The sequence below is a fragment of the Rhinolophus ferrumequinum genome, chromosome 16 (assembly GCF_004115265.2).
Source record: "Rhinolophus ferrumequinum isolate MPI-CBG mRhiFer1 chromosome 16, mRhiFer1_v1.p, whole genome shotgun sequence".
NCBI lineage: Eukaryota > Metazoa > Chordata > Mammalia > Chiroptera > Rhinolophidae > Rhinolophus > Rhinolophus ferrumequinum.
This window is the reverse complement of record NC_046299.1, coordinates 42534081-42606169: the sequence shown is the minus strand read 5'-3', so window position 1 is coordinate 42606169 and position 72089 is coordinate 42534081.

Below are 72089 nucleotides of genomic sequence, written 5' to 3'. Positions count from 1 at the left end.
TGTACCTGCTTCCTTTGATTATTTTGTCCACACCCACAATTTAAATTATTACCTCCCTTTGCATCTCTATTTCTAGTTGCCGCCCCCTCTGACGTCTAGATCTGCATTTCCAACCTCCTGCATTTCTAACTTCATCTGGAGGCCTGACACATTGCAAAGTAAACCCAGGCGTATCCGCCAGAAATCTCATTTCATATGGTAGGGCCTCACTCACTGTCCATTGGCGACCTGGAACGAACACCTCTGGGATCAATGCAATTATAGTTCTGCCTGCAAGAACTATCAGTTAAAATGGTGACTAATTGCTCATAGCTCAGTGAATGTAAAAAAAATTCACAGACAATATGAAGTGCAAACATGAATCAGATGGAGAAAAAAAGAGCAGTTCATATTTTATGTCAGCTGCATAATGACTAACCAGGACATACTTTCAAGTATTGCTCATGTAGTCATTCCTTTCCCTATCGATGGTTTCAAAAGAACCACCATATTGACCCTTTTCTGTAAATGCCACAGTCTCTTAGATTGTCCCTTGAGGGTCCCCCAGGATCTCTGCAGATGAAAATTTAGGACCTCCTCCCTGTCAAACCTTACATTTGAGACTGTTTCTCTGCTTTTGGGTTAAGATCGTGCACAGTGGGGCAGAATCTTTACTCTGGTGACAAAATGAGGGTTTAGGCAGCAAACCAGAAAAAAACTGGAAACATTAGGAATCATCTTTTTTAGCACAACTGAAAGCCACAGACTACAACTGGAAAGAGATCTTTAGGCAAAAGAAACTCATCCAAAACAAACAGTGGATTATCCTCTTTGTTATGATCTCGAAGAATGGACACTACATGTTCTTCCTTGGTAACTCATTCCTGCAATGAAACAATTACAGACTCTTAGAACTAAAAGTCAGAGGCACCAATTGCCCACAGAGATATTTCAATGTGTTTTGGTCTCATGTCCCAAGGATCTGTTTCAGAACTATTGAGCCAAGCTGGCCCTCTCAGTCTCTCCCTGATTAAACAAAGAATGATGACATTTTTGTGGGTGTGTTCTAAGGACGCTCTGACTCCCCTGCGTAGTCCAGGGAGGAAACCATCCTGAGGGCCATTGTGACGCATAAGTCCCGACACCTAGTGAGTCCATTCAATAAGTGAGTGAGAGAGCAAGTGCACAATTCAGGAGGAGCGGGGCAGGAAGGGGCTCGGGAAGAATTCAGATTACCAAGTGCTCTACTGAAGGGCGTTGGGACAACAGGGACACTAAAGAGGTTAATAAGCAACTGGCTGGGGACCCTGGTCAGTAAATGGAGACTCTCTCAAGTGGGCAGGCTGTAATTAACCTTTTAATAGTTCCCCTTATGGTGTCCTTCTTTGTGGCACAGGAAACTTGTCCCCAGGCCTTCCTCCACAGTGCAGAGAACTACACCATGTGTGTACCCCTGCCTCTCATTACTACCTATCTAATTTGCATGTGGTTTTTCTGATCATACTACTCTTGCCATAAGATGGAGGCTTTGTCAGAGAAACCAATAATGGAGTTCTCACAGCACCTTCACTGAGGTCTTTATCTCATTTGGTCAGCGTCCAACTAAGTTCTTGGCTACCCTCACTTTTGAGGTTAAAAGTGTAAATCACTCCACAGGTTTGCCTATTTAGCTTGCTTTTTTATTTCCACCCCTCTCTCTTTATGTGTATTTAACTCTGTTTTTCTCCTAGTGAACTGTAATCTCTTCCCACTTCCTGTAGATCTCCCTCTGACTAAGGCTACCCAGGAAGCAAGTGCCTTGCTCACAGGGAGAATTCAACACATTTCTTGAATGGAAAAAGAGAATGAATGAATGAATATACTAATCATACCATCAGTTACGTCAACACCTCCATCTATAATACTTTCTCAGCAAGAGTCAAAATCAATCCCTCATCTTTGGCCAACTTTTCACAGGGAGGGCATAGGTTCTAAATCTTTGTAGACATAATAGAGATTTTTCTTCTTTCTCTTCTTTTTCCCCCTCCCCCTAATTCAACATTCAGAACACTCACATTGGAAGATGCCAGGCCTTTTCCTAGATACTCTCTCTCTCTTCCAGAATCACTTCTAGGAAACAGAGCTGTGCCCAGCCTCTGGATGGCCAGAGTGTGTCTTTCTCTCCAAGAGGAGATCAAGTCGGTTTGGTGGTTCTCGGTTCTCACCCTCCAGAGGCCTGGATTTGCCTCCTTATTCACAGATACATGTCCTGTCTTCTTCAATAATCACAGCCCAGAATAAGAGGGAAGGTTACAAGAAATAGGCAAGTGAAATACTTAACAATTCTAGATGGAGTTTCTTGTGATCACCAGCATGAAGTTGAAGGGCAAACAACAGATGATGCCTCGGGGGGTGGGGTGGAGGGGGTCATCCTTTGGGATCAGCAGCCCTTGTATCTGAGACTAGCCAAGGCTCCCATTAGACCTCAGCAGAGGATCTGAATTCTGAGCCCCAGTCTATCACTAACCAACGGTGTGACCTTGAATAAAAAACTTAACCTCTCTGGGTCTGTTTTTTCTTCTATGAAATGGGCATAATTGTGATTTTCCCATTGAGACATAAGATTTCTAGGAAAACCAAAATGACGCAAAAATCAGAGCCTAGTGTAAATGAAGCAACAGAGGTCTATAGAAGGAAAATCATTTGCCCACATTTCTACAGCTTTCTTCAGAGTCTCATCCAACCTAAACTCCAGGCCTCAACTATTCTACTCTGAGGACCCCATACTTCCACTGCTTCACGGGTCCATAATGTAGGTGAAAATATTGGGAAAGCAATAATGTGCTGGGTCTGATGTGTTATTATTATAATCCATACAAGGATTGTTGTGAGTTCCTTTCCTATAATATTATGGCTGGCTTATATGCTCTTACCTTATTCTTTAAAATAGAAATGATAAAATTTTATTATTAAGAAACCAAGTTTGTATGCTTCCAGCTTTATTTTTTAATAGTTGACAAAATAACAACAAGAACTTTCCTCTTAGATTGTGAAGCATGTTTCTTCCTCCATAGCTCTACCTGTGTGCAGGTACTATGGTTCCAAGGAGAGTCATAACTATTTTAAAATAGAATTACTGCCTACCTTCTTCTCCTACCCTCTGCCCCCCGCCACCACTACCAAATCCTTCATGGACTTTGGCCTGAGTCCTTTGAAAAATGAGCAAAGAGTAAAGGTAGAATTCTTGGTAGGAGCTGTGCAGGGTGTTCCAAAGGGAAAAATATCTGCCAGCAGTTCTTATGGGACTTGCACAATTATTAAAATGAGGAAAAAATGGGGGGGAGGACAAAACATCTGGGGATGATAAGGAGGAAATAAGAAAACTAGAATTTTTTTAAAAAAATACTGCCATCCAGAAAGGAGCACAGCACTTCAAAACAGATGTTTGGGCTTGAAATTTTCCAGAATGGAACAAATGAGAGGGGAGAAATAAGACCAAGAACCAGAGCACAGTGAGAACATCATGAAAGAACCACTGGGCCTTAAAGAGTTAATGTGCATTTGAACATGCTCAAATCCTTCATCTGTCACTTCCAAACTTAATCCCTTCAGAACACACTACTTTGTCCTACCTCATCCCCAAATGCAAGGAGAGGCGTGCTTAGTGGCCCATTCACAGAAAAAAAGGCACGGCTATGGCAGAGGCAAATCTCCTCTGATAGGAAAATGATTCTGGGTGGGAAGGAGGAAGGAAGAGCTGAGTGGAGCCCCTGGCACCCACGGGAGTGGCTAAGTGACAAACACAACTGATGGTCTAAGTTGAAGATCCAACAGTAGGAAAAGTGGTTGCTCCTTTTTATTATCTAACAGAAGAATGAAGCATGTGTATTGGAGTGAAAGTTGAGAAAGTCACAGACTAAAGTGTCACTGAAGTTAAGGACCATGCAGAGCTTCAACATTAACCCACAGCTGGTGGAAACACAGCTTGTTCTGGGCCTCCTGCGTATGTACGTGTGGGAGGGCACATTGAAGGATTTGGAAGCTCAGAACAGGACTAAACAAGTCATGCTTTTAAGATAATCAAAGCTCCAGTATAACAGTATTTCTACTCAAGCATGCTTTAGTGCTGTGCAGCTGTTGAAAAACTTTATTGACCTGAATTTGTTTTCTATGTATGAATAAGGCAGTTCTTTCATGTTCTAATTAACATCTGACTCCATACCAGTGCTGTCCAAAAGAGATATAATGAGAACCACATATGGAATTGAAACTTTTCTATTAGCCACATTTTTATAAAGGTAAAAAGAAACAGATGAAATAAATTTTAACAGTGTATTGTATTTAATGTAATATATCAAAAATATTAACATTTCAACACGCAACCAACATACAAATTATTAATGAGATATTTTACAATTTTTTTTGCACTAATTTTTTTTTCTTCAAAATTTGGTATGTATTATCCCCTTGCGGCACATCTCAATTTGGACTAGCCACGTTTCCAGAGCCCAATAGCCACATGTGAGTAATGGCTACCATATTGGATGGACAGCACAAGTCTAAAATGTCACTGGTTTGACATAATGATTTTCCTTTAATCCCTTACTTTTGGAAAACTATACCTTAACCTTGTTGTAAGAACTGCTAACACTGTTTCATCTAACCTATGGCAGAATGTAGTAACAATTAAGTTCACGACAATTAAGTTCTGACAATTAAGTTCATGAACTTGTTGCTAACTTTTTTTGATATCAGAGGGATTATTCATTATGAATTTGTACCACTGGACAGTTAACCAAGTTTACTCTTTGGAAGTGCTGAAAAGACGTATGAAAAAGTTAGATAAAAATGACCTGAATTTTTCGCCAATAATTCATGGCTTTTGCACCACGACAATGCACCAGCTCACACGGCACTGTCTCTGAGGGAGTTTTTAGCTAGCAAACAAACAACTGTATTGGAACACCCTCCCTACTCACCTGGTCTGGTCCCCAATGACTTCTTTCTTTACCCAAAGATAAAGTAAATATTGAAAGGAAGACATTTTGATGACATTCAGGACATTAAGGGTAATAGGATGACAGCTCTGATGGCCATTCCAGAAAAAGAGTTCCAAAATTGCTTTGAAGGGTGGACTAGGCACTGGCGTTGGTGCATAGTTTCCCAAGGGGAGTACTTTGAAGGTGACCATAGTGATATTCAGCAAAGAGGTATATAGCACTTTTTCTAGGTTGAGTTCACAAACTTAATTGTCTGACCTTCGCATGTATCCTTAGTTGAAGCAAAAACAAATTTTATGTGCCAATGAAAATTTGGTGGTACTCCCGTGAGGGTAACAATATATCTGTGTGTCTTGATTTACTTGTTAAAAACCACTGGTATAATGAGGGAAAGAGGGGCTGAGGGAAACAAAATGTTTCTAAAAGAAGATTCAACCAAAAAATTATCAGGTCTCTTGGATGGCTTCAATAATAAATGGTCTACTCAAAGCACTTGGGAGCACCTAGTTCAACATTCCTCACTTAATAGACATAGAGACCCAGAAAAGTTAGTGTCACTTTTCACCCAGAAACTAGTTCAAGGTCTGGGTTCAAGGTCACCCAGAAACTAGTGCCAGGACTTAACATCTAATAGAACATTGAGGGTTTAGTTTAGATCAGCAGAGTTAAAGTACCAGGAAGTTATATATGTGCATAATACACATAAACTATATATTTGATTATACACATTTTAGACTTATTTACATTGTTTGAAAACTGGCTACAGCATTAAATAACCTCCATCCAAAATTGTTTTATATTTTCATCATTGAGATGTTTTAATACTGTTAATTGTATGTTTGCTGTGTAAATAATATTTACTTTAAAATTTAGAAATGCCCCCATGTTGGGGAAAAAAACAAGTAAATTAACTATGGACATAGAGATTGAAGGAAAGTATTTTTGCCTTCTGGCAGAATAATTCACATTTTTGAACAACAGCCAAAACACTTGAACATGCATTTGCATTTTGCATTGAATGTAACAAACAACAGAAAACATAATTTAGATCCACTTCCCTTATTAATTTGCTTTTCTGAAGTCAGTTGTAAGTATGTCGATTCCCCCCTCTCCCTTTGTTTTTTCCCTGGGATGGTGCCCGACCACAATAAGGCCATAATTGGAGAACATAGAAGGATTGATTTGAAAATGTCACGAATGTTGTTAATAAACTCCCATTGACATAAAAGATTCATTAATTCATTCTGCAGGCAATCAAGTTCCCCATGTCTAAGGCATATTGTAGAGAATGAAAGTAAATGTCTGAAAAGGCAGATAAAAGGCATTTTTGAATATTTTAATTTTAAAGTAAAATAGGAAAAGATGTAAATCTCAGGGTTAGACTTGCCAAAATACATTAGGCCTTTATGTATACAACATTTCAGCTAAACAGCTCTGGAAAAAACCCTTTGACCACAGAAGAGTTTTCTTTTTACTTCCTAGTAATCTCAATTCCCTGCTAAATCTTCAGTTATAATTTAATCTCTGGAAATTATAATTAATTAATTTTAGTGATCGAAAAAGGAGATAAACTGCATATTCCTGAAATATTCAGTCCATTCTAAAACATTATTTTTCTAACAGATGTTAAATTGACTTGATTTTCACAGTTGCTTTTCAAGGAGATCAAAATAGCTCTTTCTAGAATGTACAAACAAAGAGAAAGGTATAAAAGCCGATACTTTTTAAAGTGAATAAAGTGCTGCCCACAACTTTATTAGATGTATTTTTCCATTGCATACTATTTATTAGAACAGCGTGTCATTAGCCTTGATCGTTCATGGTCTAGAAGTCAAATTTATACTGAAAAATTTCTAATTTTGCCATGCAATTATTCTATTAGGATTTGATTTGTCAACTGAGAAAAAACGTGAGTGCCTCGATGAGATACCATGTGCTTAACCTCTGTATGAAAGTTAAAGTCTGGCTAATGAAGTCATTACAGAATTATGGAAGCTCTTTGTCATAAACTGCTTCTTAAAATATAAAAAGAAAGACAAAATGTATCTGAGGACAAAAGAAATAAAAGATTCAACTATTTTTACATGGCTTGAAATTATTCCTTAGAATGTGCTACTTTTACTCAGTATTTCAGAGAGTCAATACTACTTATCTGATACCGACAATTAATAGTTAATGCACATATGCCGTGAGCGAGTGGGTTTTTTGAGGAAATCAAGGAAAGGAGGTCACATTTTATAGTACATCTTGATGGTTTAGAGCCTGGCTTAGAGAAGGGAAACATGAAGTGGGATTCAGAGATCTACCAGAGAGGAACATGGAGCCAGAAATGAGGATGGAATTGGAACCTTGGGAATGTACACACATCTTGAGAGGCCTATGGTTGGAGAGGCTCAAGTTGACTTCTGGAATGCAAAGACCTCACGAGAGTCCCTACCCACTGGAAGGTGACTGATTCCCAAGTCTGTGTGTGGGTGGTGCTGAAAAGAAAGGTCTTTCATTTTTCAGCTGTAAGAAAAGTCTCTCTGAACCTTATATTCCTAAAACAATACTGCATTAAAATTTTTCCCAAGCAGTATAATAGGTGCCTGTTATATAATAGTTATGTGAATATACAACTATATAACAGTTATATATATATATATATATATATATATATATATATGTAATAGAATATGTTAACTATGTAATAGTTAAATGAAATTGAAAAATCAATTGAGTAGAGCTAAGGGAGGTCGTCACAATTCTTAAGATGAGTCTGTACTTACGTGTAGGCCCAGACAAGAACTGTTAAACAGTAACTAAGCAAAAACAGACCAATCAAAAGTAGTAAAACAAAGACCTTCACCTAGACAAGTCAGATCTGCACAAAATGATTTGACTTGCTTTTCTTAACCAATTTATCTTAGGAGGCAACTTTTTTTTCCCTAGCCAACACAGGTATTCATACATATTCCAACACTGTACATTCAAAAGAAAACTAAATCTGGCTTGAATCAGTCATAACACACTAATCACTGAAGGAGTTAGATTCTTTTCTCAAGACCCCCGCAAAAAAATTTGCAAATATAAACCAACCATAAAACCCACCACTGCTTTAGGGTAACTGGCTTCTGAAAATGGCTTTTTTTTTAAGTGTATTTTTCCAGGACCCATCAGCTCCAAGTCAGGTAGTTGTTGCAATCTAGTTGTGGAGGGTACAGTTCACAGTGGCCCATGTGGGGATCGAACTGGCAACCTTGTTATTAGGAGCACTGTGTTCTAACCAACTGAGCTAACCGGCCACCCCTTGAAAATGGCAGTTTTACCAGACTAGATATCAGTAAGGAACAATAATGGCAGCTTAGTTTTATGACACACTTGGCTAGTGGTTGCATTCTTGGATAGTCACCAACAGACAATGGCTTCCTCTTATAACCAGAAGTATCCAATTTCACATGCTTGTAACTTGTTAACCAATAATCCATCTTGGAAGAAGGAAACTATTACATTCATTGAGAGTTGAAATAAAAACTTAATTTTTCACATTGCTATTTCAAGAGGGTATTGTTGAAAGATAGTGCAATAATTTGCTACCCAGTAACATAACATATTCAGTATACACAATTATGGCATGCTCTAAATTTTGAGGTAGGCTACTATGCAGTAAATCTGAAGACAACTGATTATTAAAGAAAATGGGCAAGAGTTTCATCCCCAATGCTTTACTTATGGAAATGAAGTAATGAGAAGTGGGTAAAGGATTCTATCTTTGTAGCAGCAAAGAAAAGCTAGGCTATTAACTGACCTGTGGCCTAAAAATTATAGAGGGTTTTGGGAGTGGTTCATTAAATTAAAAGATATACTTAACAACTATAATTCATAATATGCTACAAAAAATCCAGCAAGCTCAATTTACCATTGTTACACAATTAATATATAATAGGAAATGAATAATGTAAGGGGAATAAGAACATCAAGGAACTTGTCTTTATACAATACAATCTCTCTCTCTCTCTCTCTCTCTCTCTTTCTCTCTCTCTCTCTCTCTCTCTCTCTCTCTCTCTCTCTCTCTCTCTCTCTCTCTGTCTTCCTCCTCTTTTTTCTCCTTTCCTCCTCTCTTTCATGGAAGTTCATGGAATAGTTCAAAGAAGCTTTTGGGGACAAACAGATCTCGGTTAGAATCCCACATCTATCACTCCTTAGTGATGTGTGCCTGGGCAAGTTATTTAAGTTCACTGAGACTTCGTTTTTTTCACCTAGAAAATGAAGGTAATTATCATTAGGATAATACTAAAGGTATTTACTTCACAAGGTTGTAAGGATTAAATGAGATCAAATGTGAAAATCTGCTACAGAAAGGATACCCAGCAGGTGTTTAAGAGACTTTCTTTCCTCCTTTAAAGACAAATTAGAATTACAGCACATCTTCTTAAGTCAGCAAGTTATCATTGAATACTTTCTCTATAATCATGTAGAGGTATGGGGGAATATCATCTTTGTAGGAAGACAAGACAAGCACATTAATTTAAAACATATTTACTTAATATATATGCAAACCCTAATGGCTGCCCTCCTATGGGAGACTCTGTTATTGTCTTGTACAAACTCTGAGGTCTAACTGAGCAAAGGCTTAGCCTCAAATAGCAAATCTATCCCACTACACATTAGCAAGAAATATAGCTTATTGAAGCTTTTGTTAACACAAGGCAGAAGGTTTTAACTACATACTACATGGAAAATAACCTCAATAAACTTATCTTTGAACCTTTCTATTTTCTCCCATAGCCTGTTTTAGGTAACAGTTACTGGGTCTCCGTTTCCCATCAGAACCCATTCTTCACTTCTCTGCTATTGTCCCAAACATTTCAGCTCTGACCTCAAAGTGGTGTGTATTACAAAACAAAGCAAAAGCTGGTATAATTAACCAGGCCAAAATTCTCTGGAAGTCAGTTATGCAACTATCTGTGGTTATCCCATCATGCCCCTTGGAATAAGGATATCACCTCCAATCGAAATGGCTTATCTAATTATTCACCTAAAAATAAATGAACAAAAACCATTTCTGGCTTTGGGGCCTGGGGAGAAAAAATCTCTGTTAAGAAAAAAATCAGACTTTCTCCATGTCTTTGCTTTTACAATATATAAAGCACCATAGCAGGTGCTATGGAACATATGAGTTTCTATAAGATACAGGCTGTAGAAGATTTAGTAATGATCTATTTGTGCTCCTCTCTATGACAAAAAAGCAGACAGTTCCTGTATATAGGGAATTTCCTATGGAATATTGTATGAGTAACTCATCTTTGGGAGAGATGATGGAAGAAAATCAAGGTAAGTATGTTTTGGTTTGGAATATAGTAATTGTGACATTAGTGAATCAAATAGTTTTGTATTGGTCAGTGAGACCTGGCCATAAAAATGTTCCAAATTACTAGTACTTGCCTTCCTAGACAATGTTAAGCAGTCAATCCAATAATCCAGGTTCAATAAGCCAATAGGTTAGGTAAGCAGAATCTATCTTCTAATAAATAGGAATATGAAGTACTAGAAAATAATTGAAGCAGCTACTTGCCTTATAACATAAGGAATCGTGTTACAGGAATCTTCCAAATCTGGATTGAGGGCTTCTAGTCTGTGGCCAATAAGAAACCACTGTGAGTTCATGAAGAGGAGTCAAGTGATGTAATTGGGTTTTGTGAAGACTATTTTGAAAACTCTCTGCAAAATAGCTTGGAAGTAGGAGAGAAGGAAAGGCAGGGAGGCCAATAGCTTGGAAGTAGGAGAGAAGGAAACGCAGGGAGGCCAAGTGTGAGGGTCTAGAATGGGTAGTGTGGGAGAAAGGAATGGACACATAAACATTGAGGATGGTTTTGAAAAACTTTCCCAAAAAGTGCTGACTCATCAGATGTAGGAGAAGTGAAAAAGGGAAGAGTCAAATGCAATTCTGATTTGGATCCCAAGTTACTGAAATAGGGAACTTGAAATGTGGCCAGTCTGAGGTTGAGGTTAGGCAAAATTAATCAGGCAAGAAACATTTAATACATGCCAATCACTTGGCAAGGTTCTAGGGATACTGGGACAAACAAACTTGACATAATGCTTGTCCTCATGAAGCTCACAGATGGGGGCAAAAACAAAATTACATAAATAATTACATGTAGTTTACTAAATAACAATAGATACAATAAGTTCTGTCGCGTCTTCAGAGAATAATCAATGTTTTGTGTTGTTGTTTCAGAAATGTTCAAGCCACCTTTTATTTTTAGATGACTATGGAGAGGAAAAATAGAAACAAGCAGTTCTCAGAGCTCACAGATATTCACAGCAGCGTTCTTCACAATAGCCAAAAAGAGGGAGCAACACAAAAGCCCATCAACTGATAAATGTGTAAATAACTGTGATACATCCACACAATGGAATATTATTCAATCATAAAAAGGAATGAAGTACTGATTCATGTTATAACATGGGTGAAATTTTAAAACATTATGATAAGTGAAAGAAATTAGTGACCAAGCATTACATATTGTATGATTCCATATGTACGAAAGGTCCAGAATAGGCAATCTGTCAGGACAGAAAACCAATTAGTGGTTGCCTACGGCTGTGGGTTGTGATGATTGGGAAGTGACAGCTAAGAGATGTAGGGTTTCTTATCAGTGTGATGAAAATGTTCTAAAATTGATTGTGGTGATGGTTGCACAACTCTGACTATACTAAACACTACTGAATTGTATACTTTAAATGGGTCAATTGTATGGTATGTGAATTAAATCACAAGACAGCTGTTTTTTAAAAAACCACCTTGTGTGGCAAAATAAAGAGGTGAATATAGGAGGGAAAATATTTTTTAACAAAACCTAAGCAAGTTCTTTAAATTCAGTTATATCTAATGTGGTTAACAATAAGTACAATTCATGAAGAGTCTTTTATACTAGCCATGATTTATGATTTGCCATAATTGTCTAAACGTTGAGGTTTAAATGTCAATGGGTAAAGACAAGCTCTGTCTTAAAACTACGTAACAACTTTGGATGCTAGAGAGCAAAGCACATCACATTTGATCTTACTTAAGACTTTTGCTTAGTCATGGAGTCGCCTAACCAAAGCTTTTGGTTTAGTTCACTAAGTTGTAAATTCAGCTTCCCAATACAGCATGGTTTCTGAACCACAAAATATTTTTCATCCCAAATGATGTGCTTCATAATTTCCCTTTAATTAAAACCGATCTCCATCTTAAAGGGGGGCTAGTTTTTTTCTCTCTAAAAAAGAGACGTTAGATTGCTTTTCCCGCCAGGTGCTAAGAGAGGCTACAATGAGGATCAAATCTAGTCTAGGTGCTCAGGGAATGCTTCCATAATGTAGTGCGACTTAAATTGCGCCCCGTATAGGTGTGATAGGCAAAGAAAGAACATCAGACAGGGAACAGCATGTGTCAATACTCTAGAACAGAAGAGACCCCTGATACATATTCAAGGTTCTATATTAGAGGTGAGGGACCACCTAAGTAGCATTGTCTGATGGTTGGCGTTAGATATTGGATTGGAGATCAGGATAAAAGGAGAAGCTTGAATTATCGTCAAAATAGAAGTGACCTCCTGAGAAGAGAGCAGGAAGTTAAGAGCTGAGACAGGGGACATGCCTACATTTAAAGAGAAATGGAAGAGGAGCTGATGCATGAACCATGGGACAGGTAGGAGGGAAATCAGGAAAAGCGAAGTCACAGCAATAAAAGAGAAAATTTCAAGATGGACAGACTGATCAGCTGTCAAACGCTGGAGATAGTATTGAAGGAGAATGAAGATCCAAAAAGGCCTGGAATTTGTCAGTAAAAGCTCAGGAGACTTTAGATTGTTTAATAATTGTCTCACCCTCCCTTTAATAATTGGCCAACTTTCCCTCCCCACAGGAAATGGGGAAAATAGCTGAGAATCAAAACCCAGCACTGGATCGCAGGCTGTCCTAAGAGGACGAGGAAGATCAAATTGCAATGAACCTGACATGCTTCCCCCTACAAAGGGAGTTTTTATAGTGACATGTGCTCTGGTTGATACTAATGCAGGGGGGGGGAAATTTAAAAATGTGTCTTTGCAGACATATCTAAAAAAAAGCTCCAAGAGTTATTTTGGAGGACAAAAATCAGGTTTTCCTTCAGCATTTTTATTAGACTCAAATAAAAACAAAAGTGAATTTAGTGTCCAGGCATTGATTTGCCCTTTTATTACTTTTTTTTTTTTTGAGAACTTTTATGAGTTTCTTTGTGTTAAATTAATGACAACTGCCAGAAAGAAAAATCTCAACGGATTGAGAAAGTGCTCTAGAGAATGGCAGTTTTGCAGCTTATTTTATACATTTAGACTCAAAGGAAGAGACATAAGGAGGGTTACATGAAATCCATTGGTGGTAGATTAAGGGGCGGGAGAAAGCAAAGCGGGGGGAAATCTCTGGGATTGGATAAAAAGTAAAACAGAGAGACACATTCTTCTTTTACATGGGTGGGCACAGGATAGTTAACAATTAACATTTGCAGAACACACAGATGGTATGCAGAGAACAAAATAACAGTGAGGGGTTCTGTCGTCTTATGCTCTGGTGTGGTGGTTGTGCCCTGGAGGATCTGGAAAAAGAGATTACTCTGACGTTTCAAAGATATGTTATGTGCAATGCAAAAAGACAAGAGGCAGGCTCACTTAAAATAAACATTGACCTTTGTCAAAGAAGCTACAAGCCTAGGACGTGACTACCTGCCATGACTTGCTTTTAGTTAGGAATTTTTATGTTCAGGCCATCCTATGTGGTTACTTTCAGTCTCTGAGTTTGTAGGGCCTCCCCTGAGCTAGTCAGTTTTAGAATGTAACCCCCCCTTTTTTTAAAAAATATTTTTATTAAAAAATATAGCTAACATACAACATTATATTAGTTTCATGTGTACACCATAGTTATTCAACATTTATATACCTAAAGAAGTGATCACCATGATAAGTCCAGCAACCATCTGATACTGTACCACATTATCAAAATATTTGACTATATTCCTCTTGCTGTACATTACATTTCCATGACTTATTTGTTTTATACCTGTAAATTTGGGCCTCTTATTGCCATTCACCTCCCCCCACTTTTTAAAATTTTCAATTAATGTTGGCACTCAGTATTTTATATTAATTTCAGGTGTGCAGCATAGTGGTTTGACATTTGTATAATTTAAGAAGTGATCCCCCTGACTAGTCTGTACCCATAACATTGACTATATTCCCTATGCTTTACTTTATGTTCCCATGACTATTTTGTAACTAGCAATTTGTACTTCTTAATCCCTTCTCCTTTTTCACCCTGTCCCCCAACTCCCCTCCCATCTATCATCCCGATAAATCTAGTATCCATCCAACACCTACATCATTATTACAATAATACCGACTATATTCCTTATGCTACACCCTACATCCCCATGATTACTTTGTAACAACCAGTTGTACTTCTTAATCCCACCCCTTCAACCCGCTTTCATCTGGCAACCATGAAAATGTTCTCTGTAACTATGAGTTTGTTTCTCTTTTGCTTGTTTATTTTGTTCTTTAGATTCCGCAAATAAGCAAAATCACATTGCATCTGCTTTTCTCTGTTTGACATACGCCATGCAGCACAATACCCTCTAGGTCCATCCTTGCCACCACAGATGGCATAACTCATTCCCTTCCATGGCTGAGCAATATTCCATTGTATATACGAGTATGTGTGACTTCCTCTTCATCCATTCATTGATCGACAGACACCCAGGCTGCCGCCACATTTTGGCTGTTTTAAACAATGCTGCAATGAACATGTGGATACACATGTCCCCTCAAAGTAGCATTTTCGTTTTCTTTGGAAAAAATACCCAGAATTGGGATTACTGGGTCCTTCTTTGTCTCTTGTTATAGCCTTTGTTTTGTCTTGTATAAGTATTACTACTCCAGCTTTTTTTGGTTTTTTTTTTCCATTTTCATGAAATATCTTTTTCCATCCCTTTACTTTCAGTCTCTGTGTGTGTTTCAATCTAACATGCATCTCTTATAGGCAGCATATGTAAAGATTTTTTTTTTCTTATCCATTCAGCCACTCTATATTTTTGATTGGAGCATTTAATCCATTTATATTGAAAGTGTTTGTTGCTAGATATGTAGTTATTGCCATTTTATTATTCATGTTTTTGATATATATTTTTTTCATCTTGAAGCAGTCCTTCTAAGATTCCTTATAATACTGGTTTGATGATGATGAACTTTAGTTTTTTTTATTTGTTTGTTTGTGGTTTTTTTTTTGTCTGGAAGCTCTTTATCTGTCCTTCAATTTTAAATGATAGCCTTGCTGGGTAGAGTAATCTTGGTTGTAGGTCCATACTTTTCATCTTATTGAATATTTTGTGACAATTCCTTCTGGCCTGCAAAGTTTCTCTTGAGAAATCATCTGACAAGCTCCCTTGTAAGTAACTTGTTGCCTGTCTCTGGCTGCTTTTAGGATTCTCTTTGTCTTTAACCTTTGACATTCTAATTATAATGTGTCCAGGTGTGGGCCTGTTTGGGTTCATCTTTTTGGGGACTCTCTCCATTTCCTGGGCTTGTATGTCTATTTCTTTTGCAGGTTAGGAAAGTTTTCAGTCATTATTTCTTTAAATAGGTTTTCAATTCCTTGCTTTTTCTCTTCTCCTTCAGGTACACCTATTATGCGAATGTTGTTACACTTGATGTTGTCCCAGAGGTCCCCTTAAACTATCCTCATTTTTTAAAATTATTTTTTTGTTTTGCTGTTCTGACTAGGTGTTTTCTGCTACTTTGTCTTCCAAATAGCTGATTCGATCGTCTGCTTCATCTAGTCTGCTGGTGATTCCTTTTAGTGCATTCATTTCAGTTATTGTATTCTTCACTTCTGAGTGGTTCTTTTTTATGGTTTCTACGTCCTTTTTTATGTTTGCTATACCTTTGTAGAAGTTCTCATTAAAGTCCCTGAGCATCTTTATAACCAGTGTTTTGAACTCTGTCTCTGGTTGCTTGCCTTTATTTTGTGTTTTTTTTTTTCTGGAGTTTTCTCCTCTTCTGTCATTTGTGATGTATTTCTTTGTTTTCTCATTTTGGCTGCCTCTTTGTGTTTCTTTCTATGTAATTGTTAGATTTGCTACATCTTTTAGTCTTGCCAGGTGGCCTTATGTAGTAGGTGCCCTATGGGGCCCAGTGGCACAGTCTCCCTGGTCCCCTGTTTCAGGTGCTCCAAGAGTGTCCCTTGTGTGTGCCCTCATGTTATAGTTAAGCCTTGATTGCTATTGGCACATCAGAGAATTGGATTGACCCTCAGGCTGACTGACTGTGGAGTTCAGCCACATCCACAGCTTATGGGATACTGAGTGAGGGGCTTACCCCATGGAGCAGGATTGGCCCCAGGTGGCTCTGCAGCCTGTTCAGAACACCCTTTGAGTGTATCAAATATGGGGCTAATTGGGTGGTGCTCTGCTGTGGTCTGAAGACAACTTGGTAGGATGTTGATGCTGGGGCCTCTTGGGAGGGCCTTTGGTATAGGCCAATGTCAGCCACTGCATATGACTGGCCAGAGACTAACTGGTAGGAGCTACAAGATGATCCATGGTTAGTTGCTGCCTATGCTGGACTTGGAGGCTTGTGGGAGAGGCCATGTTGTGAACTGAGGATAGCTACCACCAGTACCAAGTCTGGGGTAGCTCCACAAAAAGCCAGGAACCTCCAAGGCCTGCTGCCACCTGCCGCCTCCCATAAGGGTCAGCTGCTGATAAAGAAAGCCTCATGTGGTACAGAGTTGGATAGCTCAGGTTCTCAGTGAGTCACCAGGGTGGAACAGGTGGAGCTTACCAGATCAATTCAGATTTAGATTTGGCCATGTCAGGGTAGGGGCTCAACACAGAAAAGATGGTGCCCACTTGCTGGCTGCATCAGAGGAGGACCCTACACAGGAAAAATAGCAACGGTCTCTCCAGTCCTCGCCCCAAAGTTACACAACTCTGTCTCCCATATATCTCAAACAACCCCTGAGTCATTGTCCCTCTGCTGGAGCGCAGAGTGAGTACCTTGTGAGTGAGTCTGTATGGTCCCTTTAAAAGGACATCTGGGTTTCCCGCAACTTTCAGTCCCACCAGAATGGTCAGAATTCTCACTGTTTTTTACAGCCAGATGTTGTGGGGGCTCTTTCTCCTGGCACCAGTACTGGTGTAGGGCTGATGGCCCTTGTTTCTCTGGGTGGCCAAGATATCCCTCTCAATTTTTAACCACCACATGGAGGTTTGGGGCTGGCTAGTTTCACATCTCCACCCCTCCTACCAGTCTCAATGTGACTTCTTCATTATATCCTTGGTTATGAAACTTCTATTCAGTTAGACTTCAGATGGTTCTCCAGGTTGATTGTTTTATAATTTGGTTGTAATTTTGATGTGTTCATGGGAGGAGGTAAGCACAGCATTTATCTACTCTGCCATCTTAGATATGTCCATTCCGTTTATATTACTTCTTACAGTAAATTTTAGCAACTCATTTATCATTTAGAAACTCATTTAACATTGAATAAAAACAGTTGAGTTACTTGTCAATTTTCAATGGCTGTTGTTCTACGTTCCTTCATTCATTTATTTATCCTTGCATCAACAATTACTTGAGCCTTTCATATGTAAAGTGAAAGACTTCACTTCCCTTTGGAAACATGGACCTCCTTATTGAGTACAGTATTTCCACAAGCATAAAGAGTCTTCTGATTCAGAGGAAGTGACATGATGCTCTATATTTCAACAACCCTTTTACAGTAAAATAACAAGACTTTGTAGTATAACACCATGAAATTGGGCTTTAAAACTAATGTGGGGGGTGAGGAGCAGGAAGAGAACAATGAGACTAATGAAGTCAGGACCCACTGGGTGTTAGATTGGTTTCCTATTGCTGCTGTTACCAATTATCACAAATTCAATAACTTAAAAGAACACAAATGTATTCTCTTACAGTTCTAGTGGCCACAAGTCCGAAATGAGTGCATGGAGCTAAAGTCAGAGCGTGGGCAGGAGTGGTTCATTCTGGAGGCTCTAGGGGCAAATCCATTTCCTTGACTTATCCATCTTCTGGAGGATGCCTGCATTCTTTGGCTCATGATTGCCCCCGTCAGTCACTCTAACCTCCTGCTTCTGTTATCACTTCTCCTACTTCCTCCTTTGACCTTCTTGGCTCCCTCATACAAGAACCCTTTTGATTACATTTAGGGCCCATGAAAGTAATGCAAGATAATATCCCCATATCAAAATCATTAATGCAATCACATTTCCAAATCCCTTTTGCCATACAAGGTAATATTCATAGTTTCTAGGAATCAAGATGTGGTTATCTGTTGGGAAGCATTATTCAGCTTACCATAGGTGTCTTCCCAGGCCTTGATTTCCCTTCTTTGAGAATTAACTCTCCATCTACAACTGGGATGAGAACCCTGCAACCAAGTACTATACCTCTTGGCCAGAGCTATTTGAAGTAGGGGTAGACACTCTCTCCGGTGGATTTATAATTAGGAAACAGAGCCAGTAAGACCCTGCTACAATTACTCAGCTCACCTGCAGAAAGACTCAGAGCCCAGCTGGGTTTTCAGTTTTGTCTCAGGGTGGCTTTTCAATGCATGTGCTAACTTAACAAGTTACCCACCATAAAGCTGTAAACACTGAAAAGATGGAAGCTAGTTTAATCTGTATTTCAATTTCAAGGTTTATTTGTCTTGTTTCTAAAGTTTAATGGCATTTAGAAAACTTTTGCCAACTATTAAAACTTGCCAATCATTTCTTCCTGTCACTCACGATATCACAAATGGTTATAAAGAGAACTCAGTGGGGAAATTCAAAGTCAAGATTAATGCCTCACTTATTTGTATAAGTAAACTCAATGGTTCATTTATCAGCTCCCACTAAGTTACATTAACTGTCTCTCCAGATTATAAATTGTTCCTATTAAACCATTTCAGTGGCAAAGTTGGGCACTGTAGCCAGGGAGATAACTCACCCCAAATGCTCTTAAGACAGAGGGGTCTGAGTCACGTTCACTCTGAAATCAAAGCTCAGGTTCCTTACTATTAGGCACATGTTGTTTCTCCTTCACCAAAAATATTTGATTTCGCATTGGAGCAATCACCATAATAAAAATTACTAATTTCCTTATTTATGTTAAATTCTTTTAAAATGCGTTTCCATCCCCCACTGCCTTCCAACCTCCACTAACCAAGATTTAACCAAAGACAAAAGTGCCCACTGCAGAACGACATTAGATCTTTTTTTCCTTTTTCTTTTTTTTTTAAAGGGCAAGAGTTTCTTGGCTCACTGAGGCCATCATGATCTGTGGCACAGGACAGAAAGGTGCTATGCTTTCTATACAGCTCTTAACTGCAATGGCTGAGTCCTGGAACCACATTCTAAATTACCCATTGTCCTTTGTACACATCCGCTAGGTCGCATCATGTCAGATAACCACAGCTAATATTCTGTGGGCAAACATGGCCCCATTCATTCCATCAAGCAGTGAATAATTCATATAGCAAGTTTTACCCTGGGCAAAATACACTGACATCAGGAGGCATTAAACTGGAGTCATTCAAGAAACAAAATGGTTATTCATGCTTTCAATGTGAACCATTAAATCTTGCCAGTTAAGTTAAAGAATGAATTAACTCAATTCATTGGACATATCACACAAGTTCATAAAAACACAATTGCATGAGCAAGTTTCTTACTTGGAGTATTCCTACCTGAGAACGGAAATGCCAGTCATTTTGTCAAGCAAGTCTAAACTGGTTGGGGGAGAAAGGGTGGTGCTGGAAAACCACTGCTTCCCTTGAGAGCCCCTGAAAAGAAAATGGTTTCCATTCATCATTTTTGTTTCATCTTGTTCCTAACCCCGCTCCCTTTCTTTTTTGCCACCTACCCACAGCCAAAAGAATGGCTCAAGGGCAGCTGGCTTCACTTTACAGCAGCTAACCTGTGCTAAGATGATGGACTTGGATATATTTGGCATTTGTTGGCTATTGCTGGCTATGTGTCCACCATTTGCTTTTTAAAAGAAGCAAGAGAATGGTGGCTACACATGCCTTTTGGAATTAATTTTCCAGAGCCAAAGACACAGTTATGTTTGATGGCTCCTGAAATGGTGCTTCCCTTTGGCCTCCAGTCTCAGCTCTGGCTCCAGATAAGAATAGTCTCCCACAGACACCTGAGTTAGCCAAAATCTTCCTCCCAAATGGATCTCTGAGGAGAGTAAAATTTTCCCAAAAGATGGAGCATGGAAACCATGCACATGCACACACATTTTCCAACCAACTTCCTCCGAGCAGCTAACCCAGTCTTTCTCCTCAAGGAGAAAGAGAGACGCTTGGTTCCATTTCCTCCGCACCGGCAGTTGGACCTTTTATTGTGAAACCCAGATTGTCGTGTTTAAGCTTTCCAATCAGAGTGAAAGAATCTGGGAAAATGAGTAAAGAGAGTGGCCACGAAATACACGTACGTAAGAGGGAAATAATCAGTATAACTCCAGGCTAAAATATCGAAACTGCCATTACTAAAGTGTTTTAAGCATCACAATGTTCTTATTCCTCTATCTCCTCCCCAAATTGTAGGTCTCAGGTAAACAGTAAACTCTTGTGAGTTGACATTAGACTTAGCATTTCATGTGGAAGTGTATTTGAGCAGATGAGAGATGCAGAGGTAGGAAGAGGGAGAACCAACACTGTTTGCTCATTGAATCCCAGATCTGAATCTGCGTTATTAACATCTGCATTTTATAAATGAGGTCCAGAGAGATTATATCCTTTAACTTGACCCCTATGACTTCAAACGATATGCTCTTTGAACTGTCCTCCAGTGCTGGAAGATTATGATGTCATCTTTCTCTCTAGGGGAAAGGAAAAGAATATAACCCTAAGTGAAGTATGTAAGTATTCCAGGCTTGTACCAAACCTATCTTTTCAAGTACATCTCCCACTCTTTAATTGCATAAACTTTCTCTAGCCAGCCAGATCTCTTCCCATGCTTTGAAACTGCCAAAATAATTTAAAATCTAGTTAAGTAGACATGTGCACAGTGAAAATGAATAAAGGAATGAGTGACTAAACTTTTTTCTCAGAAATGCTGATTTTCACTATCAACCAGTTTTCATCATTGTAAATCTGAGATTTTCAGTAAAAGACAGAATTAACATGGAGGCATTTGTTCTTGTTCAGGTCAACAGACAGATCACGGCCAAAGTTTCTTGATGAACACTTTTCACGCAGTTTTCACTCTTTTCCTCTGTTTCCTCCATCCCTTTATCCAGTAGTAAAACAAGAAGAAAGGGACAACGGTGATCCACGTATTTCATTTTAGGTGGATAAATAATTTCAATACGGACTTAAACTTGCCCAATATAAAAAGTCAGCAGAGTTGGAGAGAGGGGAAGAGTAGCTATGGAGACATTATTGGGAGAATGGATGAAATGTGATTATTGACTGTGAATTAGATAACACCATTGCATGAATTGTTAAGTACATGATTAACTGTACTGTGCATACGTAACGGAATGTCCTAATTCTTAGAAAATTCACCCAAACGTATTTAAGGGTAAAGGGGCACAGCGTCTCCAGTTTGCTCTCAAATGGCTCAGAAAAAAGAATATGAGAGAGAGAACAATAAAGTGAATGGGGGAAAATGTAAACAATGGATAATCTGGGGAAAGAGTATGTGGAAATTCCTTGTGTACCATTTTTATGTATTTCTATAAGTTTCGAGTTAGACCAAAGTAAAAAGTCAGAAATAAAAATGCTCACAGAGTTAGTTTCAGGATCTCCTAGGAAAAAAATGACTGACCACTAGGGCCAGAAACAACTTTAGAGATCTTTCAGGCAAACCCCTTCATTTCAAAGGTGGGGAAACTGAGGCGGAGAACAGGGGTGAGTACGTATAAGCAGCTATAAAAGGAAGGGTACACACAAGACACACAAGCACAGAACCAAACCGACAGGCTCCTAGCTGAATATCCTTTAACAAGGCTACACATTTTTTTCTCACATACTTTTTCTTGACTAGTTTACATCCCCTTTGATTAGCTCTTTGACTTTCTCAGCTTCCCTCAAGTCATTTGTGTACACAAATGTGTATTCCATGCCCCCAAAAGTGTATTCCATGCTTAGCGCTCTAATTCTGTAGGATTTTCATAGATGTTATATAAAGTCTGTGCCCAAATAGGCTCGGAATATATGGGGTCAAACAAGGTAAAACAGATTTCTTGAGGCCTTTAAAATGAGAATGTGCACGTTGTGGGATGGCAGAGCATATAATATACAGCATTTTCCAAACATACTTGGACAGGGAAGGCTTTGTTTTTCTGTTTTTTTGAGTCTTACATGTTCCAACACATTTTGTGGAAATGCTAGTGTAGAGCAGCAAATGAATCATGGCTAAATGCTGCATGACAGATGCCACATGTATCTCTCCCATTCAGCATGACGACATGCCTATGTTTCTGGGACTATTGGGACTTCTTATACGGTGTTGCTAAAGGAGGGATGGAATACAGGGCTAAGTCCTAATTTTGGCTTTGAATTTACAAACTATAGCTTTGAACAAATCAGCAAATCCCTTTGAGCCTGTTTTGTCATCTGTAAAAAAAGATAATATCCATATTGTAGAGTGTTTTGTACGGGTTAATGATTTTATCTGTGAAAGTTTTTTTTACTCTATATACCACTGCTTAACTGTGTTAGATAGCGTAAAGGTGAGGGTACTCTCTGAAAAGACTAAAATAAAATATTGCCACAACCTAGAAGAGTATGGGGAGATTGTTCACATAGGTGGTGATTCTGGCAGAAACAGTGGTGTGGAGAGAGCTGTGTGTGCCATTCCAGACTCGTTAGCAACTACCTTTGTAAGTCCATTGGAAAAAAGAAGAATCTGGGTATGGATTGACAGATGCTCAAAGCTGTTTAAAACACAATTAGGAAAATGCAAGTATTTTATTTTGGTTTGAATACAAGTATTCTTTGGTAAGGAACACTGATGCGACACCTCTATCAATATTTTGCATGGTATTTTAACTAAAACGTCTCTGCCTAAAAGGCAGCCAACTCTACCTCTAGCAGAACAAGCTTTCCTTGCATTCAGCCCAGGTAAGAGGGAACAATAGTGACTTTCTATTGCCCAGGATATGGCCTCAGCTGTGTCCAGGTGTCCAGGCTCTGTTTGCCTCATTTCCTGCCGAAGCCACAATCTAAATGTTTCATAGCTCCCATCACAGCCTTAGTTTTTTAGCAACACCTCCCAATATATAAGTTAGTTCTACCATACTTTTAGTTGCTGTTTTGATATTCCATGGATAGTAACATTTACAACCTTGAGCTTCTCTCAAATAAAGTGTTTAATTTTATTCATCTTCACAACCGTTCTTTGAGTGGGTTTGACTGATAGTATCACCCCCATTGTAGAGAGAACACACAAGCCCCAGAATAGAAAGTATAGTTCTGCACTGAGGTCAAGGTACTGAGATTAGACTGCTGATTCCTGATCTTGTACACCAGCCTGCCCCTAATATCTTTGATTCCAGCATCTTGCCCACAGGTCAGAGGCAATATTGATAGTAGGGCTGGTCTCTCATTTTAGTGGGGGAAAAAAAAGAGGATTATGCAGTATGTAGACTGGGAAAAAAATATTGGTAAAATTTGGTAGAAAAACAGTCGATTATCCTAAGTGTTTCTCAAACATTTCCCTACCTGGGTACTTCAATGCTGAAAGCTGAACCACACAAGAATCGTCCTGTCCAGTTCCTTTCTTTGAAGTCTTATTTTACCTTGCAAAATCTCCCAGAAGACCACACCTGAAACACACCTGAAAGAAGGTGAGAGAAACCAACTGGTAAAGACTCTCTCATCAGGTCTAAGAACAAACAGAACTCCAGGCATGAAGGGAATGAAAGCTCAGCAGACGGAGCAAGGGTGGCTGGGACCAGTTATGCCTTCTTCACGCTGGTCATGCAGGAGAAGACATGGCATTGCAGAGATTCCCAGGTGTGTGTGCACTGGACAAATTTGGCTGGAAGTACTGCTTTAAAGGTGCAGTATCTCTGGGGTCCAGGAAGTGTCTGCTTGCACATGTGAATTCCAGAGGGGATAGGAGGCTTTTATTAAAGTTCAGGATCCTGAAGAAGGCCACAAGCCGAGGAAAGGAAGTGGTGGAAACAATTAAGAAATCTAAGCAGAAACGGTTGCCGGAGAGAGGGCCACAACTGTTCTTTCGACCACATCCGATATTTGCTTCAAATTGTTATGCAGGACAGTAATTGTCTCCTGGGAGGGCAAGAGGCAAACTGAGCCTGGCTGGCCTCTAATAGGTTTCAACAGCAAAGCACCCTCATAAATAGTGCATATTGTGAAACCAGAGTTTTCTCTTTTTCCAGTAGACCTCTCCCAACCCTCCTCCTTTAATTAAAGAAACATGGCTTACCAAGAAACAGATACCTCTTTTCATAAGGCATTGAGTATGAATTAAGGAGGGGAAAAAAGAAAAGAAAATTCTAAACTGAAGAAAGGAATGTTTGATAAGCCATTCATGCAGAGGCTGTGATATATAGATAATTCCATGTTTATGATAGTCGATATTACTTGGTGATTCCACAATATCACCTGTCTGGCATATGACAAAATCATGTCCCCAAGGACCATGGCTTGTCTGGAATTTGAAAGCACTGGGACTCAATCTGGCATGAGCCTTTGTTCTTGTTAGTCTGGATTCTCACCAACCTTGATTTGTTACCTGCACCAACCTCTCCAAATTTGCTCACATTGTATTTTCTTATGCCATCTGGTGGATTTCAAGCGAATTTTCAGAAAAATCCAAAAAACAGTTTCACTTCCTTACGTGTTGACTAGTTTCATTTCTGAACTCATCTCAGCGAATCACGATGACACCTCTAAAACCTTAATTTCCTTGACCGTTTCTAATCCGTTTGCCTGTGCTTATCACACATTTGACTTTCTAAAAATCACTTATATTCTTGAATCAGTAAATGAAACCCATGGTATAAAATTCAAATGGTGCGTATGGTGAAAGTAAGTTTCTCTCCTCCAGTTGCCCTGTTCCTCTTCTAAGAGGTAACCACCATTTCCCTTATTCTAGGAACGTACAGCACACGTGTATATCTTTAACAAACTTTAGCTGGTTTTGCACATTGATTTGTTTTGCCTTTTTTCCCACTTAACATATCTTGGACAGTTTTCCATATCAGTATACATCACTGCCTCCTTGTTTTAGGTGCTATGTTTCCTATGCTGCAATGTACTTATTTACCTGGTTTTTTACTATAGATATTTAAGCAGTTTTTTTTTTTAATTTCTTGGTATTCAAACTACTACCACAATGAATGCTCTTGTCCATCAGTTACTTCACTCAAATAAAGGTATCTATAGGATAAGCTCAGGAAGTGGGATTTGAAGATCAAAGGGCATTAAAGACACTAACTGTAGCTAGGCATTTTCAAATTACTCTTTAAAGCAGTAACAGTTAACACTTCTATTAGCAATGAGCATGCATGTTTCCTAGACTCCTTTCCCATATGATAGGTGAAAAATGGTATCACATTACAGTTTTACAATTTTTTTAAAATTTGAAGTGAGGATGAAAATCATTTCATGTGTTTAAAATTCATCTATATTTCCTTTTAACTGCTCATTTATTTTCTTTGTCCATTTTTCTATTGAGCTGTTGACTTGCTTATTTATTTGTAGAAATTCTTGGTATATTAACAAATATTGCTCATTATATCAGTTGGAATTTTTTCCCCCAATTTGTCATTTATGATGTGTTTTTCTATGAAGATATTTATTTTTTATTTTATTGTCAAAGTTATCAATCTTTCCTTTGGACATTAGAATCAATCTAATTTAAATATCTTTACAAACTTAGGAATTTATTGGGATTGCATTACATTTCTAAATTAATTAATGGAGAATTATCATCTGTACAATGTTGAGTCTCCTCTCATAGGAATATGTTATGTTTTTTCATTTGTTAAAATGTTCTGTTTCCTTCAATAGTGTTTTCGAGTTGTCCTCATGTAACTTTTACACTTTTTTGTGTGTGGATTTTTCTCCCAGAATCTGACTGTTTCTCATCATCCCATTCCTGCTGTTCTGGCCTTAACCTCCATCATCTCTGCCCTGGATTATAGCAATTAAACTTCCCAACCAGTCTCCCTTCTTCCACTCTTGGTCGATAGTCTATTCTCCATAGGGCATCCAGAGAGACAAATTAAAACACAAGCAGATCATATCAGTTCCTCTGCTCAAAGCCCCTCGGGGCTCCAGTTTTCACTCAGAATAAAAGCCAATAACTCATAAGAGCCTCTATGCGTAGCCCGCTCATTCCCCCACCTTGCCAGCCCATTACCTCTCTGACTTCAGACTTTATCTCCTACTTCTCACCCCATTTGACTCCACCCCAGACACTCTGGCCCCTTGCTACACTTTGCCATATATGCCATGCATACTCCTTTCTAGGGCATTCTCACTAACTAGTCTTTCTGCCTAAAATAGGTTTTGCAAAAATATAGTAGACAGATTCTCTTACCTCCTCCAAGTTTACCCACATTTTATCTTCTCAATAAAGCCTACTGTGATGCCCATATTTAAAATTGCACCTTTGGGGACAGAGCCCCAAAAAGCAGTTTCCAGGCTCTCGGCCTCACATAGAAAGGTGCTGGCTCAGGTAGTAAATTGCCATCGACTGTGATCAAATGGCCATCAGCTGTGGCTAGTAGGCCGTCAGCTGTGACCAGTGAGCCATCGGGCACTAATATAACTGCGGTGGCTACGTTAGCAAAAGACGGGGGCTAGCAAGAAGATGGTGGCTGAGCCTGCAAGCGGCGCAGTGAGGGTTGAGAATTGTGTGGCTCCTGGTTCCTGTGTCTCCAACCCAGCCGCCAGCGAGAGTATAGAGATATGACTCCCCTACCGATGGCTCTGTGGGTGTTCCTTTTTGGCCTCACCACGTCCTGCGTTCTTGTGTGGGGAGCGAGAGCAGAGACCCCGCAGGCCACCCTGCACGACAGCACCCTATCCACCTACCTCACCCTAAAACTTCCAATGCCCCTTACTGTATTCTGTTTTTCCTCTGGTACTTCTATTATACTATATCATTCAATTCTTCATGTTTATTATTTGATGTCTGTCTCTCACAACTGAAATATAAGTTCCATGAGGATAAGAATCATTGCCTATTTGTCCACTGATTTAAATACTTAAAATAGTGCTTGGAACGTAACAGATACTTAAGTATTTGTTGAATGAATGAATCAATCAATCAATCAATCAATCAATTGGTCAATGGTAGGCTCTCTTCATGACCCATTTGTCCAGGGAAATACTCATGCATTCTTGACTTTGGTGTTCCAGACCATTCCCAGTACACCCTTGTTCCTTGCTGGACTTTCAGAACACTGAGCCCCAACCATATTGTCTTAACCTTCAATTGATTAAGTTCCAGCTCATACCAGCCCACTGTGTTCAACAAACAACAGACCATCAAACTTTGAGTGATTTCAGGGAAGCCCCTCTCATTTGACTTGAGATAAAAGTGTGCACCTCACCCTCCCCAAAATTATAAATGCACTTATTTCAAAGTGACTCTCACGGACACTTATTTCAAAGCAAATCTCTCTCTAATTTCCATTATCTCTTTTGACATCTCCACCCTTTTTCAAAGACTGGAGTTGTGATCAATGAAGGAGCACATAGTTAGGCTTCAAATGACTTATTTGTGTTTTTAAAATGTGGGACTTGGAGTCCCAGTCTAAAGTGAAATAGTCTTATTTTAATATATTGTTTCATATGATGTCATAAACAATATAGAATACAGTCTTGTGTGGTTTTAACTTACAATGAATTGTTTCACAGTGTGTGTAAAACTGCAGTTTGATTTTCTCAACCGACATTTTGCCTTCAAGAGCTATCCATGTTGATACTTAAAAATCTAATTCATCCATTTTTATTGTTGTCTAATATTCCATTGTATATCACAATTTACTTATCCATTTTTTATTCCTGGATATTTGAGTTGTTTTCAATTTTTTATTATCACCAACTGCAATAATATCCTTGTACATGTCCCCCTGGGCAGATGCAAAATAATATATCCAGGATGTACACCTACAAGTGAATTTGTTGAGTATGCACACTTTCAATTTTAAGAGCTGTTGCAAAACTTCTCCAAATTACAACTCCCACAAGCAAAATACTAGAATTCCCTTTTCTCTAAATAGTCACTTCTTTGCCAACACTGGTTATAATCACAATTCTTAATTTTTACCAATTTTCTGACTTTAAAATATGAAATTTTGTTTTACTCTATATAGTTCCTTTCCAATACTGCTTATGATCACAATTCTTATTTTTTATGAATTTTCTGAGCATCTCATTGATTAAAATTGAATTTCTTTGATTACCAGTGAGGGTGAGTACCTTTTCATATTTTTAATTGAAATTTTTATTGAGATTATGTAGATTCATTTGCAGTTGTAGGAAATAATATGAAGGGAATCCTAGTTTTGTCTAGTTTTTTATGGGGACAGTTTTCAAAACTGTAGTATAATGTCACATCCAGGAAATTGACATTGATACATCCACTGATATTATTCAGATTTTGCCAGTTTTGCTTGTACTCATTTGTGTGGGGGCCATTTTCATTTTTTACTTTGGCTATTCAAATTTTCTCTTCTGAGAACTGACAATTTAGATCCTTTATTATTTTTTTAAAGTAACTTTACTAACGATTGTCACCCCAATAAACTTTGAATTTATTTTTTTTTAGAGTTTTTTTGCTTTTTCTTATTTATATGTAATATAGATCATTCTGGATAATAATCTTTTGTCTGTCATATGTGTTAAAACAGTACCTTTGTTACTTCTACTTTGTCACTTATATTTTAACTTTACTGTGTGACATTTTAAAAATCTGAGCAATCAAATTTAAAACTTTCCTGTCTTGATTTAAGCTTCTTGTTATCTTGTTTGATAAATTGTTTGATTTATCAAACAATTATGATCTCAGGGTAGTGAGATCATTAAATATTCTCTGATATTTTCTTCTAATATTTTTAAAGTTTTTTTCATATTATAGTTTTCATCCATTGGGAGTTTGTTTTTATGTACCATGTGATGTAGTGATCTATGTTTTTTAGATGAAAACCAATTTTTCCTATGCAACTGTTATTTATTAGTTCATCCCATCTCTTGAAATTTATCTGATTTTTCTTGTCCTCCTCTTTTATATACTTAGGGCCTATGTATGCTTGGGTTCATTCCCAGGCTCTCTATTCTGTTCTGATGATCTATTTGTCTCTTTATGCGTAATACCACCTACCTTACCTTAATTATTATAGCTTTATAACTAATCTGGATATCAGGTAACACAAGTCTGCACTCTTTATTCTTGACTAATTTCTGACTTCTTTATTAAAAAATGCAATTTTTCAAGTTTGATGAAAAATCCCATTCACTTTTTTTTTGACATAGAATTGAATTAATGGACTACAAATTTTCTATTAAGTACTGCTTTTAGCTACATTTTGAATGGAGTATTATTGTTTTAATTCAGTGCTAAATAGCTTTTAATTTAATACTTGAGTTTTTTAGTAGTATGTGTCTCCCCTAGAGATATGACAGCTGTTGTTGCTTTTAATTGTCTTTTTATTGTTGTTTTCTAATTTGATTATTTCTTTGTAGTTATAACATGGGCCCTATCAATAGATTCTTTGGAATTTGTTGAGACTCTTCTCATGGCCTAATATGTGATCAATTTTTATAAATGTTCAATGGGTACTTTATTTTTTCAAAATTAAATTTATTGGGGTGACGTTGGTAAGTAAAATTAGATAGGTTTCAAGTGTACATTTCTATAATATATCATCTATATATCACATTGTGTATTCACCACCCAGAGTCAGTTCTCCTTCCATCACCATATATTTGATCCCCTTTTCCCTCTTGTTCCACCTCCCTTCCCTTCCTTACCTTCTGGTAACCACTAAATTGTTGTCTGTGTCTATGAATTCTTGTTCCTTTGTTGCTTTCAGTTTTATATGCCACATGCGTGAAGCCATATGGTTCTTGATATTTTCTGTCTGACTTATTTCACTTAGCATAATAATCTCAAGATTCATCCATGTTGCCACAAATGGCAGTATTTCATCTTTTCTTATGGCCGAGTAATATTCCATTGTGTATATGTACCACATCTTCTTTATCCAATCATTTATAGAAGGACACTTTTGTTATTTTCCACCTTGAATAACGCTGCAATGAACATCAGGGTACATATACATTTATGGAAAAATGTTTTCAGATTTTTAGGTAGATACCAAGAAGAGGATTGCTAGGTCACATGGTAATTCTAGTCTTAATTTTTTGAGGAACCTCCATAGTATTTTGTTTTCCATAGTGGCTGTACCAAATTACATTCCCACCAACAGTGTATGAGGGCTCTTTTTCTCCACAACCTCTCCAACACTTGTTATTATTTGTCTTGTTGATAATAGCCATTCTAACAGGTGTGAGGTGCTATCTCATTGTGGTTTTGATTTGATATCCCTAATAGCTTGTGAAATTGAGCATCTTTTCATATATCTGTTGGCCATTTGTATATATTCTTGGAAGAAGTGTCTGTTCAGGTCCTCTGCCCATTTTTTTTATTTTTTATTTTTATTTTTTATTATCTTTTGAATTTTTTTTTGTTTTGTTTTTATTTGAACACTTTTTCTTTTCTTTCTTTCTTTCTTTTTTTTTTTTTTTTAAAGATTTTTTACTGGGGAAGGGGAACAGGACTTTATTGGGGAACAGTGTGTACTTCCAGGATTTTTTCCAAATCAAGTTGTTGCCCTTTTCAATCATAGTTGTGGAGGGTGCAGTTCAGCTCCAGGTCCAGTTGCTGTTGTTAGTTGCAGGGGGCAGAGCCCACCATCCCTTGTGGGAGTCAAGGAGTCGAACCGGCAACCTTGTGGTTGAGAGCTTACTGGTCCATGTGGGAATCAAACCAGCAGCCTTTGGCATTCGGAGCACAGAGCTCCAACTGCCTGAGCCACCAGGGGCCAGCCCATGCCCATTTGTTAATTTGATTTTTTTGTTGTTGTAGTTGCATTGTATGAGTTCTTTATATATTTTGGATATTAGCCCCTTATTGGAGGTGTTGTTTACAAATATCTTCTACCATTTGGTTGGTTGCCTCCTTGTTTTGTTGATGGTTTCTTTTGCTGTGCAGAAACTTTTTAGTTTGCTGGATACAAAATCAATGTACAAAGATCCATTGCATTCCTATATACTAACAGTGAAATTTCAGAAAAAGAAATGAAAAACAATTCCTTTTGCAATTGCAACAAAAAGAATAAAGTACCTAGTAATAAACTTAACAAAGAATGTGAAGAACGCATACACTGAAAACTATAAGACATTATTAGAAGTAATTGAAGAAAACAAAAAATGGAAAGATATTCCATGTTCATGGATTGGAAGAATCAAGATAGTTAAAATGGCTATATTACCCAAAGCAATATACAGATTTAATGTAATTGCCATCAAAATTCCAAAGGCATTTTTTAAAGAAATACAACAAAAAATCATCACATTTGTATGGAATCACAAATACCCTAAATAGCCAGAGCAATCCTAAGAAAAAAGAATAATGCTGGAGGTATCACACTCCCTGACTTTAATTTGTACTACAGAGCAACAATAATTAAAACAGCATAGTATTGGCAGAAAAACAGACACACAGATCAATGGAATAAAGTTGAAAACCCAGAAATAAACCCACATATATATGAGCAGATAATTTTCAACAAAGGTGCAAAAAAATACAGTGGAGAAAAGACAGCCTCTTCAATAAATACTGCTGGAAAAATTGGAAAGCCACATGCAAAAGAATGAAACTAGACTGCTATCTGTCACCATGTAGCAAAATTAACTCAAAATGGGTCAACGATCTAAATCTAAGACCTGAAACAATAAATTGCACAGAAAAAAGCATAGGTACTAAACTTATGGACCTTGGGTTCAAAGAGAATTATTTTATGAATTTGACCTCAAATGCAAGGGAAGTAAAAGCAAAAATAAATAAATGAGACTATATCAATGGGTACTTTAAAAAAATGCATTATCAATCTGTTGGGTACAAGTTTCTATATTTACCATTAGCATAAGCTTTTAAGTTATGTTGTGCAAATCTTCTACACTTTTACTAGTTTTCTTTTGTCTGCTTGATCTATTAGCTTCTGGAAGAAATATATTAGGATCTCCCACTATAATTCTGGATGAGTCATTCTCTCTGTAATTCTCTCAAATTTTGTTTTATGTATTTTGACACTGGGTCATTAGGCATATGCAGGCTCATGATTTCTACATCTTCATAGTGAATTGTTAAACCACAACCACAGTTCCCAGAAAGCATTTGTTTGTTCCTGAATCCATAAGTCACAAAATATTCCAAACTGCAGGTGTCGATGTGCAGTCAAACTACTTCTCCCATGTTTCCCTGAAAATAAGACCTAGATGGACAATCAGCTCTAATGTGTCTTTTGGAGCAAAAATTAATATAAGACCTGGTATTATATTATATTATATTATATTATATTATATTATATTATATTATACCAGATCTTATATTAATTTTTGCTCCAAAAGATGCTTTAGAGCTGATTGTCTGGCGAGGTCTTATTTTCGGGGAAACAGGGTCACCTAGGCCACTCTGTGGAGTGTGCTCCAAGTGGAGTGGCAATAGCAGTGTATTTATTTATGTATCACACATACCTGTATACTATGTAAAGAAGATAAACGTATTTTAGATCTTTATTTAATATTATAATCCTTAAACGTTAGTACAACTCCAAACTCATTTTTATTGTTCATTTTAAACACTGTTTATTGAATATCCACGATTCTTCTGAAAAACACCAGGGAATCTACTAAGTCAAAATAAAATCTTTTCTCCCACTATCCCCAGTCCACTTTAGTCCCATCAGCCTTTTCACTGTCCTCCAAATGGCCAGTCCCGCTTGAAATGTTTGCTTTCCTCCTGTCACACTGATGCACACTCTACCCACATGTCAAAACCTGGTTCAAGTTCCATTTGGTGTCCCAGGATGCTCTGTGGGAGAAGGCTCTGAAACCAAATTGTCTCCGAATCAAAGTCAAGCTTCAATGCTTAAATGCTATATGATTATAAAGAGGTTAAGAAATATGACGAGATCCTTTCTGTGTCTTATTTTTTACATAGATTAAATGGGTCTAATGCCTGTCTCAGACTTGTTTGAATAATTTTTTTTTTTTAAAGAATATGATACTCCTAGAACTTAGTTATTTCTTCCTTCTTTTTCTTCCTTCAATATTTTACCTGGAGAACCCAGTGCATTTGTGCTTCTTTACATCTCTGGTCTCATATTAGCTACAACCACAAAGCTTAGTACATAATTGGTTTCTATCTTTTCATATAAATGAATTTTGTTTCTCCATGAAGGCAGAGAATATTTCCTATGTCTCTTTATGTCCCCTGTAGAGCTTAAAAGAACATTGAGTCCACAGTAGGAGACTTAGAAAATTGTTTACTGTTGATAGAGGAATAAAATAAAATTTCTTTTTCTCTTGCTCAACTTTGGTGAAGATTATAACGAGCAGAGGGAACCAACTAACTAGACAAAAGAGACTTGACAATCAGACCTTTTACCATAGTTAAATTGTATACCCAAGTCTCATTAACAAAGAGAAATAAATAGGGGGGAAAATCAAATATGTGCCCAGAGTTTCTGATACCTATTTTTCTAGGAAAATAGTCAAATTTCTTATTCACTAAGTTTGACTTAGCTGATGAGAATTGGAACGATTTGTTTCCTTTGGAAAGTTCCTATTGTAACAGACACAGGTTTCCTATGCACAAAGAGAAGGCAATGCAGGCACGGGGAACTGTAAGCCTCTTTGTATCACCTCTGTATCCACAGAGATTAACACAGGGTCTGAAACAAAGGAAGCTTCCGGGGATTTACTGACAACATTCCAAGTGATGTTGTAAATGAATAACTTAACGAATGAATAAATTAATTATGCACAAGCAACTATAATTTAGTTCCCAGAAACCAATGCTGACCCTTTGGCAGGTTCTGATGTTTCCTTTTCAGCACTGCCTAGCCCAAGAATGCATAATTGCAGCCTTGACCCAAAGGTAGCTCTGGTAGAGAAAGCAGCCTCTCAGAGATATACTGAACCAACCTCAGAGCAATGTGGTACCTGGAACCTCTACAGCTGAGATCCCTTGGGACGCTAAGCTAGGCCAGGAATGGCCCATGGCAAACATGTGAACAACAAAGAATTATGTTCCTAGTATTCTGCCCTCTTCTCTTTCCATGGTTTGATGCCCTTCTTCACTTCCTGCCTCTGCTGTACAGAGCACTAAGCCCTACACCAGTCTAAGAAATAGCATTATATCCTCCCCATCCAAAGAAAGGAGAGGGAATAATATTAGTGCATTAAGGGCAGTGACATAGGATGAGAGGTGGAGAAAGGGGGAGGGGAGAACAGGGAAGAACAAAGGTCAGTCACATCTATTTTGTTTAGACAATGTGCGAGACTTTGTGCTGGGCAATTGTTATACATGATCTCATTTAATCACCCTCCCACCCCACCTCCCCAAAACCCTATGGGATTATTGTTCCCAGAGAGGTTAAATAATTTGCAGAAACTCATCTGGCTAGGATCAGAACACGTGCCACACATTCAGTCGTGTCTGAATTTCCAAAGACTTTCCAAAGCCAAAGTCTCTCCATGACATTACGCCAAGTAAATAATTTGATTAATTTTCCAAACGGTGGTAGAGAGCTGTTTTACGCTAGATTAAAATACAGAGTGACCACAAAATTGGGTGACATGGATAAATTACTTTTTTACAAATTGATCCCACTTGGTGACTTCTTTGGGGGCATGCTAAAGAAATAGGTTATTCAGTGCAGATCAGAGACACAAATAAGACAAAACATCACACATACACGTACAGAGATTGATGGAGTCATAAACCGTAGTTCTTGCGATATTTCACAGTGCCGAGATGTATTTCTAACAAGGGACAACACAGTGAATATATCATGTAATAATGTCAGGGACCATGTCATGTTTGTTTATGACCATTATCTATTTATTTTGTATAATAACCTATGTTTCCAGACTTTTTGGCCATCCTGTATAATCCCAGAATCAAAGGGTAATCAAAGGATAATAATACCTTGAGCCCAAAGGAATAATTGCATGATGATTTTCAGACAGTGTGAGAGAGAAGTAGGATAGATATTTTTGGAATAGCAAGGAGTTATACAAATCGCACTGCATCTTCTGTTCTTCCTCCATCTAAGACAGGATTGATTCCGGGCCTACTTTTCACCTTATGCTACTCATGTGGTCTGACTATACTGCCATATCATGCCGAACCTCCAAACTTATCTGCAAGAAACCAGTAATTCCATTACCCCAAATCCTGGAATCTAAGCCCATCAGAGATTGGTCACCTCTGTATTCCTGTTGACCAGTCTGGGACTATCTAAGGTGCTATACTTGGATCGCTTCCCTCCTTCCCTCACCATTTGTCTAGTTAGCACCCTCTAAAATAAAAAATGGCAAAGACTGGTGAAAATAGGAATGAAGTAGTTAATTAAGCTGTGATCCTTAGCACAAGTCTATAACATCGATCTTATTGAATCTCAATAAATGCTTACAACTCATCACTACTAAAAATCTAATTAGACATTTATTGCTTATGTAATTCTGAGTTAATGGCACAGCAACAAGATTTATATCTCACATATTTGTTACACCTCAGCACTCTCCACTTTAATAATCAATTGATATTTAGTTAACATACATTAACTATCCTATTAAAATTAAATTAAATGCTATTCTGATTTGATTTTATTAAATAAATGCTGACAACACTAATGAGGTGCAGGCCATTTAAATTATGATGGCACCGCCAAATTTGGGCCCCTCTGTTAAGTGAAGTAATTTCAGAGTGGAAAAAAAAATGAGCAGATATGTTCCTTGAGTTGACAATTTCATCAATACTGCACAACTCTGTCATAATGGACTCCTGACCAACATCTCAAAAGACTAAAAGAAACTTCCATAATAAGCCTCATTTCTAATAAGGCTGTGCTAAATATTCTTTAGAGAGAAAAATACCATCCCCTTGGCCTCTGTTTTAAGGTCACTCATTTTTAGAAGTGCAAGACCGTGTTGCCTCATGAAAGGAATTCAGGTTAGCCCCCGACTTCTCTGGCAAAAGTACTTCTGAAACAAGCTAAACTGGACTTTCTTAAGCCATTGATTATTTCTTCTTGGTGGGGAACTGGATTTTGTTTTACCAAGGGACTAGAACTTAAATGAGTTACACCATAAATATTCATTCAGTGAACAACAAATGAGTACCTGCTATGTCCCGAAAAAAATAGAATATGACCCTATCTTCTAGGAAAAATATTCTGAAATTTCTTCCACTCTCTATGGCAGGTTCTGTGAGCAATACAGAGCAGGTTCTATGAGGGATGGGCTGTGCCCTCAAGAAGTCTACAATATCATTAGGGAGAAAAGTCACAGACATGTGAAATTTACCTGGAGCTCATGCATCAGGAGTCTGGATCCACTCCTCAGGAGGAAGGTCATCATTGTAGCCCAAGTGTCTTATAAAGTGTCGGCATGTAAAATATGCTTAATAAATATTTGGTGAATGAATAAAAGCTTCTCTGACATAATGGGACACATGATTCTCTTGATCCAAGCCCTTACCCAGACATGTGCCATTTTCAGTTCATTCTTCCACAATTTCAGATTTCCAGTCATAAAAACCAAAAGGGAAATTAGAATAGCTGGTGATGGTATTTAGGTACCAGCCACAAAAGTCAAAAAAAAAAAAAAATGTGGATTCAACCATGTGTTTTGGCAAAAAGGATTGCACTGGCAACTCCTCACTGATGTGCTGCCAAATTATGATTGACACATACAGTCTGTTTTTCTAAAACTGAGAATTCATACTGTTCCAGCAAAGTCTATAATTGGGACCTGGAGCTGAGCAGATAGTTCAGGTAGGGAGGGAATCATATATCCTCGTTTGCACAGGACAGTCTCTGTTTTTACCTGTTTTCCTGATGTAATTATTAATAGCACTGTCTTTAACTCTCAAAAGTGTCCTCATTCGGAAGATAAATTATATAATCACCATGAATACAGGATAAAGCCTGCTGAGCCAGAGGTATGAGACAGGACATCTCGTTAAGAAGGTACATTGCACACACTTTTACCTCCTTACTGTTGTCAGCTATGTTCTTTTCATGTGGTTAAGGTTTTCAGCACTTCCATTTTATAGGGTATAACTATGATTATCTTCTGTGTTAGGTCTACTGGTTGACTCTAAACTTAAGAGTAATTGTGGTTAAGTTATATTACTGATTATTAAATATTCTGGTTCCATCTTTGAGGGAAAAAAAATATATATATTCTTGCCTTTTAACTCAGAAGTCATCATATTACTTGCTTTGGCCAATATGGGTGGAAGTGATAAGTGCCATTACCAGAAAGAAGTTTTAAGTGCTAACACGTGGGTCACTGTCTCTTTTCCCTCTTCCATGAGATCATAAATGTACCACCAGTGACTGCTTCGTCAGTATTGGTCCTAGAGTGAAAGTGACATGAAGCAGAGCTATAGCCACCCCACAGTGGACATGTAATAAAAGAAACAGACCTTTGTTGTTGTAAACCACGGTATTTTGGAGCCATTTGCTACCTCAGTATAACCTAGTTCATACCGACTGATACAAAAATTATTAATTTGCACAGAACAGGTGCTATTGTAACAAGAACAATGACAAAACTAAAGTTGCACTGGCTCCAGGACTCATTAGTGGAAAGCAGGGAAACTGTTATTGGAGGTGGAAGGATGGTGATCCATATCCTGAATGAACTTGTAGCTTTAGGAGATGTGGGCAAACTTATGTTAGCAGCTTTAGTTCGTTGGTATTAGATGCGTTTGACTAGAAAGAAATAACCTCAAAAAGAATTGGTCAGTTTGGAAGCAGGGGGAAAAAAAGAACTACATAGTATCCAAAAAAGTGAGGATTGTCATGGTTTGAAAGATACAACTGACGATTATTTCTAATCAATAAACCATAGAAAAAGAGTATCTTTGAACAACAAAGTCCTACTAAAACTTAACCTCATGTCAAGGACCAAATCAAGGGATGGATGGATGTCATTTGTTGAAAAATTTTAACCTATTAAGATTGTATCCAGTAAATCCCTTCAATCAGACAAAATGGTTCAAGGAGAAGAGATTAAGGGTGCGGGTCTCCTAAGGATATCTGATAGATACAAGGTACTAACAATTAAAGGCTTATAGAGGCATATTTCAAAACAGGATAGGAATTCAAGAATCAAATATATAAGAATTTAAAAGTTGAAAACATTGTACCACCAAGAAAATCAATAGCCTAGATTGAAAGAGATTGTTCAATACTTAAAACAACCCTTGTATTTCCCCCATCCTTCCTGCTTGAGCAGGAAGCAGGAGGAGAAAACACTACAGCCTCCAAGGAGATCACGTTCTACAATTCTTTCTTGAGAATTGTGAAAGAGAATAGTGAAAAAGAAAGACTTCCCAAAGAATAGGGCCAAGGGCTATGGAGAAAAATGTCTGAGGAGCTATTCCCAGGGAGTGAAATCAAGACCTAATCAAAGAATACTTCCCTCTCTCAGACAACATCTGCCCAAGGGGATTTTGGAATTCGTAGAGACTGTGACATCTGTGTGTCTCCCATGAGAGGGCTTATTATGGACACAGTCGTCCTGTTCTACCACTGCATATGGAGTATGTGAGGGCAAGATAGCTTCTTCTTTTGTTCCTGCAGCTTTGGATCAAGAAGAGCCGCATCCAGACCTGATATAGAGACTATCTCACATTACCCAGAGATCTCTGCCTTTACCTTAGAAGTAAAGACCAAGTTACTGTTTGGGACTTCTGGTTGTCTCTCTCAGAGAAGAAGTAAGTTTGTTCAGCATGTGGGAAAGGGAGGATACTGAATAACCGAATACCAGAGAGGTGGCCTGTGGGAGTTTGTATTACAGTCACCAGATGTTTTTGTTTCCATCCCTATGTGCCTCTCCCTATGGGAAGATTATAGATACCCCTTGTGTTGAACTCAGGAGTAGCTTTGGCTAAGAAAATGTGAGTGAAAATAATGAATGTCATTCCTAGGCAGAGTGTTAAGAGAGCACATGTCTCTTTTCTCTCAGCCAAGAGATTGACAATGTTGCAGACATAGTCTGGGTCCCAAAATGAAGATAACATACATCTGAGCCTCAGCTTACCTGCAATGAACATTTAATGTGAGCAAGAAATAAACTTTTATTGTTGGAAGCAACTGAGACTTGGGTCATTCGTAGCATAATCTAGTTTATTATAACTGTCACACCAATAAACAAGGCTAAAAATATTATGATCATGTAAACATTATTCACCGTCGTCCCAAGTAATGTGACCATAAAGAGGAAGCTATAGTTCCACATACCTAAAGGAGAAAGCTCCCAGTATTCAGTGACACACAATCTTGCTACATTTGTTTGCTTCATGTTTGAACTATGACTTTCTCATGTAGTATTTATTTTTTTCCTGGACTTTCTAGTTGCCTTTCTTTCTTTTTTTCTGCTCTTGAAAATTTTGGGATCATTGTTTTACCCTCATGTACTGAAATCTTACCAGGATACATCTAAGTAAGATATGAGTTCCTTTTCATTTATGTTGCTTAATGCTCTCTTCCTAAATACAACCCGCTTCTCTTCACTGCTTCATCTCAAAAAACCTACCCCAGGCTTTCATTTCTTATTCAGCTCTTGCCACCTTATGTAGCCACTTGCAGTTTTCTTAGAGTTACATTAGGTTACTTCTCTTCCACTAGACTATGAGCCACTTGAGTGCAGGACTTTTGTCTTGCTCCACTTTATATCCCTTATCTAGCATGGTAACTGGGGCAGAGAATAGACATAATTCCAAGATACTAAATATTTTACTTCTTATTTGCTTCCTCGTGACAAGCATATTTAATCACTAAATGGTAAATTGGATTTTAAGAGACAATTATTTTCAGCTTTCAATGATGAACGATGAATATTGTCCACTAGTACCTGCAAGGTAGGACAAGAAACATGAATGGGTTCCAATGTACAGATTCCCCAACAACATGAAGTAGAGTATGGTATTTTTCTGCTTCCTAAAATCAAGACAGTGCTAAGAGACAGTATTCTTTACCTAGAAAAGGGCCGTTTCAATTATATAAACAATTCAGATCAAACGCTTAGCACAGTTGGGCATCTAATTTTACTTCCTTAACTATTTGACTTACGCATTCCAGCTTTTCTCCAGAGCTTTCACGGAGGAGGAACTACAGAAGTCTGGATTTGGACTTCCTAGCACAAGATCTTAGTTGATCTTAATGGTTTCTTTGACATCAGGTGTCAAAACAATATCTTTCTCTAGCTATAACCTTAACTATGACCTTAGGGTCTTTTGGAGTGAGGAACAAGTGCATGCTGGAATTTCAGAGCTCCAAGAAAGTTTCTTATCCCTCCAAAATATCTATCCAATTGTTACCCAAATTAAGCCTTTAATTATTTTGCTTAAATTTTTTAAAAACAAACTTTTTTAAATACTTGGAAGGAAATATTATATAAAGGCCAATTGCAGCATACCTTGTCTCTTAATACAGGCTCTGTAGAAACCCTATGGAATTTAGATGATTTTGAGAAACATAGTTTGAATACCAGTGCAAAGCTTAAGGCTATATCTCTCTAAAGAGATTGCATAAAAATAACTAAAATATATCACCAGTCAGTGACACCCAAGGTAGGGGAATTTGAGTGAGTGAGGAGAAAGTATAATAGACACTGGTCCCTTGGGCATAGGGACACTTTCCCCACCCCACAGAAAATAGACACAGGACAGATATACAAAAGGTTTTTCAATGAGCCTCTGCACAACTTCTCAGAGGGCAAAACCTGATCTTGGCTATCTCCTTACAGTATCCTAAAACCCCTCAGATGTAGGCGTTTCAGTAAGATCCATGAGTTTTAAGAGGGCCTCCATAAACACAAACTGAACTGAAGTTTAGACAGCTGAGAATCTGCTAGCTTTCTGGAAGATTCCAGTCCAGCACCCACACTACCCAGCTGCCTACACCTGATTGGCCTTTTGGATAATTGATCACAGTTTGTGGCTTAATTGGGCCTGTCACAGGAAGGCCAGCTCCTTCTAGACACAAGGTTCCATCCTGTCGTTGTGCCCGTGGGTCCAGTGAGGAAATGTAACTCCCACTTCTTCAGTTGAAGAACTTGGGGCATTTCCTAGATGGGGCTCCATGCCAGGTATCTGGTCTCACTGATGGACTTGGTGGCTTTAAGAGGAGGGCATGGACCCTCCCTTCTACTCTGAGTCTTCTTGTCTCTCTCTCTCTCTAGTTCTGTAAGATTTCTCAGGTTGCATAAGGAAGAGGTGGTTTTCTTCAATCCCAATTCATAGTTGGGCAGTCTAAATTAGTGAAAAGTCACAATTATAGAGCATTTAATGTTTTTTGATTGAATTCAAGTCATCCCAATAGCAAGGTGTCTGGCCCCTTCATCCCATTTGATGGACCATTTGTCCATTCTGAGGAGTTAAGAGATGATAACAAACTTTTAGCCTTTCATGACCGAGACAGGGGAAGGGGTTGGCCCTGGTCCAGAGTAAGGCATGTCCTGCCAGAGTGACCATGAGTGCTCAACACGGGGCAGAGGGCTGGCGGGGAGCTCTCGTTGTGCTGAAGAGCAGTCTCATTAGGACACAGTCTGACAAGCATTGTCCAAAGGGATACGGCTGACTTGAGGATGAGAAAGCAGCTAAGGAGGGTGGGAAATGGAAAGAGTTAATGAAAAAGTTAGTTACATCGGCAGAGCAGGATCCAGAGAAATTAAACATGTCAGAAACATACCATCAGAGGCAAGACCAGGTGAACTGGTGCTACTGCACTGTGAATCAATGGGGCAGGGTTGAGTCCTCTTCTTCCTTGATGGTTATGTCAATTTAGAGGGAAATATATACAGTTTTAAACTCATCTGAGATTCTTGTAGGATAGCCAAATAGAGACGGCCATTAAGAAGTCAAATATATGAAGGTGAAGCTCAGAAAAGGGATCGGAGGTGGACAATGAGATATGGGAGTCAGCCTATGAGCAGCGGTAGAGACCATGACCATGATGAGATCACCCAGAGAGAGCGACCAACAGGTAAAGAAGGTTGAATGTCAGACCCTTTGGAGGAATTGACAGAGAAAAGCAAGCTCTTACAAAAACACACTGTCTCTCTCTTACACACACACACACACACACACACACGAAATGGAAAATAGTATGATTTTCCACAACAAATTAACTAGAGCTGTAGGAACACGTTAAAGTGAAACAAAACAAAAATAGTTTATGGGAACAAACATACAAACAAACAAGCAAACAAGCAAAGAAACTGAAATTTCAGCAACTCCATCCAGAAATCAAAAGGCAAACTAACTGTGGTAGAGACATTTGTTGCCATCCTGCTACCCTAATTCCAGGCTGACAAAACCCTGATTTTATGTAGTCGAATCTGAGTGAATAGTCACATCCTTCAAGAAAGAGAATGCCAGCCCATGATCATGAGATTTCCATTTCACACCCCAATGATTGGTTAAGCATGGACACGTGATATAATTCTAGCCAATGAAACATGAATAAAAAAACTTTTGGCAACTTCTAGGAAAGCTTTTTGGTTGTTCTCAAAAGGGACATATGGTGGGGACAGAAGTATTCCCTTTTCTGACAATATCTCCCAAAGTTGTCATGTCTGTGTGTGACTCCTGGAACAGTACTAGACATTTTGTGACCCTGAGAAGACAAGACTGAGGTCAGAAGCCAACATGCTGAGGATGCCTGTCCCTCAAACACTGGTATCCGAAGACGGAAAGTAATGATTCTTGGTGCTGTCAACGAGCCACTGAATTACCAACCCTAAAACCTCCCTCAGGACTTCCAGTTATAAGAGATGATAAATGTCTTTATTGTTTAAGCTCCTTTTTGCTCATCTTTATGCTACTTGCAGCCAAAAACCATCCTAACTAATACAGTAACAAACCTACAGTGGGACAACTGTATGGGTGACTTAATAGTAAACCTAACACCGCCCTTACTAACTGTCAGGCATGGTTCTGTGAGAGCTTTACCCCATTTCATCCTTACAGCAACTACAGGAAAAGGAGATACTATCGTTTTGTACATTTCTCAGATGAAGGACTTGGTTACAGAGAGGTTAAACCATTTATTCAATGTTACCGAACTAACTAACGGTAGAACTAGTATTACTAAGATAGGAGTCTGGTCCCCAAATCCAAGCTCTTAACCAGGAGGTTAGACTGCCTCTCATATTAACAAACAGGAGCTGGTTTAGTTCTATTCAAGGTCAATTACTGGGAACCACTAAGAACAGCAAAGAGGAAGTCACACTAACAGAGTTTTCATTTCCTCTTCAGTGAAATTCTTTCCACTCACTCTCCCTGTCATCACCGAGGCTCCTGACTATCTTCCCACTTTGCACCCCCCAAAAAAATCTTCACTCAGATCCTGCTTCACCCTAAATGTGTAAACGACTAAATAACAGGAGTGTTTGCATATTAACAGAAATCGAGCCTTAAACCCAGCGTAAACTTTATGCATCAACCTGCCTTGACGCGTAAAGGCAAACTTAGCTGATGAACAGTTCATTAAATTCAGATTTATTGAGAGCTGAGATTACACAGAAGGAAGCAATATCCCTCCCCCTATGGGACCTATGGTCAATGAGACAAAATAGGGAACTAAACGAGGGATGATCATGAAACTAACCACATAAGATACAAAGAACAGTGTTTGCCTCTAGAAAGGACACCTGGTGGGGGATGGGGGTGGGGTGCTGTATAGAACCAGTTGAGGACTCAGTTTCCACTCTGTTCTATGCCGTTCCATACTCTTGGGATTTTTTTTCCCCTATGTGTACGTATTACGTATGCAAAAACAATTAGAAAAATTTAAAACTCAATAAAATGTGATAAATTCAGGTATAGACAGAATGGTTTGAGAGTACACAGACATTTTTTAAAAAGCATGAAAGATGTATAAGTTTGCTAGGGCTACTGTAACAAAGCACAAAAAGGTCAGTGGCTGAAATAACAAAAATTTGTTGTCTCAGTTCTGGAGGTCAGAAGCCTGAGACCAAGTCTCTGCAGGGCCAGGCTTCCTGTGAAAATGCTGTGGAAGAATCTATTCCATGCACCTCCTAGCTTTTGGGAGCCTCAGGTGTTCCTTGGCATATAGTAGCCATCTTCTCTCTGTGTCTCCTCATATCATCTTCCGTTTATCTGTGTCTTTCTGTGTTCAAATATTGCCTTTTTGTAAGGACATTGGTCCTATTGGATTAGGACTCACTCTTATGACCTGATTGTAACTTAATTACCTCTATAAGGACCCTATTTCCAAATAAGGTCACATTCTCAGGTCCTGGGGATTAGGGCTTCAACATATGAATTTAGGGAGTTGTGTGGCACAATTCAATCCATAACAGAAAGGTATGGGAATGCTTTCTGGAGAAAATCTATTCCACAAAACAGTACTGACAGAAGACCATTTGGAGGCTTCTTCTCTTAGAATAATAAATTTTCTCAAGTCCTTGTAATAAGCATCCCCTTGATATTTTAATCCAGTGGGATGAGACCACATGAACTTGGTTTTGAGGGGCACAACTTGGAAAACGGCAAATGTAATACATGACAGGGCACATGTTGAATCAGGGAGCCTGGTATCTCAGTAACAGGCCATTTGTAAAGCTGTGCACCCCAGCTCTGGCTCACTTCCCCCTGTGTAACTACAAAATCAGCTTGAACACTTACAGGCAATTTCCACTCTTATGCTATACTAATATTGCATTTGTGGAAACATAAGGAGTCCCGGGTGGCTGACTCAACATGTACCAATTTCTAGAATTTTACTTTATAACCAAATATCATATCCCACTGTAGAGAGTTTTGCCTCATACAGAAGACAAGATAATTTAAAAATCACGTTCAAGTTATGTTTACAATAAAAATTCAAGATAAAGTAATGTTTTCTTTCTGGTTATCATTAAGAATATAACTCACTAAAGAATGCAAGAAGTTAGAAAAAAATCATGAGGATTATTGTATATCCATTTGGGCAGTGATGGGTATACAGTAGGAGTAGCCAAGATTTTGCAATAGTAAGCCATATGATCTGAAATTAACATAAATATAGGCAATTTGTACTTTTTAAATGAATAGGTATTGTGAAGTATCATTAAAATTAATAAATAAATTTAAATTAGTTACAAATTAAAGTTAATATATCATTAAAATTAATAAGTATTCCAAACATGGATTCTGTAAAAATTTGTATATTGTTGTAAAAGTTTTAAAGTAAAAAATATGTATATTATGCATGAAAAATCTGAGTCCATTAAGGAAATCAATCTACAGATGAAAGTATATAAAAATTTAAAACTTTTCCATGTTAATGAATTATAAAAATTAAAAGACAACTTCTAAGGGAGATCCAAGATGGCAGACTAGATAAATACTGTGCCTGCTTTATTCTGTGAACACATCAAAATTACAACTAAATTAAAGAACAATCAACCTGGAGAACTATCTGAAGTCTGGCTGAACAGAAGTTTTGTAACTAAGGATATAAAGAAGCCACATCAAGACTGGTAGGAGCAGAGGAGACATGGAACTGGCTAACCCCAAACCTCCATGTGGTGGTTGAGAACCAGGAGGGACACCTCAGCTGCAGTTTCCTCCTAGAGGAGCAAGGGACCCCAGCCTCACACCAGCCTCCTTAGCCCAGACTAGTGGTGCCAGGAAGAGGAGCCACCACAACAACTGGCTGTGAAAAACAGTGGGGATTCTGACCACCCAGGTAGGATGGAAGGCTGCAGGAACCCCAGGTATCCTCCTAAAGGGCCCACACACAGACTCTCTCCCAGGCACTCACCTCAGGCTCCAGGGGAGGGACAATTACTCGGGGGAGCTGAAGACATACAAGGAGCAGACTGAGTTGTGTGGCTTCAGTACGAAGGCTGGGGGACAGTCGGCATTTTCCCTGTGAGGGTCCCTCCTCCCATGCAGCCAGCAGACTGGCTCCATTTTTCCTGTGTTGAGCCCTCCTCCTATGTTTATGGCCAAATCTAAATTTGATTGGTCTGGTGAGCTCTGCAACTCCACAAAGCTGACTCCACCCACCCAACTCACCCAACGTTGGAGGCAATTTCTCCCAGAGCAGCCAGCCCTGCCTGCATTGCACTCTTTCTTGGAAAAACTATCAGAGTCTGACAGACCCCAGGCAGGCAGTGACTGGCCTTGGTGTGTTCTGAGACTTTTGCTGAGTAGCTCCAGGCTCAGCACTGTTACCAAACTAGAATTCATGTTAATCTGGTGACCACAACCCTTCACACTTTAGTGACTCCCTGAGACCTGGCTTCACCCAACTTGCATACCACATAAGGCATTATCAGTGGCTGAACCTTAAGGGAGCTGGCAAGTGGCAGCAGGCTTCAGGGTGTCCTGGAATATTGCAGAGCTACCCCAGGCCTACTACTGGTGGCAGCTGTCCTCGGTTGGCAGCGTGGCCCCTCCCACACACCTCCACAGCTAGCAAAGGCAGCCAACAACCACAGATCACTCTGTAGCTCTTACCAGGTAGTCCCCAACAAGTTACAGGCAGGGGGTGACCTGGGCCTACGCTGGAGTCCCTAATAAGAGGCCCCAGAACCAACATACTTGAAGGTTGGCTTCAATCACAGCAGAGCACCTCCCAATTAGCACCACAAGCGGCACACCCAAAGGGCCATCTCAATAGGCACCGGAGTCCAATGGGGCAAATCCCACTCAGTGGGGTAAGCCCTCTGCAGCCTGTAAGCTGTGGACGTGGCCAAACCCCATAGCCAATCAGCCTGAGGGTCAATACCACCCACTAATGTGCTAATAGCAATCAAGTCTCAACTATAGCAAGGGGGCACACACAGCCCACACAAAGAGCACTCCTGGAGCACCTGGCTGAGGTGACCAGAAAGACTGTGCCCGTGGGCCCCACAGGTCGTCTATTACATAAGGCCACCTGGCCAAGACCGGGGGATGCAGCAGATCTACCTAATACATAGAACCAAAGAGAGAGGCTGCCAAAATGAGGAAACAAAGAAATACATCCCAAATGAGAGAACAGGAGAAAACTCCAGAAAAAGAACTAAACAAAATGGAGGCAAGCAGCCTACCAGATAGAGTTCAAAACAATGTTTATTAGGATGCTCAAGGAATTTAATGAGAACTTCAACAGAGATAGCAAACATAAAAAAGGACATAGAAACCATAAAAAAGGACCAGTTAGAAGTGAAGAGTAAAATAACTGAAAAGAAGACTGCACTAGAAGGAATCACCAGCAGATTAGATGAAGGAGAGGATTGAATCTACAATGTGGAAGACAAAGTAGCAGAAATCACTTAATTGGGACAGCAAAAAGAAAAAAGAATTGAAAAAATAAGGATAGTTTAAGAGACTTCTGGGACAACACCAAGCATAACAACATTCGCATCATAGGGATGCCAGAAGAAGAAGAGAGAAGGCAAGAGATTGAGAACCTATTTGAGGAAATAATGACTGAAAATTTTTCTAACCTGGTGAAGAAAATAGACATACAAGTCCACGAAGTAAGGAGAGTCCCAAACAAGATGAACCTAAACAGGCCCACATCGAGACACATCATAATTAGAATGACAAAGGTTAAAGACAAAGAGAATCCTAAAAGCAGCAAGAGAAAGACAACCAATTACTTACGAGGGAGCTTCCATAAGATTGTCAGCTGATTTTTCAACAGAAACTTTGCAGGCCAGAAGGGACTGGCAGAAAATATTCAATGTGATGAAAAGCAAGGACCTCAACCAAGACTACTCCACCCAGCAAAGCTATGATTTATAATCGTAGGACAGATAAAGAGCTTTCCAGACAAGAAAATCTAAAGGAGTTCATCACCCCTAAACCAGTATTACAAGGTATCTTAGAGGGACTTCTTTAAGATGGAAAAAAAAAAAGCTCAAAATTATTAATAATAAAATGGCTATAGCTACATACCTACCAACAATTTCTTTCAATGTAAATGGATTAAATGCTCCACTCAAAAACATAGGAGGGCTGAATGGATAAGAAAGCAAGACCCTTACATATGCTGCCTAATAAGAGACTCACTTCAGATTGAAAGACACACAAAGAAGAAGGGTAAAGACTGGAAAATATATTTTATGAAAATGGAAATGAAAAAAAAACAAACAAAAGAAAAACCCCTGGTGTAACAATACCTACACCAGACAAAATAAACTTTAAAACAAAGGCTATAACACGAGACAAAAAAGGGCCCAGTAATCCCATTTCAGGGTATTTATCTGGAAACCCAAATACTATTTTGAGGTGACATCTGTCTCCATATGTTCATTGTTGCATGGTTTACAATGGCCAAAACATGGAGGCAGCCTGGGTGTCCATCAGTGTATCAATGGATAAGAAGGAGGTGGTACATATAAATAATGGACTATTGGTCAGCCACAGAAGGCAATGGGTTCTCGCCACCTGCAGCGGCATGGGTGGACCTGGAGGGAATTGTGCTGAGTGCACTGTAAAACAGAGAAAGACAGATGCAATGAGATTTCACTTATATGTGGAATCTAAAGAACGAAATGAACAAACGAAACAGAAATAAACTCACAGATACAGAGAACATTTTGATGGTTGCCAGATGGGAGGGGCGTTCAGGATGAGTGAAAAAGGGGAAAGGACTAAGAAGTATAAATTGGTTGTTACACAGTAATCATGGGGATGTAGGGTATAGCACGAGGAATATGCTATACCTTTGTAATAACTATGTATGGTGACATATTGGCACTAGGTGTAAAAGATGAAGGGAGTAAGTACAAACTGATAGTTACAAAACAGTCATGGGATGTAAAGTAAAGCATGGGGAATATAGTCAATAATGTGGTAATAACTATGGATAATGCCAGGTGGATATTAGACTAATCAGGGGGATCACTTCTTAAGTTTTATAAATGTGTAACCACTATGCTGTATTCCCGAAATTAATATAAAATAATACTGAATGTGAACTGTAACTGAAAAATTAAAAATGGCAGAATGGTGAAGGGGAATAAGAGGTTCAAATCTCCAGGTATAAAACAAATAATTCATGGGGATGTAATACAACACAGGGAATATAGTCAATAATATTGTGATGGCATGGTATGGTGTCAAATGGTTGCTGGACTTATCATGGTGATCACTTCTTTAGGTATAAAAATGTTGAATAACTATGGTTTACACCTGAAACTAATACAATGTTGTATGTTAGCTGTGTTTTAATAAAAATCTTTTAAAAATTAAAAGGCAAAGAATGAACTAGGAAAAATATTTGCAACACATAGGAAAATAGTGAATTTTAAAAGGTGAAAATTCCAAAAGAAAAAAATGGTCAAAATAAATGAAGGGCAATGTACAAAAAAAGATATACTAATTATATTAGTACATAATTTTTAAAAGTTGAAGTGCAACGCTGATCAAGAAAATGCAAATAAGATAATTTTTTATACATAATGGCTTGACTAAGCATGGTGATGGTAAACCCAACATTCACAGAAGGTATGAAAAATTGGTACAACATTCCTGTGGGCCAATTTGGAAGTCAAAATTTATGGTATCTTAGGATTTTCTTTATCCTAAGTTTATCCAGAAGGAAACATCATAGATATGTGCTGCAAGAGCAGTTGTCAGTGACCATTCATGTCCCTTCTGTGCATACAGCCTGGTTTCCAACCACCAGCACTGGCAACTATCTGCCTGGGGTCTTTTCTGGATAAGGAAGTGTGCCGAATCACACATGAAGCTGGCTGGAAGTCCCAAGGCGTTGCCGGCCTGGGGAGCGGTCCTCAACCAATGATGAGTAGTAGTTAAGGACTCCTTACCCTCTGAGGAGACAACTGTGAAGTGAGCTCAATACAGATTCCCACAGGTCACATTGGAATTGAACCCTCAGTTGCCCGTGGTGGTCACCTGCTCATTAACACTCCCTGTGTTGATATTTTTTTTCTTTTCCTTTTCTCACTTCTCCTACTGATGTCTCCTAGGTCATTCTTAAATAAGCTAGTGATGCTGTTGCTTAATTCCAGGTCATCATTTGGGGAAACCTAAAAAGACATATGCAAACATTTATTGAAAAAGGTGTTGTTCATCACAGTTATTTATACTACTGAAAAACTGAAAATATCACACATGAATAATAATAATAATAATAACAATAATAATAGATTCATGAGTATTTTGATACAGTATATCCCCATTGAAATATGATAGAAAGGGAAGTAAGGAAGGATAAGGATAAATAGAGGAATTTTAGGGCAGTGGAAATATTCTGCATGATACCATCATGATTGACACACACATTTGCCTCAACCCACAGAATATACAATACCAAGAGTGAACCCTAATGCAGACTATGGGCTTTGGGTGATTCTGGCGTGTCCATGTAGGTTCACCAATTGTAAAAAATGTACCACTCTGGTGGGGAATGTTGGTATTTAGAGTGGCTCTGCATGTGTGGGGGCAGGGGGTTTGTGAGAAATCTCTGTACCTTCCCCTCAATTTTGCTGTGAATCTTAAACTGCTCTAAAAATAGTCTTAATAAAAAATATGGTAAGAACATTTAATGACTTGAGAAGGAAAGCAGAATAGTGTAATGTTGAGATCACAGGTTCTGATTGAGACAGCATTTCAAGTTGTGGCTCCACGACTAGCTCCACGACTTCAGGCAGTTACTTAACCTCATTAAGCATCTGTTTCCTCACATGTAAAGTGAGAGCGACAATAGTATCTCCTAGGGTTACTGTGAGGTTTAAATGAGATAGTTCCTATAAAGTGCTTAGCCTGGTGCCTGGCACACAGTAATAATAATAATCACTATCATTATTAGTATTAAAATATAAAGCTTAAAATACAAGTTTACAAGAACATAAAACATTCTTAAATTGATATGTATTTATAGAAGCATAGAAAAATGGGAAATATATGTGAAAATATTAACTGCACGTATCTCTGTGTGTGCTAAGATGCCGTATACTATTCTCTGTGTTTTTCTGTATTTTCCTGATTTTTATAATTCTTACTTTTGTATTCATATGACAAGTTACTTTTAATGAATATTATGAATAATTGTAAAGTGATTCAAGAAGGTACGTTAGCCAAATTTCTTCACCTAAAAGCGTACAGTTTTTGGCTTAGGGCTAGTCAGTCCTTGCTGATGAATTCCAGGAGAATACTACTATTCAACTAATTCGATCTTCTTGAGAACTTTGGATACAGTCAATCAGGGACCATTAACAATAGGCTTATATTGTTGATGATGCGTCTCCCTGTGAGTGAAATCAACTGTATTGTCGTAGAGCCACGCAAACACAAACACTGCCCAAAGGCTGAGGATGAGTAGCTCTAGAAGCAGTGTCACTGATATGACAGATACTTGAGTATTCAGGAACCTTCTGTGTTTAAGCATCACAAGCAAGGAAAGATGCTTAAAGCATGATTCATAGCATCAAAATAAGTGAACTGCTTCTAAAAGAGTGATTTCATTTCCTCAAATAGTTCTGCACTTCTTCATAATTCTGATCCCATTAAGTTCAGGCCAGGTCACAATGGAAAAATAAGTCCAACGTTTTTGGGGGATCTAACAGATTGATTCTCTCAGGGTACCCATTAATTTCCAGAAGACTTCGATCTAAATTTGGTAAATACCTTCAACAACTTTCTGCTACTGAGTCATCTAATCGGTTAAAATAATCTATTTTTTGCAGTTGATTTCCATTTCTTCCAAATAACCCATAAACTGTCAAAGGTCGTGAGCACTTGAACAAAGAAATTCCACAATTTTGGTAACTTTCAGCATTGAATCATGCAATGAATTAATTTGAAAGTGTTACAGTCTAAATTCTGATGAAAAAAGAAGAAAGCACCAAACTTCTCTTTGGATTTGCAAAAAAATAAAAAATAATAATAATAAACTATAAAAACATACGCATATTTCTCTTTTCATTATAGGTGCCCTATCAATGGCAAATGAATTCCACTTTTCTTTTTTCCAGATTTAGAGCAAATTTTTTGGATTGCTTTACTAGCAGCAAATGGTTAATGTATGCTCAGTTCAGTAAGGCATTTCTTTTCTTGTGAAAAGGTTGAGCCAGGCTAGGCCACTCAAGACAGCCACTCACGTAACTTGTTGAATGCCCCTATCCGGCAAGAGTCTGAGAAATGGTGGAACATTGAGAAAGAAAGTAAAATGCATTATTTACTGAGTGTGATGAGGAGTCTGGAGCTAGGAATCAAGAAGCAGAAGATCGAGGACCTGTGCTGAACATGTCACCAAATAGATATTACACTGGCAGTTAAAAACGACTCTCTGGCTTCAGCAAAAATGTCTCTAACATGCGAATCCAGAAGTGATCATTCTCCTATACCCCAGTTCTAAAATCAGGATTCTTTACCAGGACATGAGCAATCTAGAGATTGTAGAAGAAAGCAGGAAAATGAATACATCTGTCAAACACCAGTGAAATAAAGAAGGAAGTAATAAAGCTAAAATGGATTGATTTGACTGAGTTGATGTGCAGACTCTATTGGAGGTGTCACCTCACGGTCCTCCGACCATCCTCAGGAGACAGATCAATCACCCCATCATTCAACAACTTTTTATTGAACATCTGCTAGAGTCAGTCTCTGTTCAGGGTCTTGGGATGTCACAGTAAACAAGATAAACATTCCTTACCCCCATGGAGCTTATATTCTGGCAGTGGAGACAGATTACACAGAAAATGATTTTTTTATGATCCTATATGTGTTGGGAAGAAGTAGGGCAGGGTGTTTTGAGTGGGTGACCATGTAATGGAGGCCTTACATAATTACATAATACGGGGATCATGTCTAAAAGCTTTTTTTTTTTTTTTAAGAAAATCATACCTACGAAGCGATATTAAGCATGAATAAGAATTGGCTAGGCAGGCAGATGAAATGACGTGTTATAAGGACCCAAAGCAGAAAAGAACATGGCAAGTTCAAAAGGCATTGTAATTCTTACACTACAGGTGAGGCTTAGATATGTATTTGTCTCTTAAGTCACTTAGTTGTCTCATTGCTTGCTGCTGCAGGCAATGAGAGCTATTTGAGTTAATATGAGAGCTATTTGAGTTCAGAGACTTTTGTTTCTCCTGGTAAAGTGTTCCTGGTTCCTCTTTGATGACTCCATCTACATTTTGTTGGAGTCAGGGTTTTGTGATAGTCCCAACACGCACACAGTTTGAGTCTCCCATCTGTTGGAAGAAGATGTGTTAGTAGTAGACCCTCCACATGCATCCTTGAAAGGTTTGTCCAGGACTGAACATATTCATCTGCTGAGAATCCACAGCAGGAATGATTGGTGAAGAGCTAGAGAAACGGTTTTTTATCTTTCTTCTTCCTGCAGAGATAGAGTTGACTAAGTATTCCTGCATTTTGCAAAGCCCAAAGGAACACCAGGCAAGATGTTTACATTGTGCAAAAGATCACCATTATGATTTATTTATTTACCATATTTAAAGTTTCTAGTTGTTGCCTAACAACACTTCTAACCAGCTCTCAAAGCACCAAGTTGATTATAGTTATTATTCAGCTGAAAGTTAAGAAATTGCTCACAAGAAACCTGCATCCTGACATGTACCAAAGCCTCATGTATTTGTCCCAGTTCTTTCTTCCAGAGTGTAGATAAACATTTCCCCATGTCAGGGGGCTTTTTAACATTTCAATGGCCTAGTGGGATGCTCTTTTGAGCACAGAGGAAAATTACTAAAACTTAAGATAAGTGGCGAAGGGAACAGAAACCGTGATTGCCAGTCCAAACAAGCGAGGCCTGGGGGAAGGCTTAGGTTGTGCATGAATTATAATCTTTTGGCTTACACAGGAAGGTGAAGTGACCAGTAATTAGCCATTCAAGTCAAACCCTAAGCAGCCTGATAGGGATAGGAAGTAGGCGGCTGGCCCCCCACCCTCCCCACAGTTTCTGGCATTTGAGAGCTTTGCAGGCAGGCAAGCATCTTGAGGCTAATAAAATGATTGGCTAGAGCGAAGTTGTTTGTTGGTTTGTTTTTGAATATGTTGCATTTTTATTTTTTTCTCCCAAAATATTGGCAGAGGTAGGTTAGGGACCTAGCTAAATGACCCACGACAAGGCCTAAGAAATACTGAGCAACTGGTGTAGTTCATCTTTTATGGCCTCCTACTGCTGCCTGGGGCACACCTTTCCTCCCTGCTTTGCTCAGCCATGTCCAGCCCAAGCTGGCAGAGGTGGTTCCTCATAGCTGTCAGGAAATCCTTCCCATCAGCAAGGCATTCAACAAATACTTGAAACAGACGTAAGTCTCAGTCTATAAATTCATGTGTTCGAGAAACATGCATTATTTAGAGTTTCTTACACCAAATTGAATGTGGATTCTGAGGAGTGAGTCCACCAAGCTGGCCGGACATTTATCCGCCAAGCTTAGGCTGCTGCCTCGCCCCACGCACCAGGATTCTACGAAAGTCTGGGTCTAACAGAGTACAGGGTCTTATCCTGTGCACAGGCATTGGGAAGACTCCGCCAGCATTGGTCATCTGTTTCCACTATCACTGAGACAGCAGTTGACCCAGTCTAAATGACCCACACAGGTTTCATCTCTGCTGCTTTCAGGCCACATGTGGGGTGGGAATCTCTGGTGAAGTGAGGAGACCTGCAGCTGGGGTCTAGCCTGCCTCAGGTCACACACATCCCTCTCCTCCAAGGTGTAGTCACAGAGTGGTACCTGGAGCCCCACTTCTCACAGGGGCCACAGCATCCCTTCTAGCCTAGGAAAGCAGCTTCTTTCTTTCCTTATCCTTTCAAAAGTAGGCTTTCTCCTGTCTTGCCTTAAGCAAGAAATAACAAGCCTGACTACCTGTTTGAAATGAAGAGAGAGGGAAAATCATGTAAAACAAGCACAATTGAATTCACCAGGGTTAGCTTCCTCTCTCTCTCTCTCTCTCTCTCTCTAGGAAGGGAAGGGGGTTTGTAAGATTTAACTGAATATCAGTAAAAATTTCAAATACTCCAAATTCCCTTTGTATATTGGTTGATGGTGGGGATCCAACCCTGTACAAAATATTCCTATGCATACTGGAGTTTGAGAATCACTGAGTAAAGAAGAAGGAGAAAGAGAAGGAGGAAGAGGAGGAGGAGGAGGAGGAGGAGAAAGAAGAAGAAGAAGAAAGTCTGTTTGAAATGTCTATAATCCTTAATAGTAAGAAGAGAATGGGTGAAGAATACTACAGTATTCCTATTTGCCTGTAGAATTTACACCATTCTGATTTAATATATCTGAACATATGTTGATGGGTAGGCTTATTATGCAACGGATTAAAGGGAAAAAATGTAGATATTTTATGCAGGGTTTAAATTCTAATTTAAGTTTATGTAAGTTGTTTCTGCCCTTTTCTCTTGTGTGCTATGGTTTCGCTATGTATAAATTTATTATTTTTCTCTTTAATCCTATTTGGCACTTGTAGAGCACATTCAATCGTAGGATTGTCTTTCTTCAATTCTGGAAATTCTACAGTCAGCTGTTAATTTAATCAGGACTAATGTGACTTTACTCTGTTTCAATAAGTTATCCTTATTGAGCGGTTATAGTTGAGGCACTGTATTTACTGGAATGGGATGGGATGGGTGTAGATAAATCCTTGTATGCCAAAGGGAAAAACTCTGAGTGGATCTGTGGCATAATAAGACATAAATTTGGTCACTGTCTCTAATTCCTGGCGCAAAATTCCTAACCCCCTTGAAATTTCTTAAGTGATATGAGTGTCTTTTGTTATTCATGCAAGCTCTTTTCGCCACAGCTGAGTTCATGCTAATGAGGTGACTTAGGACAGGGGCCCTGGACAGCCGGCCTAAGGGGGAGCTAGTCACCAGGAAGACCAAGCGATTAGAGGGCTGGAGATTAAACTCCATAAAAACTCTCAAATAAAGAAATTTGATGAGCTTCCAAGTTAGTGAATGCCTAGAGGTGCTAGAAGGATGGCAACCTAGCGAGGGCATAGAAGCACCATGCCCCTTCCTATACCTTGTCATCTGCAACTCTTCCATCTGGCTGTTCCTCAGCTGCAATCGGTAAATCGTAAGTAAATGTTTCCTTGATGTCCATGAGCCATTGAGCAAATTATCAAACCGGAGGTGGGCGTCTTGGGAGCCGTGACATATAAAGGTCAGTCAGAAGTATAGATGACAACCTAGATTTGTGACTGGCATCTGAAGTGAGGGCAGTCCCGTGTGACTGAGCTGTTACCCTGTGGGATCTGATACTATCTCCAGGTAGATAGCGTCATAATTGAGTTAAATTCGTAGGACGCCTAGTCAGCCTCTGCCAGAAACTGGAGAGTTAGTGTGGCAAAACCACCCACACATTTGGTGACCGTGAGTGAAGTGTGCTGAGTGTAGTGGGTGAAGGAAAAACACAAGAGTTCTTCCTCATTCTTCCTCACAAGAACATTGTAAGGAAAGCTGAGGCAGGGCATCACACTCAAGTCATTCTCTGAAGAGGTGGGACAGAGTTGCCTAATCTGCATCATAACAGTGTTCAGCGGTCTTTCTCTCTTCAAAAAGATCTTACTCAAGAGCCCAGCCTGTGAAACAGCTGCCCTGGTTGAATCTTTGTTCCTCTAGTCCCTCTGCCTGGAGGCAGCCCTGGAATTCCAGGAATACCCCTGGAAAATGGAGAGACTCAGCCAACTCTACCAGCTCTTCCACTGCTGGGTTTGTGGCCCACATGTGATAGAATGTTCCTCAGAAGCTAATTAAACTGACTTCTAAGGAATGCTGTCTTCCACAGTGGAAAAGCGTATTTGCCTTTGTGGCCTATTCTATCATAGCTCTAGAAGAGTCAACTCTAGAAGATTCTGTTAGTTATGCAAATGTGATTGTGTCCTTGGAGAAAAGCATGGGTTCCTCTCTGGGCTGAAGGAGCATAAGACCAGGGGCAAGTCACTCAGGTCAGCGATATTTTGTTAAGCAGAACATGTGTCTGAAAAGAAAGGTACAAAATATAATGGACTCTCATTTTTAAAAGACAGATGGTCTTCCTCCTTGCTGCTGTTGGATTGAGAGAAGGAGGATGTGAGAATGAGTGTTTACATAGAAAGCAATGGCTTGCTCCACCCCTTCCAGTCTCTGTGAGCTCTGATGTGCTGCTGGTTATTATAACAAGGCTGAATCCACCCACCCAGGTGGATGGCTCTACTTCCATCCCATATTATTTTGGAGCACCAGGCAAAGTTCAACAGTGCCTCTCCAGCTATGAAATGGGGAGAAAGGTATCACCATCATGAATGGAGCTAGTATGTAGAATAAATAGATCATAGCAAAGTCACAAGCAGTGCTATGCTTACATTCATTTAAATAAAGAGAGCTGACATATTTTCCCAGGCTAGAACTAGAAATTGTATTAATATCTAATTGCAATAAGCACTGTATCACTTTGACTTTTTATTCAGTTCAGATTTTGTTACCGCATATTTAAAACCATATATTTCTCTGCATTTCCCTAAATATTTTAATTGGTACATTTTAGTCTGGATGTGTATATATTCTCTGTTACCTCCCATCTGGGTGTAATTTTCCATAGTCTCCCCTGATGATCTGCATTTTCTCCATCAATTCCCTCCTCTAAACCCACTTCTGTGGATCTTGCCTTCACATTATGCCATTAAAAGCTCCAGCTGGAAGGAAGTGCCTCTGAGTGGAGTCCAAGAGAAGAAACAAAGAAGATGGAAACCAGATGCCACTTAAGTCATCCCCGTGTGAGTCATCATTTTCTCCTGGAAAGCATCTATCTCAATGCTGTGCATCTCTTCAATTTGAAGCCCACCAGACAGAAACGCTCCCTCAACTTATGTGTGTTTTAGCCATCTTTGTAGACCTATATACGTTGAGTACTATTGGCGTACAATAAATGCATATGAGTACATAGTACTAGCAACAGCAGATAAATATGTATTAGTTAGGCTTTAGATCCACCATAAGACAGTCATTTCCTTCATGGGTCATTTTCCCACTTTTATTCCAGACCCCTTGCTACTACTATTCTTTACCAACTACTCTCAGGATTTGAAGTGAATGTTCTCGTTTGGTAAGAGTTTATGGTTTAGAATTGTTCAGGGTTAAAAACAGACAAATAATAATAAAAACAACAAAAACCTTTCTGAAGTTAGAATCAACTGATTTTCATGTATAGTTTTTCTGTTTCTTAAATACCAACTTGATCTGATTTCTATGTAATGGATCATATCATACCTGAAGTTGAAATCTGAATGATTTATTCATCCAGGTAGCAAAACAAATACACCAAAAACCAAGTTAATGTTATTTTCTTCAAAAGAGAGAGAGAAAGGTCCCTATTTTCCCAGAGTGACTTTGAGAATCAGCTTTTGAAACTCTTCCAGAATAGTATTCAGTTAAGCCAGTGGAAAAAAATGTAATTGGCAAGGCTCAATTTTGTTTAAAAATTATATATATGTATATATACAACATTACATATACACGTCTCTTCACAACTGAGTCCATGCATTTATCTATACTCTCTTTAAAAACTCTGCTGAAGAATTAGTAAAGAGAATAAATTGATAAGCATGTTGAAGATAAAAAGAGAGCTGTCAGCAGAGATTTTAATAATTTTCTGGAAGATGGAAAGGAAGTGAACAGTGTTGATGGATGAAGCAGAGCCGAGGAAGCAAGCATCCTAGATGTAATCAGGAGAAGACTGTAGAAAGGGTGGAAATGTCCTTTACAAAGAAGATTTGGGAATCTCCACACTGAGCATTAATATATCCTGAGCTCAGGACTGGAAGAAGAGCTAAAGTTTGTCCAGAGAATGGCTAGACCATTAGGTCTTTCTCTTCCTTCTTCACCTTTTCCAGGCATGCAGATGAGCCAGCAAGAGAAGATTCAGAAACTGTCACCCTCTCCTCCAGGTCTGCTCTATTAAGGGAATTAGATTGCTGCCTGAGTTGAACTAAGGCTCTTTGTATGGGATTTGGAATCACAATGAGGCCTTCTGTTTTTGGTGTTTTCAGGGGAAAAGAACACCCTTTGCATGATTCTCTGTGTTTGTGCCCTAAAAGGAAGCTCGTTAGTTGACATGTCGCACCTATGTACACAGCCAGTCCCCACCCTCAGAGGGAGATGCTACTGATGGAACATACCTACTCCAGAGAACCGAACCACCCACACCCAGCCCCCTTTAGTATTTACCTAATCCTTTCTTCATAAATATAAAGAAAACCAACTTGAATGATCAAGCTGATGTAAGTGGGGAATGTGAAGTGAAAAATAACTCTTATGATGAGTTCAATGTCAAGGGATACTATAGCTTAAAACCAAAGACTCAAGAAACAGAAGTTGACGTATATTGTTTAAAGTTGTAATCGTCATTGTGCTTTGCCATCCCATATCCATTTCCCATTCATGGGGAATGTGGCCAATAGAATTCTGATCTTGGTTTGAAGTAACCCTTCCTCTTCCACTCTTAGTCCACACACTCTGAGTGAATCTGAATGCAAGCTCTGCCCCCAGTATGAAATATGGGATCCAGGCCTATGCCAAGTGTGCAATCCATGCCATTGGCCACAATCTCTGGTTTGGAAATGAGCAAGCCAAGCCTATCTGTTGGAAATATTCCCTCCCTTCTTCTCACTTTCATGAGAGGAGTATACCTCCACATTCTGTTGATTTGGGGTGCAGTCATGTGACTTTCTTTAGCTAAAACGCTGCTCTTGTGCATCTGGTCTCATTCTCTTGCGCCTCCATCATCATCATGAGAACATACTTGGGGTAGGTGTCCTATCCCAGGAGGAAGGTGAGAGATGCATGGAGCACTGATGAGTTACCATAGCCCAGCGCTGTGAGCAGTCCCAACCTAAATAAGCTGACCTCAGCCAACCCACAGATATACCGTGTTTCCCCGAAAATAAGACCAGGTTTTTAATTAAGTTTTGCTCCAAAGGACTCATTAGGGTTTACATTCAGGGGATGTCCTCCTGAAAAATCATGCTAGAGCTTATTTTCAGGTTAGGTCTTATTTTCAGTGAAACACGGTATGAGTTAAATACATGCTTATCATTGTACACCACTGAGATTGTGTGTGTGTGTGTGTGTGTCTGTGTGTGTGTGTGTGTGTTAGCTCAGCATTATTGTGGTTTAGTTAAATAGCACAACAATAAAGATGCCTACATTCTTTCCTGCCAGTCTGGAATCTAAGAGGTTACAAAGCTGTAGCTCCCGCAGCTGTGGCCACCACATAGAATTTAAGGATGAAACTTATAGGCTGACGAGAGCTGAAATCATGTCCTGCGCACATTGAGTTCTGAATTCAGCCTTCGTAATGTCAGTTTTGCCTCTAATCTTCTTGTTTATATGAGCCAATAAATTACACTTCATTGCCTAAATCAGATTTATTTAGCCTTTTTTCCTACTTGCCATCAGAAGAATCCTCACTGATATCAAAATATATAGGTAACCAGTGGGAGAACTAAGATAATTAATAAAAACCAAGAGGAGAGAAGGCCGTGGGGGAAGAGCACACAAACGAATCCCTCATCTTGCATGGTATCGTCAATCGAAGTTTCAAGTAGATAAATTAAGAAATATAAACATAGGCACCTTTTTTGGACTTACTAGAGATGAAGATGAAAAAGGTGTGAAATGAGAAACCAACAAATATGGTTTACCTGTGATTACTGGACACGGAGTATGACAAAGGGATGAGGTGCCCGTTATTCTATTTTATGTAGATCTACGCTGTCCAATGCATAACCACTAGCCACAAGTGGTTATTGCAATTTCATTAAAATTAAATAAAATGTAACATTCAGTTCCTCATTCACAGTATGGCATTTCCAGTGCTCAGTAGCTACATGTGGCTGGTGGCTATCATCTAGACAGTGTCAGAAGTCACTGTGTAAAGACAGTTAATCGAACAACAGGAGTTTAAATTATCGTTCAAAATTGTACCTAGGAGTTTAAGGGGATATATGGGCCCTGAGATAAACTGCTTGGGTTCCAATCCAAGCTCTGACACAAACTATAGAACCCTTGGCAAAGTACTGACCTTTGTATATGCCAATTCTCTTACCTGCAAATGGCAAAATAGACACAGACCTATCTCACAGCATTGTTGTGACTATTAAATAACCTAATATATATACATATAATAAGTTATATATTTTGTACTTCTAAGAGCACCTAGCATTTGGTAATCACTCAGTAATTACACTTTTTTATTGTCTATCCTTCTATAAGTTACATTTTGTTTTACCATACTCACATACTTTAAATAGACTCTATATATAAGATGTATATATAATATGTAATATTTAACATTTTATATGTAATATATATACATGCATATCTTAGCTCCTGTCCATGGGATATAAATGCTTTCATTTTCTTCCTTCTACGAGTACATTTCTGTATTTTCCAAATTTTTACACTGATTATGTATTATCTTTGTCATCAGATAAAACAAAGTTTTCAGTTTTAAAGACACCAACAGATTTTGGAATCTGGATCATTTGCTTTTGCTGATTTGGTCTACTGGGGCCCATTATAAAATCTTCGTCATTAGTCAACTGGGGCTCCGTGACCTGCTCCTGGACTATTACAAAATCCTCCTGGCTGGCCCCTCTCCTGTCTAGCTCTGCTCCAGCCTCCCAGTCTAGTCTCCACAGGGCTGCCAGAGTGATCCTTTCGTGGCACAACACTTACGACACTCTCCTGCTTAAATCCTGCCAATCTTTTCCCATCCTTTACAAGTTAAGTGCCCAGTCCAAGGCATGACTCATCAAAGCCTTTCCATTCTGATCTTGCCTGTCTTTCCAGTAACCAACCATCCCCCAAAGGCATGTAAGTCTCTACCCATAGGCTTCAAGGAGGAACATTCTTCTAAACCTTTTCCATCTAGGGAAGCCCCATGTATTCTGCAAGACTCACATAACACCTGTCTTCTGTGAAGGTTTGCTATTCTCCCAAAGCAGAGCTCAGAGCTCCCACTCCAACTGGCAACTCTGACTCAGAGCCGGTTCTGCTGAACAATAATCATTTGTTTACATCCCGCCTCACCCTCAGTTATGTGCTCCTTGAGGGTGTGGCATCTTTGCCTTCCTGTGTCCAGCCCAGAAATTGACCTTAAATAGTGCTCAATAAATGATTGTTGCAAAGAGAGATTCAAGAATAAATTATTTAAAAATAACTGTTATTGTCTTGGTAAAACAATAAGCGTTCATCGTAGGAGAATTAGAAAGTTCAGATAAATCAAAAGGAGAAAATGTAAAGCACACCTAATCCCACTTCTCAGTAACATTTAACACCTTGGTATACGTCCACAGACTACTTTAGAGGTTGTCCAATTTTCTCTGATCATGGCACCCTTAGTATTGCAGTAACTTTTTTATACTTTAAACCAGAAAAAAAAAAAAAAAAATGTAGGTAGGTTTGAACAACTTAATAGTAGTTTACAGAGTGTCCAGAGGTGTCGCTGTGTTTCTCTTGAAAAAAATTGTTGTTTTTTTTTTAGTTCAAGTTTATTGGGTTGACAATTGTTAGTAAAGTTACATAGGTTTCAGGTGTATAATTCTGTCATACATCAACTATATATCACATTGTGTGTTTATCACCCAAAGTCAGTTCTCCTTCCATCCCCATGTATTTGATCGCTTTTACCCTCACCTACCACGCCCCCCCCATTACCCTCTGGTAACCACTAAATTATTGTATGTGTCTATAAGTCTTTGTTTCTTCATTTGTTTGTCTTGTGCCTTTACTGTTTTCAGTTTTATATACCACATATCAGTGAAATCATATAGTTATCAACTTTTTCTGTCTGACTTATTTCGCTTAGCATAATAATCTTAAGATCCATCCATATTGTCACAAATGGCATTATTTCATTTTTTCTTATGGAAAAATAGTATTCCATTGTGCATATATACCACGTCTTCTTTATCCAATCATCTATCAAAGGACACTTTGGTTGTTTCCATGTCTTGGCCACTGTAAATAAAGCTGCAATCAACATAGCAGCACATATATCTTTACGGATAAATGTTTTCAGATTTTTGGGAAAATATCCTGCTGGGTCCCTGTGAGTTGCAGTGCCCCAGGAAGCCTTGGCAGAAAGTTTGGAAACCACTGGTCTAAACTTTTTAAAAGGATATTTTAAAAGAAAAATACAGCGTTATACTATTCAAACTGTTTTGTTAACCAGTTTTTCCTGATTAATAATAAGTAAAAAACAACTTTCCCTCTTCATAACTGTTTATCTAACAATTTCTAATATTTGATGAGTACCTAACATGTTCCTTATGAGGAAGGTATAATATTATATCATTATCTTCATGAAGAAACTGAAGCACTGAGAATTTAAGAAACTTGCCCAATGTTCCACAGTTAGTAAGTGGCACAGCCAGGTTGTAAACTTAAATCAGGCTCTAGAATCTCTTACTCTTAACTACCTCAATCTAATGCCTTTTAACTTTCAATGCACCACTTCATTGTGGGAGTCAACACACAATGTTAGACAAGAATAACAATATTGTAAAGATATAGTATAATTTCTTTAACCAAATCCCAAATGTGAAACATGTAAATTGTTTCCAATTTCTCATTATTCTCAAGAACCATAAAATGAAGATCTTTGGAACTAAATTAATCCCTTCAGGCTTTCATGTTTATTTCCTTGGGGACAGTTTTCTAGAAGTAGAATTACTTTGTCAAAGGGCAGGATATACAAATTCCGAGGTTTTTGGTACATATTATCAAATTATTCTATCAGATAATTTGGATAAATTTCTATTCTACTCTGGTTTTTCTCATCCTCATTGAGTATTTTCAGTACTTAAAAAAAAATTATTGCCAATAAATCAAAGGAAAAAAGTTGTAGCTTCTTATGTTAATTTGCACTGCTCGATGTTTAATGAGGTGGAGCATTTTTATTTTAATAACCAGAATTTATTTTTTATTTTAGAAGAAAGAGGCAAAGACTTCGATGCCTGATGACACCTGAAACATGGTTGGAAAAGTCCCTTGCTGTACCTGTCTAGGTTCCATTCACATTCAACTCAAGCTACTCCACAACCCATGTCTCACATTGCTTTGGTAATGAGAAGTGATACTCGTTATAACACACAATCTACATTTCCCAAAATAGGCATTCTTTCTGCATCCTAGTCTTACTCAGGCAGGAAAATATACTCTCTTATTAAGGACATTTCCGCAACAAAGAATGGATTCATGGAAGAGTGGACAGAATGGTAGACATAGGAGAATCATGGTCTCTTAGTATCAACTTGTCTACTAAAAGGACCAGTGCATCTCAAACTTTTCACAGAAATAGCCCAAACATACAAAGGAGTGAAAAATGTATTCCTAGGATTAGTACCTGGGATTTATTGACCTAAACAGACCCATTGCAGGTGTGCAGTTTTTCTCTTTAAAATTCAGGCCAAAACTGCCTCCTTCTCCATAAACTGTTGGTGTTTTTAATAAGTAAAAACATTTTGTTTGTTTGTTGTTGTTTTCTCAAATTGAATTAGTGCTCTGGGCAGATGTACCATAATTTAAGATGTAGCTTCAAGACCCCAACACACTGCCATGTACTCCACTTTGAGAAACAAGGAATTCTCTCCAAGATTCCTTCAGCCTTGGCCAGTGTAAGATTCTAGAGAACAAGATCTGCTCTTCAGTTAACCATAAAATGTCAGGTCACTTTTCTGGGGATGGTTATTTTTCGCGCAGGGGTCGGTGTTTTTCTTCCCCATCAACTTCCTTGGTCCCTGATCTCTTCCGGTCATCCTGCACCATATCTGGCCATCATAAAATAGGCTGGCAATTTAGGTCCACAGGCTGAAATCACTAATCATCATCACCATCATCATCATCCCACCTTCACCCTGAAAGCAATACCCAGGTTTCTTAAATAACTTGAATTTGTTTCGTGATAGAAGTAATGTGATGCAGTAATGGAGAAACACTGTTTCTGGCATAGAAAGATCTAGGTTGACATCTTAGGTCTTGGACAAATGAAATGACAACTTCCCTAAAATTCAGTTTCTGCTTTGGCAAATAATAATAATAATGGTTCTTATCTTGCCTGCCTGACAGGTGTGTGATGAGAAACATAGAAACAAACCTTAGGGCTAGGGGTAGGTACTTTTTTATTATTTAATATCCATCCTTAATCCAAAATGAAGAAAAAATTATTATGACAATGTTGGGAACTGTGTTCCAGCTCTGAGAAGGCCGAATCCTCAGCTGGATGCTGCTGAGGACCTGCCCATACAAGTTCTCACCACACACATGTGAAACCTTTTGAAAACAATGATGGGCATTGTTGAGCAGGGTGGAGCAAGAAGGGAAATGTTGATAACTACCAATGAATCTTAGCCAAGCCCCCATGTAGCAAGAAAAGCTCTTTCTCCTGTGATTCCATTTTCTGATTAAGTAACACTTAGCTATTAGATTTAAAACTCCAGAAGCATCTAAACCTCAAAGCTTTTCAGGGGCAAGGGGAACATGGCTTAGCAGGTAACAAGGAATGAAGCCTGGAGCCTCTGCATCAGCTTCCATCTTCTTGTTGCCACCAGTTCTCCCTTCATCCTCCATTGAACAAGTCGCACCAGGGAGGAGTAGGAGCCAAACTTCTGGCTGCCAAATGATAACGACCCTAGAGGCTAAATTAGACAAGCCATTAACTAACTAGCAGCTCAAATTGAGCAACTCCAGTGAAGAGACAAGCACAGACGAAGGCCACAAGCAAAACAAGGGCAAAAATCGCAATAGATGAAAACATAGCAGCCAAAGCAATCAAAGGAAAAAGGAACTTCAAGATCGGAATCAGAACAAGCAGGAAACTAAGGGATCACAGGACAACGAGGGGACCAAACCCCTCCATATATCTCACGTGTATAGGGACACTCACAGTGTAGCCTTTCCCAATCTGTAGTCATTGTTTTCTGGCGCTTTCTATACCGAAGCTCCATTTGGCGTAAGGGTAGATGACTTTATAGGTGTAGAAGTTGGGCAGTGAGAAGCTATCCTCAGCTGGGAAAACAATGAGCAAGTCCAGAGATTTGCTCAGATTTGCTGAGTTCACCCCTCTTGTTTCCCAAATAGTGGTTTGTTTCAGAAAAGGCTCTTGCCTTGACAACATGTGATGAATGTAGAAAAGTGAACTTTATGTCATGGGAATGTGTGTATCTCCTAAGGTATAACAAGTCTCAAATATTAATTTTGTTTACCAAGAACTATATCCAAGAAATGTTAAGTACAAGTCACACATTTTGAAATTATTCTTCCCAGATTAGTTCTTACTATCTTTAGTTATATAGCATATGCCATGTCAGCTGGTCATCTGTTACCAGTTTTTTGTTTATTTTTTTGTTTGGGGTGTTTTTTGTTTGTTTTGGTTGGTTTGTTTCTTTGTTTTTCCTTTTCTCCTCATTTAGAGAGGCAGAAAGCAGTAGAATAGAACAGTGGTTAACAGCATAGCTTCTGGAGTCAAATATCCAGCCTTACTCCACAGGGCATAATTTGCTGGGCCCAGTATAAAATGAAAACACAGGGGGCCCCTTGTGCAAAAATTATTAAGGATTTCAAGACAGTGACCTCAAAACATTAAACCAAATATGGAGCTCTCCTGACCACAAGGCCCGGTGTAACTGATGGCCCAGGTCGCACGTCCATGAAGCCAGCACTGCTGTCCCATGTTAACTGCGTGACTTCAAAAAGTCACCCTCACAAGCTTCAGTCTTCTTATCTTTAAATTAGGGACAATAAGTGTACTTATCTCTAGACTTGTGGAATGACTAAATCAGATGACATTTGTAAATGGCTTAACATGGTGCCTGGCACATAGTAAGTGCTTAAACATCACTAGCTGTTGCCGTCACCAATTACCTGCTTATACCATAATGCTCTTAAGAACCTCAACTTAAACAACAATGTGATAGCACAACACACCTGTTAGAATGGCCAAAATCGAGAATACTGACAATATCACATGCTGACAAGGATGTGAAGATACAGGAACTCTCATTCATTGCTGGTGGAAATGCAGATACAGCCACTTTGGAAGACAGTTTGGTGGTTTCTTATAAAACTGAACATATTTTTACCATATGATCCAGCAGATCCAGCAATTGCAACCCCTTACCCAAAGGATTTAAAAACTAATGTCAACACAAAAAGCCTGGACCTGGATGTTTATAGCAGCTTTATTCATAGTTGCCAAAACTTGGAAGCACCGAGATGTCCTTCAGTAGGTGAAAGGGTAAATAAACTGTGGTCCATCCAGACAATGGAATATTGTTCACCACTGAAAGGAAATGAGCTATCAAGCCATGGAAAGACATGGAGGAAACCGAAATGCATATTGGAGAGAAAGAAACAAATCTGAAAAAGCCACATGCTGTGTGACATAATATATGACATTCTGTAAAAGGCAAAACAATGAAGACAGTAGAAAGGTCAGTGGTTGCCAGTGGTTGCAGAATGAAGAGAGGGATGAAGAGAGTGTGGAACACAGAGGAATTTAAGGGCAGTGAAACCACTCTGTGTGATACCATAATGATGGATACAAGTCATTATACATTTGTCCAAACCCACAGAATATACAACACCAACAGTGAACCATAATATCAACTGTGGACTGTGGGTGATTATATGTCAGTGTTGGTTCACCCTGGGTAATAAACATACCACTGGTGAGTTATGTTGATAATGGGGAAAGCTATGCATGTTTGGGCGCCGGAAGTATATCGGAAATCTTGTGTTGTCCTCTCAATTTTACTGTGTAACTAAAACTGCTCTGAAAAAACAAAGTCTTTTTTTAAAAAGGAATCTCAACAGCCAAACAAAATTTGAAACTGTGGCAATAGTCAAGTAATACGGGACAATCACTATTACACTCTTTTCCTCTGCTTTTCTTTGAATTATCTGAACAAGAAAGCTTTAACATAAATTACCCAAATGGTTACTTTATTGCCTTTCACTTTGGTAATGAGTAGATCTAGTCAGATAAAATTTAATATGAAGTTGCAAAAATATATAATATCAGATGTTCTACATGAAATGAATCAGGCTAAGACTCACACAAAACAGTGGAGGAACTAGAATATCTTGTGATTGAAAACCTGACTTGAGGAAACAGTACAAAGGAAGAAGGTGCTAGTGACAATTTTGTCATTTATTGCCACTTTGGACAGGCCTCAGAAATGGAAGCCTATATAAAAATTTTGTCCTTTCAAAGAAATGTTGGAGGTTAAGGGAAAAAAATTTTAATTAAAATTTTATATTATGAAATAGTCCAGTGATAAAGAAAACTAAAGAGTATAATGAAATAAGCACTAATAATATACCCTCCTCATAGCTTTATCAAATCTCAACTTCTTTACATATTTGCATCAGATTTCAAGACTTTTATTGTAAAATATATATTAAAACAAACCCAGAAACCCCACAAAACAAATCTCAGCTTAATATAAGGTGAACACACTCGTAGCCATCATTCAGGTCAAGAAACAGAACATGGGCACCCACCCTGGAAGTGTCTCTGAGTCCCCTTCTATTCACAAGCCTTTCCCTTTTCCCAAAGCAATCACTATTCTGACTTTCGTAGAAATCACCAAGGAGGACCTTTTATTTCGGTCTGAGACAAAGAGAGAAAAAGAAACCAATTCTGGCCATAGAATATTAAAATAACACAACTAGTAAACAGTATCATATGTAAGACCCAAAATTTAAAAAAAAAAAAAAAAAAAAAAAAAAAAAAAGAAGTTAATTTCTCTTGGGCAATAAAATACTTCCTTTACTCCCCCTCGGATGATTGAGAGTCTTGGTCTCTTGTCCCTTCTCTCACACATGGACTCAACATTTTCCAGATTGGACTCATTTTGGCATTTTGCAACCTATTCCACCTCTAACAGTGAAAACACACTGCCTCTGTTTCTGTAATTATTTAGCTAAAGCCACAAAAACTGGGCAATATTCAACATTAGAAAGAATAATTAGCAAGTCCACTAGGGTCCTGCTTCTAACATCAGTAACTATACTTTTAATATCAAGGTTATCATATGTTGTGTTTTGCTTTCATTTTTATTTGTTAAAGATTCTTTTAATAAAGTTGCCAGTGCCTGTGTAATATTGTCTCTTATTCCTACATACAGTGGATCCACAGATGAAACCTAGGTAAGGCCAATGAGTTCAACTTACTAGCTACAGTCTCTATGATTTGTAAGAAAACTTACACTTTCTTAACTTTTCTGGACTTGGTCCTGATGTTTGCAATGGACACATAATATATTACTTAAAATTAAAGGGGACAGTTTATATATATTAGACAGAACTAGATGCAAGTAAAAGAAAAACACTCAAAATAGTATAGGCAAATATGTGAATTTATGGGCTCATGTAAATAAAGTACAAAAATTGAAAAACCCAGAAATGACTACAATACTTTCAAAATTATTTTTATTTCTTAGCTCTACCTCCACCTTGGTGTTCTTACTCCGAGGGCTTTCAGAATCCGCAGCTTCAGTCATAACTGCCCCACTCGGGGCTCACATTTTTGAGCCTCATGTTCTAAAGGGGAAAGAAGCTTTCTTTCCACTCATCACGAAAATAAATCCTGAGGTAAACATTTGTCAAAACACTGCAAATGTAAGTTACATCCTTTCATTTTATACGATTTTTACATTAAAAGGAAAACCCACTATAAACAAATACTCAACCCCACTTAATGAATGCTTTCTGAAATACTTATAGAGAAGTGTACTGATGTCTGCAATCTAATTTGAAATGCACCAAAAATAATTTTAATTAGTAGCTGGATTAAAGGTATGGACAGATAGATATATGATAAATCAAATGTAGTAAAATGTTAATGGTTAATGGTAGAGTTTAGGTGGTGGGAGTTGGCTATCAAATTCTTTTCATTTTGTTGTATGTTTGAGAATTTTCATAATCAATTGTTGGGAGCAAGGGGAATAAATCCCGAGGAAGGACTCTGGTTAGCCCAGCTGGGTCCCCTCCCAGCCCTGACCTAAAGTGCGGGGTGAGACCTTGACTGCTCAGTTTAGGTTACTTGCCTACCACTAAACCGTCCACTGTGCCCAGCAAGGCACCACCACACAATGTCTGTCCAAGGACAATGATAAAGCAGGGAGTGGGTAAGATGAGAATTTGCAAAGAAACGTTATCCCACCCAAAGAAAGGGGTGTGTCACAGACATGACCCCTGGAGCACGTCACGAGGCAGGCAGCCACCCCAATTTGACCTCCTGACAATCTTCAAAACCGCAGGGCAGATGATAGGTTATAAATGAGTCCCTGCGCTATTACTATGTGTCTCCTTGCCATTCACAAACCAAAATTAGAATTGAAGATCTAATTTTCTTAGCTCTGACTTTTCTTAGCTGGTGACTTTTAAATACGTGCCACCAGGAGTGAGAAAAATTAACAGAATATGCCAAAGAGTATAAATGACAGGTATTTCCATGTAAAAACATACTTGTCCAGGAGATGGCTGGCTTTCGACCATTTGCTAGACATTGGCTTAAGAGAGAATCAGTTTATGTTCTTCAGCATCTGGCTCCTGTAAAGCCCAGATCTGCATTTTTAAAAACATCTATGCATTTCTTTGTTTTATATGTTTGTTTGTTTGTTTGTTTCTGTTTTATACCCCACATATGAGTGAAATCATATGGTTCATGTCCCAGACAACAGAAGGGTGGTTACCAGAGGGGAAGGTGGTAAGGTGAAGATGAAGAGAGTAAAGGGAAGGTGAAATATATGGTGACAAAAGGAGACTAGACTTTGACTGGTGAGCACACGATGCAATATACAGATGACGTATTATAGAAATGTACACCTGACATCTATATACTGTTATTAACCAATGTTATCCCAATAAATTTAATTTAAAAAATGTAAACAAGGATTCTTAAGTTGAGTATTGTTTCAGTTAGGTGTGAAGAGGGGTCACCCTTTTCTTCCCAGCCAAGGGGGTACTTAAGGAGTTGTTCTTTAAGGTACAATTACACATTAATATATATATTTTTGCTAAATTATTAAAAGGCCCAAATTTCTTTCTCTTTGACTCTTTCTCCCTTGCTGTACAATTTTTGGAAATTGGTTTTATCAGGAATTTTAATAGTCAGCATTAGGAGGTAATACACCCTTGCCTAGAAAATTCAAAACACATTTGCATAGTTCTTAATTGACAGGAACATGAGGTCAGGTTTGCTAAATGAAGCCGTGTGTCCTCAAGTTGGCTGAGAATGGACATACGTAAGCCAAAGCCATCTCGGCATTTTTGTCTTTTCCATTTGATTTAGGAGAACTCTCAATGCTCCACTGCTCTTCTCTTCACTACCGCCTCCCACACATCAAACCCAGTAAGTTGCGCTGCTTGTGTCAGTGCAGGCCAGTTCCAGACCCAGCCAGGCCTTCTCCCCAGCTGGTGCTGAAGCCCGGAACTGGACAAAATGACCAGCAACTAGGGAATCAGAGCACTGGGTTGTTTGAGTGGATCATTTTCCTCCCCAGATTTTATACCCATTAATTTCTGCATGATCTACAGCAGTCATTCTCAAATTTCATTATGATTCTTAGAATCACTGGGAAGTCTGTATCTGACACTGTTGCTATGTTTCCTCTTGCCTAGTCCTCCAAAGTTAGAAATATAAATTTAAGTAGCAATGATAATGGCCTTAGATAGCACTTACAAAGAACTTGTTATACACCAGGCACTATGGTACTCCCTTTACATATAGTGCTCATTTGATTTAAATGATGTGGTTTCTATTAGTATTTCCATTCTACCGATAAAA